Here is a 71,016-nt window from a genome sequence, read left to right as displayed (position 1 = left end):
ACAAAGGCTCACATCCCCGGGTCTGATCTGACGTGTTTTTTTCCTTTTTTGATAAGTACTGTTGATACTGGGCCATTTTCACCTTGCCGAATAGACCTTGTCAGCTCTGGCCCTCCCTTTTACTGGGACCCCACTCTTTCAATAATCCTCTGAAACCCCCACCCATGCATCTGATAAAGCGGGTCTTTGCCCACGAAAGCTTATGCTCCAAAATATCTGTTAGTCTATCAGGTGCCACAAGACTTCTTGTTCACAGAGTGACCTGCTTGCCATGAACTTGCCCAGTTTTTAGTGAAACACTGTTATAACTACGGCCTTCATTACATCCCTGGGCAAGAGGAAATACTTTCTTTTTTGAAAAAAATCTGCTGCCTACTCATTTAATTGGATGACCGTGATTCTTGCATTATGTGAAGGCGTAAATATCACATGCGGTATGAATAGAGACACCAATTACCTCATGCATTACAAGGATTGCTTCCCTTCCTTTGATGCTCGTAATTATCTCAGGCAGGACGCTTACCAACTCCCATCCCTCTGCCACCTGCTTCAGTCCTATGCACTTGATTTGTCAGTTTTAATTGCAATTTCTTTTGATCCTCTGTACTTATAAATGTCAGTTTGTAATGGAAATGAGATCTTTCTGATGAAGTGGGTCTGTCCCACGAAAGTTCATCACTGAATAAATCATTTTGTTGGTCTTCAAAGTGCTACATTTCTCCTGTTTTATTTTCTTTATTCAGTTTTTTTCTAAATCATTCACTATTTCTATTACATGATGACTCCTACTCTTTGTTTCCTGTCTTTTAACTGGAGTGTCTTAGTCATCTCTTTTCTAAGATGCAAAGTCTGTCTTTTTAATCTCATCTCCTGCAGAAGATATTCCATTTCTCTAATCATTTCTGTTGCCTTTCTCAGCACCTGTTCCAAATCCCATATATCTTTTCTGAGATGGGGGAATCACCTCTGCACACAGTATTCAAGATGCAGGCGTACCATGGATTTGTAAAGAGACAATATGATATTTTCTGTCTTATTATCTATCCCTTCCCCAATGATTTCCCGCACTCTGTTAGCATTTTTGATTGAGCAGATGTTTTCAGTGAACTATCCACAATGACTTCAAGATCTCTTTATGGACGGGTTCAACTAATTTTGAACCCATAATTTTGTATGCATAATTAGGATTATAATTATACATTGCATGTGCATTACTCTGCCTTTCTCAACATTGAATTTCATCTGGCATTATGTTTGGGTCGTCATCCAATTTTGTGAGATGACTTTGTAACTCTTTGCCATCTGCTTTGGACTTAACTACCTTGAGCAGTTGTGTATCATGTGGAGATTTTGCTGTATCTCTGTGGACCTCTTTTTCCAGATATGTTGAACAGTTCTCCTCCCATCACAGACCCTTGGGGGAATACTATTTACTTCATTCTCGCTGTTCAGTCCTACCCTTTGTTCATGTCTTTTAACTGGAGTGCCTGCCAATGTTTTCAGGATTCTCTAGTGGTCTTTAATGACTGGTCTTTCATTATCTTAATTACCCTGCCTCTGTTTTAACAGACTCCCTGCCCCAGAGTGGTGCTGCTGGTAGCTTCCTAACTCATCCTATGCTACATTCAAGCCATGTTGCGGTTAAAAGCCCTGTCTGAAGCTAGGGTGAGTAGACTTCAGTTATGAAACTGGGAGGTGGGGCGGGGCTACAGTCCCTCTCACCCCGCCTTCCCCAGAAAAGCAGTACCCAGGCTGGAAGGGAAAATAATTTTGTGGTGGGAGGTTCTGAGGCTCTGGCTTCAGTTTGTCTCCTTCTTGTAAACAGCCAGTGGGGACTCCCACGTTATGCCGTATCAGTAAAGTGTAAAATGGGGGTGATACGTCTGTAGCGTTTGGAATGATCGCAAAGGGAAACCAATTCCTGTTTGGGATCCTGTGATATTATAACGCTGGAAGCCTATGGCAGGAGTAAGACTTATGTCCTCAACTGTGTGGACCTTCTAAATTTCTTTGGGTCCACTGTAGCAACTGGAACATAAGCAGCTGTGTGCAGTCCAACAAAATGCATGCTTTGATGATGGAATTTCAAATGCAAGGGAGTAAAAGACAGGAAAGCATCAGGCCTCCAAACAATCATGTGAGAATAAGCCCCGAGGCATGGAGCCTGATTCACTGCTCTTGTTACTACAGTTTTGTGGTTGCTGCTGTTCGATATGAGGAGAGTTCCTGAGACAGAGAGCTTAAGAAAGGCCGTGCCAAAGGGCTAGAGATGCAGAGGAGAAGGCTCTGACAGCTACAATGGTGAGACTGAGTAAACAAATATTAAGGATCCTGTGTGGATCCTTTACAAAAGGGTCAGAGAGAAGGAAGGACCAGCCAGCAGAGGTGACTGGCAAGAAGAATTCCCAAGGGAGAGCTTCTGTGCAAGATCTCCCCTTGGGAATGGATTTTTCCTACAAATACCTCTTTTCACTGAGGTTTCATTGGGAGATGGCACCAAGCCCCGAAGTCCAGACAGTGAAGCAAGGTTCACAAACCATTATATCTGAAAAGTGCCCAGGTCCTTGCAAGGGGCGGCAGGCACCACTGAGCATCCAATCAGTGAGGCCTGAACCTCTCCCACTGGAGTCAGCTGCAAAGGTCCTATTGATTTCCGTGGGATGGCTGCTGAATGCAGGAGAGACTAAACCCTATGAAATGCGCAGCCTTGCAGTACAATCAGTTAATTGTTTTTGTGCCCTCTTACTTTACAGGCTGTTTGTTCTAATAATTCATTTATGTGTAATAGTAACATAAATTGATACCATGCTGATTTATTCATTTGAACATGTTTACTCGTTCAGGAGGGCTGATCATCATTGAGTTTCTTCTACAGCACCCCATGCATTTTATTTAGCCCTTAACTCGTTTATCAAATACATATAGAAGAGGGCTTCCCTGAAGTATAAATCCAGATGGTACAGTGAAGGTGTCCTTCTGACAGCTGTATTTTATTATTTTACTTTAAGTGAGATCTTTGTTTCATTTGCGTCTATTTGCCTTAATGTGAAATTGACACAAAATGTCAGCCTGCCCTCTCCCAGCCCCGCTGCACCTCATTCCTCCATGGTGGTGGAAAGCAGAACATGCTGGGACTGGAACACTTTACTTCCCACTGCTCCAGAGAAGTGAGGTGCAGCCAACTGAGAGGGTGGCCCAGGGCCCTGCAAAGCATGGGGCCTGGAATTCATTGACAGATATAATACCTTTAACCTTGGCCTGAGCAGAGATCTGAACTCACTTCTGCATTAAAACGGCAACTGCCCTACCTTTGATATTCACAGAAATGAGAAACATCCAGCTTAATTTGCTGCATTAACTGGGCCTACTAGTGACAGGTAAGTTCCTTCCCCTCTCACCCTTGCTCCCTGCTGTGTAAACCCACGATTCTGTATTTCCACTCCCAGAAATTCCATCTGGTGAAGTGGGTTTTACCCATGAAAGCCCACGACCTAATAAATGCATTAGTCTGCAAAGTGCCACAGGAATGGTTTGAGAGGGTAGGTCTACACAGCACAGTTAGTTTGAAAAATAGCCGTTATTTTGAAATAACTCTGCTAGCATCTACACACTGCAACCCCTATTTGAAATAAATTCAAAATAGCAGCCATCTTATTTCGAAATTAGTTGGCCTCGTTTCACAAGGAATAGCACCTATTTCATTAAGACGGAGAATAGAGCCTATTTCAAAATAAGCCAAAGTGCATCCAATGGCTTTATTTCACAATAGGCTCTATGTGTGTAGACTATGTATTGGAAATAGCTAAGTGCTATTTTGAAATGCAGTTTTGTGCATAGCAGCATTATTTGAAAATAAGCTATTCTTATTTTGGAATAAGGCCGCTGTGTAGACATACCCTTTGTGTTTGCTAACGGGCAGAGCACTGAGGCACAGCAGCTGGGTGTGCGGTTTGAACTGCCAGACACTCACGCTGTCAGAGGAGCCCATAGGGTGTCCATCAACATCAGAGAAGCTCTGAGGAACCACTTTGACAGTGAGAGGCACTGACGCTTTTCTGTTTTGAGGTTGCTTCCCTGCATCATCCCACTGGTCCCCCAGAACAAGGCTATCTCATTACACCCATGGATGTTTCAGGCTTCCTCTGGGGCCAGAGTGATTGGTATGGATGTATTAACACACAACACAGTCGCCTCTCCTTCATTCTTCGGTGCAAATTACGGTCACACAGCATCAAGGGAGGATGACTATTGGTAAGAGAACGTGAGGGTTTGGGTTAAAGCATCACAGTTGGGTCAATATCCATCTGTCAGAGGCACAGCTGTGTTGGGAAGTGAATTGTGCTCCTGAACAACCATTCCAGGACATTGAAAAGGATTAGGTGTGTGTACAGGGAGGATTGCTGGATACGGAGTTTTGAACGTGCGACCAGTGTGGGCTGTGAAAGGTTGTAGAGGGAGTGGTAATGGAGGAAGAGTTTTGATGAAGGTGTTGGCAGAGAAGCCTTTGGCAGTTCTGTTCCCTCTGCATTGTAATTAGCACAGCATCTCTGAGTGGTGTTCCATCAGCTTCAGCAACCATTCAGTGGTTTCCTCTTTGTCTTTCATCTCCTTGGCCTCCCTCTTTTCCGTTTGGAGAGATGAGTGTTCTAGCACTTACCTCAGTTGCTCCTCCCTCGTATGTTTCTTTTCTTTCTGGAGATTCCTCGGCTGGTCAGCAGTGGAGCTTGCTTTAGTGGTCAAGGTTGTACATGCCAAAAGTAATCATTTTCAATAGAGTGTTGAAGCCCTGGTAAAGGATTGAAACATTTCACTGAAATGAATTCCTCTGAACACAAGTTGCCATTTGGCCTGTATAGGCAGACACAGACCTCTGGAGGCGTTGTGATCATGGTGAACTGGAAATGGGGAGAGTGTTTGAAGCAATAGCCACCTCGGATTCCCTAAGAAGACACCATGAGAACACTCCACACAGAGGCAGCCTGCAGGAAATGGATTTTAAAAGTTCCCAGGCCTTGCAGGGGGCGGTGCCCATTCTGGTTACCTGGCTGCAGAGCAGAAGAGTTCAAAGCGCTGGCCAGATGGCTACCTGGGCGTGGTGGGAAAGCACCTGGAGTTCTCTAAAACAGACAAACAGCTTGTTCCGTAGACAGTTCATGACTGTCAACAATAAAGGGAGCAGTCCTGTAGCGCCTTAAAGACTAACGATTTATTTATTGAGTAATGAGCTTCTGCGGGTAAGACCCACTTCTTCGGATCCTGGAGAAGAAATGAGCAATCGGTGAAATATAAAGCAGGGAGTGGGGAAGAAGAAGGAGGAGCAGGAGAAGCATGGTCACAAAGTATGCCAACATTTGTATGACTGACTTAGAATGTTTCCTCTACTCCTATCCCCCGTCACCCCTCCTTTTCTTATGGTACGTCAATATCTTCATCATGTGGAGACATAGGCAGGAGACCCTTGAGGAATTCCCCACTAGCAGTCTCAGCCTTGACCGTTCCACATGAGAGATCCATTTCCTGGACACTACAGTACAAATCAGCCATGGCCAAATTAATACCACTCTATACGGGAAACCCACTGACCACTACTCTTACTTACATGCCCCCAGCTTCCATTTAGGACCCATCACACGATCCATTTTTTTACAGTCAAGCCCTAAGATACAACCGGGTCTGCTCCAGTCCCACTGACAAAGACAAAAAACTACACAACCTCTACCATGCATTCATTAAACTCAATTACCCCTTCCAGGAGAAATAAAGAAACAAATTGACAGGGCCAAATGAATACCTAGAAGCCAGCGACTTCGTGACAGGCCCAAGAAGATAAACGACAGAACATTACTAGTCATCATCTATAGGAGGGGTGACCAACCTGTGGCTCTTGAGTTGCATGCAGCTCCTTGCTTAAAGAAATGTGTCTCTTGCTAGTACGAGGGTGCCCACAGCCTGCCAGGGAGCTGCTGGACATGAATTAGAAGAGGAAATTTGTTAGGGGCCTGCGCGTGTGAGTGGACGCTGGTTGTGACATTGGAGAGATGACTGGACAGAGGGTGACACTAATGCAGGGCTGGGGGTAGGGATCAAACTTGCATTGTGGACAGCGCCTGTGGTAAGCTCCAGGTACAGCCCAGAGGGTCTCACATCTCTCCCTGACATCGATCCTTGCCACGGGAGGCAGGGGCTGCAGCAGCTGTGGGTTGCACTGCCACAGAGGGATGTGGCCCCAGGCCTGGATGTGGACTGGGATCCAGGTCCCAGCTTCTCCCTGGCCTCAGGGGCTGCGATGGTTTAGAGACTGTTATTGGAGGAGGACAGCCTCCCCTTCCCCTTAGCTATGGGGATGAGGTTGAAGGTGCGGAGTGGGAGGTTTTGATGTTCCCCAGTGTGCTCCAAGGCCACTAGCCCCAACCTGGCTCCCGCTTCCCAGGGATGATTGTGCTGGGCTCAGGACAGTCTGGGCTGGAGAGGGGCTGGGTGGGTCACCTGCCTGGGGCACAGCAGCTGCTGTCCCTCCCTTGCCCCTCACTTCCTACCCCGCTGGTGTGGAAGCCACAGGGTGGGGGCTGCAGGAGGGGGAGTGATGCTGCGTGGGGCCATGTGGTGGCTGGCAGGGCCCCTCTGGCAGGACTTGTGGACAGGAGGACCAACTGAGTCCTGGGGACAGGCTGGTGCAGGAGCTCCTCAGGCAGGGGGTCTGGAGGCAGGGGGCAATTCCAACTGGTGAGCAGGCTGAAGGATTCCTCTCCAGGTTTATGTCCTGTAATGTTATTTCTTATCACAATATTTTATGTGCTATATCTATCTATCGATCTATCTGACTAGATAGATAGATAGAAGTATATAACAGGTGGCTCTTTACACTTTATCCACAGTTAGTTTGGCTCCTACTCTCTACCTGGTTGGCCACCCCACACTATAGCATGGTATGAAAACAGAGAAAGCTACACTCTTTATTATAGTATGTTGGAGGTGAAATGAACGTTGGAGAGCGGAAGAAAAATTTAGGAGATTATGGGCAGATTGCAGGACTCTAACAACAGATTAGGGCCTTGAGTCTTCAAACATTTACACGTGAGTATTTTTACACATTCAAGTTATTTCCATGGAATTCAACAGGCTCAACTCGTGCACATTGATCAATACAACTTTATTTTAGGCATGTATTTCTCCAATTATGCCCCTTCCCAGCACTAGCTGCCCCTGTCCTCTCATAAATTAGAGCTATTACAAGGGCCTTTTCCTCCGTAGGTCCTTTCATCGGGAACATGTCTACTAGGTCCCTCGGCTATTATCAATTTGCCATCTCATCAGCGAAATAATTTGTTAGTGTTTCATTCTGTTAGTGTAGTATTTATTCTGTGCACTGGTTCGGAATTCAGTTTGTACGAAAAAGACGGTGACGAAAAAGATGAATAGTTAAGTTGGGGGCAGAGTGCAATAGATGTTTAGGTATTAAAGAGTGCAAAAGGCTTGTAACAATGCATTAACTCTGGGTGGATCTTTGTCTCCCTCTAATGGATGGATTAAATACAGAGATCTATGAATCCACTGTTGTCTCTGTTGCTAAAAAGTTGGCCCTTTCACTCTAGCAGTGGAGCCTTCCACTTTTAGATCCAGAAATCCTTGTATCACTACCCACAGACAACCTGCTGAGGGGCATAATGACAGGCTAAAAAAACCCTCTTTTTGTCTAGAGCGTGTTGAGAAAGGAAGAAACAGGAGATGGCATGGTATTAATGACAGAGGCATCATTGCAGAAAAAAATCTGTATCCCTGCTTGTCTCTCATCACTTGAGGGGAGGTGTTAGTGAGCAGATCCCACCCTGCAGCTGGAAAGAGATGGACTGTCCCATCCACAAAACGGGGGCTGGGGGTGACAGGCCAGTCCAGTCCTGGTCAGTGACAGCAGGAGCAGGGCCATGTGGGAGTGAGTGGCTCACCACTAGTGGGTCTGAAACAGGGACTGAGCTCTGGCTTGCCCCATGCTCTGCTCCAGCCCAACCCACTGTTGCTGGTTCCTATCTGGGCCGAGAGAGTAGAGAATGGCTTTTGTAATGGGATGCTAAACTATATTATGCTGTTCAGTCACTAAATGGCACCATGTGTGAAATGCCATATTTGAGCTAATCTCAGCCTTGCTTGGCAGAGCATAGAAGAATCTAATGATAAATATACCTGGTGTGTATAAGCAGGCTCTGTAGCCAGTCCATACTGTTATGGGAAAATGCCATGGTGTCAGGAGTAAATTCAGAACAGAAACAGAAGGAAAACAAGCTCCAAAGGTCACAGCATCTCATCTACGTGCTACTCTTCAGTGCCTCACACAACTTCAGCTTTGACATAATTTCAAAACGGACAGACCAGAAACAATATTTCACAAGATTTCAACCAACTCCGTGAAGCAGCTGGAAATATGTAGGTATTTAACTCATGCTGTGAAGAAGCATATAGATAGAGCATATCTTTAAATATTTTGGTTTTCCTGAGGACAATCACAAAAATAACTATAAAAGTGTTCCAGCTATATCGATGCATACTTTATACCCCAAAGATATGTGGTTTATGAACTAGCATTTTGTCATCAGAGGATTCCAGAACCAGGGAAATGTTGAATATTTTATAAAAGCTTGGCATACAGTAGTTAAAAACTTTGATTTGGGCATGCATAATGCGATACTATTGGAAACGGGCTGGTTATGGGGTTAAGAGATAAAAATCTTTCACAGCAGCTACATTTGAAAAGAGATTTAACCCTAACCACAGCTATTCAAACAGCAAAACAGTCTGAAATAGTGAGACAGCAAAACCTAGAGAAACTTGATCAACTCAGAAATACCTGAGAGATACTAAACAGATACTTAACTTCAGGAACTTCTACGTTACATTAAGTATGACCCAGGAACCTAAAAGACACTAAGCAACAACAGATAATTGTCCAGGCACCACAAAATAAAGGACTCATGATTAAAGGCAATTGCACTGCAATGCTCAACAAAATGAGAGAAGCAAAAATGTAGCACTTTAATGACTAACAAAACGGCCACCTCTCTGTTACTATTCAAAACGAGAGGAGAAATCCTAATCCTCATCCATGAAGGACTTCAGGGACTAAATAAATTCCACAAATGGACCAACCAATCAGGGTGGTGGCCAGGCCACAGCAAGGACATGAGGAATAAAATGATCTGCATGTGAACACTGCAGAAATAACAAACCAACACAACACAAAGAATCTTCAATAGAGATTAATTGCAGATTTATGCAAATGTAGAAGACACCATTACTTGGGGGCATATCTACACTGACAAATTTTATTGCCAAAAACATGCTTTTGGTGACAAAAAAACGTGAGTGTTCACACAGCAATGTGACAACAGTCACAAAAAAGCCTAGTTTTGGTGACAAAAAACACTCCGTTTATTAGTCTCAGAGGGATCGTTGTGTTAGATTGTAGCTTCACAAAAAAAAAGAAACAAAAACAAAATGAAACAAAACCAACCAACCAAGCAGTCCTGTAGCACCTTAAACACTAACAATTTATTTATTAGGTAATGACCTTTTGTGGGTAAGACCCACTTCATCAGAGTCTCGAGCAGAAATGAGCAATCGGAGTAATATAAAGCAGGGAGGGGGACTGAGTGGGAGGAAGAGGGAAAAAAACAAAAAAGAGAGAGAAAAGAAAAAGGGAGGGGGAGGAGAGAGGAGTCACCTATCATTAAGAGAACCTCTGGGAAAGTAAATTAAGGTCAGTGGGATGGCTGCTATTCCTGTGCATATCAAAGGTGGGAAATTGTCCTTGTAATGCGTAAGATAATTGAGATCCCAGTTGAGTCCAAGGTTAAATGTGTCAAACTTGCAAATGAATTCCAATTCAGATGCCTCCCTTTGTAGGCTGGTGTTTAAATCTCAGTGTAAGAATACTGCTACCCTAAGGTCCATTATTAGAGTGTGTCCTATGAGATTAAAGCATTCTCCTACAGGTTCATGTGTATTTCGATTCCTGATGTCTGCTTTCTGTCCATTCATCCTTTGAGATAGGCAGTGTCGAGTATGTCCAATTACATGGCAGAGGGGCATTGCTGGCACACAGTGGCATACATCACATGAGTGCATGGGTAGCCAACCAATGGTTCTGCAGCTGCACAAGGCTGTTTGCTTAAAGAAATGTGGCAGTTGCTAGTTTGGAGCCAGGTTCACATTTAAATTGTCCTGGAAATGCACCAAAGCCCCCTGCAGCAGCCATAGCAGTGCCAGATGTGAGTTGCTTTAGGACCTCAAAGAAACCCGCAGCATGCCAAGGAGCTGCTGGACATAACCATGTTCTTAGCAGAGTGGTACGCTCTGCCTTTCACCTTCACTTTTCCTTCCATCTCCACAGACAGTGCCTCTGCCTTGGCTGGGCTTTGCCACCCAGCTGCTGGGTGGGGCAAGAGCCACGTTTCTTTAAGCAAAGAGCTGCATGCAGCTCAAGAGCCATGGGTTGGCCTTCCCTGCTATAGTACAATGCATTTGCTTTATTTTCTGACTTGTCCTCTTTCTCTTCTTTTTTTTTTATTTCTTCTTCTGGTTTCCTCTTTTTTTTCTTTTGGTGCTTTGGTTTTATCTTTGATTTTTTTTTAATGGAACCTGGCTGTAAAATTCATTGTATATGTAGTACTCAGAGACAAGACACGAGAAATCATTCTTCCGCTCTACTCTGCGCTGGTTAGGCCTCAGCTGGAATATTGTGTCCAGTTCTGGGCACCCCAATTCAAGAAAGATGTGGAGAAATTAGAGAAGGTCCAGAGGAGAGCAACTAGTATGATAAAAGGTCTGGAGAACATGACTTATGAAGAAAGGCTGAAAGAATTGGGCTTGTTTAGCTTGGAAAAGAGAAGATTGAGGGGGGACATGATAGCAGTTTTCAGATATCTTAAAGGGTGTCATAAGGAGGAGGGAGAAAACTTGTTCTTCTTGGCCTCTGAGGAGAGAACAAGAGGCAATGGACTTAAGCTGCAGCAAGGGAAGTTTAGGTTGGACATTAGGAAAAAGTTCCTAACTGTCAGGGTGGTCAAGTACTGGAATAAGTTGCCAGGGGAGGTTGTGGAATCTCCCTCGCTGGAGATATTTAAGAACAGATTAGATAGATGTCTATCAGGGATGGTGTAGATAGTGGTCGGTCCTGCCGTTGGGGCAGGGGACTGGACTCGATGGCCTCTCGACGCCCCTTCCGGTCCTAGTGTTCTATGATTCTATGATACTCAGAGACACTGAGACCTCATACCGGAGTGAGTAAAGTCTCTACAGAGAGGGTTGCAAGCCAATTGGCCTTCAGCTTGTGCAATAGAGTATAGGACTTTAGACCATATCATCACAGGTTCAATCTCTGGTTCTGGTGACCCATATCTGTCAATGTTACATATAGATTATCCATTTCTCAAAAGAGAGCTTTTGACTTCATGTTGGGAGAGGTTTTAGAAAACGTATATATACCTTTAATCAAGCTAGCAGCAAAAAAGCTTCCTCCAGAAAGTTCCCTGCCATTCACCAAGAAAGAACAAAGCTGAATCACTAAATCCTGAACGTCCAGCTTAATTATAGATGCACATCAGCATGATATCATGGAGATGATGCTGCCATTGCGTGGATTCCATGTTGAGTTCGTCTGCTCATACAATAGGGTATGAGCTGAGGGAGAGAAGGTCTAAATAATTCTTCAGAAATAATCCATCATTACAAAAGAGGCAGCAGAAACTGGTTCACAAACGTGATGGCGCAAGGAACCCATCTTTTCATGCTGGGAAGAGAAGGTTGCAGGTAAGGAATAGGGAGTATTTTTGTTAGTTAGAAAAAAACTATGGCACTAAGAAAAGAAAAATTGCAGGTTGTTGTAGGAAAATGACAGCAAGGACAAAAGTATCAAGCTGAAACTTCCTTTCTACTGAGCTTGGGCAGATGATGGTTGACAACGATTTGATGCAAATTGTATGATCTGACTCATATTTAAGTGCAGATGTAGAATAATCAAGTGAGTTTCATGATCAGTGGAATAATTGAAAAGAAGGAAATGCTTTGAGCAGCCTTAATGGAGTATCATTTATCATTTGTGAAAATCCTGGATGCCTGCCTCCTTCCTTCCCTATTGCCACTCATGATTTCCACCCTAGAGGTACATCTGCACTAGAGAGTTTTTCCCTCTCTTGACAGGGTGTGAGTACTACAAAAGCTAAGTGTTTTGTTATTATAACAAGTAAAACGAAGCAGTTCCTGTAGAAGGGGGTTAGTGTCTCTTTTCCAGTTCTCCCTTTCACCTGGCACGCTTTTCACTTTCTCCATCATGTACCACAGGGGCAGCATGAGCCTCGACAGGAATGACCTAATGATCGTTCATTGATCCTTCTTGAGTACCTGGGGGGACTGGGAAACATTATTAATATTTGCAGTTGCTGGTTCAAACATCTTTAGTTGATTTTGGTGCCTTCAGAATGTCCCCATCTTTTTCCCAAGTTTAGCATAGGTTTCTGTGGTTAATAGGACCTGCAAGAGACCTTTCCACTGTGGTTTTATTCTTCGTCCATTTTACAGATGAGGAAACTGAACTATGTAAGTATCTGCTGATTTTGGCTACTTCCTTTGGTGGGTGGCATCACGTGGAGCTGGGCGTCCTCGGCACCATTTGAAATCATTTTGCCTCTGTCTGATGTTGGGTGCCCAGAAATAGAAGCACTCAAAATTAGTGTCCAGCTTTGAAAATTCTGGCCAGGGCTATCAATGAACTTGCTACGATTTGCAGACCAGGCATCTGGCACCTCTTCCTGTTCTCAGGCCTCTATGGAGACCATGCCTCTCTTCCTGAAAGGAGCAGTTTGGCTTGGAGAGTGACAAAGTAGATAAGGGCATGGGAAAGGCATGAAGAAGAAAAGTGAATGAAAGGAAATTTCATGAAATTCATACAGGATTTTGGGTTCTTGCTTATTCAAGCAAAACCTCTGACCCTCCCACTGCTAGTTTGTTAGTTGTATTAAATCTCTTTGAATTATTCACAGGTCATCAATTGCCTTGCCATGTATCAAGATTGCCTTCTTCCCCATATCTGCTCTTGCTCTTTCTTGTGGTCTTGGTCTTTTTTTCCAGGGCCTTGATACAAATAGTTTGTTTTAAATCCCAGACCTGTGGTCTCCTCCATTCCTTATCCCTTTGATCATTTTGCCTTCCCTGCCATTTCCTTTCCTGATAAACAATTTGCATGAGGCAGGGGAGGGTGAAAAGAGCTAATGGCAGGGTTTCTCTAGTCATCCTCTGAGCCATTAATCTTCATGCCTCCTCCCGCCATACATTACATTTGGATGCGTTATGTAAGAAGGTTATCTGTCAAAAACAGTATCTTGAGTTAGTGGTAAGCAAAATAAATATGTCAGAAACAATAGTTCCTGATGCGGGGAACAAATGTGCAGAAAATGCTCATTTTGGTGGAATTTGAAGCCTTTAAATCAGACCAGACTGGTATCTCTGTTTCCTACCATTTAGCCAGGTCTATTAGCTGCTCTTGATGGCTGCAGAACCCATAGCAGAAGCTGAGCGGATACCCTGTTTGGGTGTTAATAGAACAAAACCTACAAGACATCACTAGATTAAATGACTCAGCATTGCCAGTGGTGTGCTAAATCATGAAGGTTGTGTGTACCCTAGAGAGTTTTGTCAATAGAAGAGGCTCTCTGTCAACAGGAAGCAGCTACACACATAAAGCGTTCTGTCGACAGAGTCCCAAGAGAGCTCTGCATTTGCCTCGACAGTGTTATCCCTCAAAAATTTGAGGAATAACAGAAGCGCAGTATAGACACGTCTGTCGACAGAGAGTGCTTCCAGTTGCCGCACAGCTGTTTGCAGAGCCACCATTCCGCTTTCTGTACCACAGGGCAGTGCAGTCTGGTAGTTCTCTGTGGATGCCATCAGTACAGAGGTTCTGGCGAGATTGCTCTGTCGATAGTAACATCTGTCCACAGGGCTACATCTTCGCTAGCCCCTTCCTTTCCAAAGGGGCATGGTAATGAGCGATGTCGGAAGAGGCCCGACCTCACTCCTTACCATGCCCCTTTCGAAAAGAAGGGGCTAGTACCGACGTAGCCCAGATGTTTCTAGCGTAGACATAGACGAAGAGGGCGGATTTCGGACACAGAGTCCCCAGTTCAGTAAGTGGTGAAGTGGCAGCAGCAGTGCCTGTGTGTCCTGCTTGTGTGCCAGCAGGGAAGCTGCAGATCTAGTCAGCCTACACAAGTTCAGTCACCTAATTATCACCGCTATTACATCTCATAGGTCTTTTGGCTGCTCTCTGTTCCAATCATCCAGCTGTGTCATTAAAGACACATGGGGTGTGCAGGCCGCTCTTCCAAACCTTTAGCGAGCTAGGTACAATGCAACTAGCCCGGTTATGTTTATCTTCCAGTAGAAACTATTTTACTAGTTTTTAAAGTGCTACTTGACTGCTTTTTGTTTCGCCAGTTACTGTTGCTTTAAATCTGCCTCCTTCTTGTGAGTGGCTGGGAATGTAACCAATCAGCGAAAGACACATTCCAGCCGCAGCCCTGCCCCTCTCAGAGAGACCCATGTAAGCCGGAGGAGCGAACCACGCGCCCTCACTAGGGAGGGGGGATTCTCCGGGGTTGTCTCAGCGCTGCTCCCGCCCCTGTCAAGATCGTGTTGCTCTTGTTCCGGAAGGCTGTGATAGACTAATTCATCTGCAGCGTCCACTGCCGGTTGATTCCGCTCCTCGTCCTTTTCACGCTCCTCCCCCCCGCAGGAGTCGAGTGGTACGGTCCGGCTGCCTGAGCGGAAGCAGACACATTTCCGCTGTCGGCGGTGAGGCGGCGTGGGCGGAATGGCGGCTCCGGGTAAGGAGCAGTCTCCTCCTCCCTGCCCCGACACGCAGACGGGAAGTGGCGGCGGTGCACGGCCGCCCTCCCTTTGTACGGCGGGATGCTTGCGCCTCTCGCGAGTCCTCTCTTGGGGGCGGTGCGGGGAAGGGGCCATGGGGTCCCCGGCGTCCCGGCCCTAGGGGGGTGGGAGCCCCAGCCCTGGGGTCTGCCGCGGTATCGGTGGCTGTGGGGCATTGTTGTCTTCGGGGCCCAGCCAGATTCCCGGCCATGACAAATCCATCGCAGCCGGTGAAGTCGGGTGTTGAGTTGTCCGTTAGGCGGGACAGGCTCCGGCGGGGAGACCCGCCTTTGGCCGAGTGGGTGTCCTGGCCGGTGGGAATCGGGGGGGGGTGTAAGGTTATTGTGGGAGCGCTGCTATGGGGAAAGGCAGCTAAGCGCACCGTGTGTTTGATAGGGGTTTCGTTACCTCCCAGGTTGGAAGATTTTATGGTCTCTGTTGTCGGGGGTTGACCTAGACGCGGGGTTTCAGGGTACAGGTTGGGTCATTCTCGTGGCTGGAAGCGGAAGGTTTTGCAGCATTCCCTGCAAACGGTCAGACTCGGGACTTGCTGGTTCTGTGGCAGTTCATTCCATTGCCAGATCGCTTCCGTTCAGAGTGCGTTAATTCACACGCTTCCCTGGGGTTGTGTGATCCGCACTTTCCCCGGGGACTGGGGAGCACAGTAATCGCAGTGGTTCATAGATTGAAATTCAATCTTTAGTGCACCTGGGGTTTGATCGTTTAATTGTTTTTGAAAAGTAGATCCAAACCCATTAGCCTGCTCTCTCTCACTTTCATTCATGTCTCTATGCGTTCTTCCCACCCTTTGCCCGTCATTTTTCCTCGCCCAATGTTGCCAAAATTGGGCAATTATGTTAGAACTTTCAATTTCTAGTAGAGCTGCAATTTTCCTACCAGTAGTGGAAAATACAGGGTAGCAGAGCAGAACTGTGTAACCAGCGTGCAGTTCCACACTGAAATCTTTCCTGCATTTAGTTTGTCTAGCAGTCTCATGATACCAGCTTGCCTGATTGAGAGCCCTTTCATTTATGTATGAATCAAGTCAAGTCCTGAGTTCTGTAAACTGCTCACAAGGGACTTCTGGGCATTCTTGCACATAAATGCTATGTTTCACTTATCTATAATAATAAACAGTTTTATTGGTCGCTATTCAGAACTGTCAGAACTATTGAGAGGCTGCTATGGGTTGCCTCTTGGGATCTGAGAGTATCACCTTTGCAGTACTCTTAGCAAGTGTCATCCAGAAGAGTGGGAGATTAAAACTGGCCGTCAGACTAAGTCCTGCTTGGTTCTGTGGAGTTGATGGGCCCAGAATAGGTATTTCCATCTGAAGTGTTTTCAAGTCAGTGGATCACGGTAATGGCTAATCCAGCAGTGCCAACTGCTCACAAACATGCATTCCATTCATGAAACAAAATGTGCTGTGTGTTTCAGTATCATCTTTTTCTTTTCAGGTACACGCACCTTCTTCCTCTTGGCTTTAACATTTGTAGCCAGCATCCAATCCCTGACACCTACTCATTATCTCACCAAACGTGATGTGGAAAGACTGAAAGCGTCCTTGGAGCACCCATTCAAAGATCTAGAAACTGCTTTTTACTCCATTGTAGGGCTTAGCAAGCTGGGAATGCAAGTGTCTGATGAGCAGGTGAGCAGACACCGTAATAAATTGTCTAACTATCAAAAATTCACTTTTCTCCTTCTCACCCTTTTTTATCTTTGACCTTTTTCATGTGTTTCTAAATTCTAGGTTTTGAGACTGATTGGGAGTATTTCTGCCTACCGGTGACTTAGTTAGAATACTTCCTGTTGCATTAAGCATTTCTAAAATCAGTAATATTAAAATTGAGTCTGAAATAATGTACCCATATCAGTTGTCTTTTTATAGAGGCATAGGGTTGGAAGAGGCCTCAGTAGGTAATCGAATCTAACCCCCTGCTGCAAGCAGGACCAATCCCAACCAAATCATCCCAGCCAGGGCTTTGTCAATAAGGACTTAAAGACCCTGAGGGTAGGAGATCCTACCACTTCCTTAGGTAACCCCTTCCATAGCTTTACCATTCTCCTGGTAAATAGTTTTTCTTCATAGCCAGTGTAGACCTCCCCCAGCAAAACTTGAGACAATTGCTCCTTGTTCTGTCATCTGTCACCATGGAGAACAGCCTCTCTCTATCCTCTGCTATCAAATCCCCCCTCACTTGTTTGCTGTAAACTAAATAAAACCATATCCCTCAGCCTCTCCTCATAAGTCACGTTTGTCATTCTCTTTTGGACTCTCTCCTGTGTGTCCGCATTCGTTCTGCAATGAGGGGCCCAGAACTGGATGCAGTCCTACTAATGCCCCACAGTATACCCTTAATCTTCTTGGCTGTAAGGGCAGACTGTTGGCTCATATCCAGCTTTTCGTCCACTGTAATCCCCACGTCCTTTTCTGCAGGAAAGTTTAGCCAGTCTGTAGCCAACCTTGGGATTCCTCCATCCTGTGTGTTTTAATCTATAAAATTTCTGTTCATGTGCATTTGCTCTGTCCTTCACAAGGTGGGTCTACTAAATATATTTTAAATCCAATATGGTTAGTAAAATTGGGCACAGTTTTAATTCAGTATTTAGTTGCATTGCAGTCAGCATGAAAATTATGTGCTCGCTTTGCTTTCTAGAATGTTGTTCTATTTTAGGGATTTGGGCAATTTGGGAATGAAGCGAATTGCATGTAGTTTATCTTCTTTGCAGGACATATTTAAGGTTCTGTTTGTGTGTCACTGAACTCCATTTTTAGTGGCTACAGGTGTGACTCTAACCAAATTGACTTGTCTTTCTGCACAGGCCGCATGTAACTTCATCAAGTCTAACATGGATCCCAACAATGTTGATTCCCTTTTCTATGCTGCACAAGCCAGTCAGGCTCTGTCTGGATGTGAGGTGAGTTCAGGCCCCTAAATTACAGTCATTGCAAACATCACCTTTTCCTAGAATAGGGGTTGGCAATCTGTGGCTGTGGAGCCACATGTGGCTCTTTAAGGGGTCATTTGCTGCCGCCACTGACTCCTCTGCAGCTCTCTATGCACCCCCCCCGGCAAGACCTGACCACCGAACTACTTCAGGTGGTCTTCCTGCTCCGCTGGCAGATTGCCCACCTTGGGGAGAAAAGTCCAGGGGTACACGTGCCCAAGCCACACATGGCTCTTTGAGCAATAAAGTGCTTGGAGCTTCAGGAGCACTGTGCACAGCTTTGCGCACATGTCCCTCCCCAGCACTTCGAGAGAGAAGTGTGTGGCACTGGCAACTCCAGTGAATCACAGCATTGGATTACAGTGGGGGGCCTGGGAGCGCCTTTCTCTGGAACAGAGGAAGCGGGGACTGGGTTAAAGCGGGGTGGGGTGGGGGCTGGGGATACCTGGCTTTGGAGAAGGGGAGGGGGTTTGGGTTAAAGTGGGATGGGGGGCTGGAGGTACTTACCATTTTTTTTTTAAAGAAAAGGGGGTACTTTATTTAAAAGAAAAAAGTTGAGAAACACTGGTGTGGAGGGCTGATGCAAACATTGCTTGTTCCTGCTTAAGAGCCTATCCCCAGGTGCATTATCCTCATCCTCATCTGCTGTTTAACCCAGGGGTGAAAGTAACTTAAAATTTCTCACTGGTACAAATCATTGTGTGTGTGCTATTCTTAACATAGGGGTTACAAAAAGCACAGTATGATGTTATTTATTAAGGACCATCTCGTACTGACATGAAAAAAATAGTTGTTCTCGCTATTTTAGTGGCAGTCCCCTTTCCTTGAGGATCCCAGTGCATTTAATAAGCATATGTATGAAACACACTGAAAGCCACCTTGCAGCAGATGAGCAGTAGTGGGGGAGGTAGAAATGTGATGTTGATTCTGAATAATTTTGAACATTTGGACAAAGATTTACTTTCTTCACCTCATCTGGAGTTTTAATGAGGTAGAGAGCACTGTGGCTTCTTTTCTAATTTGGTACCTCAGCACTAACAGCATTTTCAGGCAGGGGCACCTCTCTGCAGGTCTTATAATTTGTACATGTAATAACTACATTAAAATAACATGCTTGATTTTGCAACTTAACGTCGAAAATGACAGATTTAGGCTTTTACATGCAGCCTTCATTCTGCTCCCTTATGTGTCCATCCTGTGTACTGAATGAAGCAGGGGGCCCTTTAGAAAGGTAGTATGTGATCGTACGATTAAGGTCTATATCACAGCGCACATGCTCACATAAGACCACTTGATGTCTAAATTGTGTGTCAGTACATTCAAAATTCACACCCAACCCAAACGTCCTCAGTATACAGCTACTCCCATTGTTGTCAGCCCTCCTTCACTATTCAGCTCCCTCTCTCCTTATGCTTTGTGTCAACAGTGGGTAAATCATCCTGCAGACATTCCTTCTGCCTCAGCACAGTTGCCACCTTCCTCAACACAAATTCCTCTCCACACCATTCCTGATGTCAGATGATCTCATGGCTGTTAACATTGTCACCTCATCCTCCACTCCAATGACTTGATCAAGCAATTGCATGCATGACCAGATAGCTGATCTGGTATCTGAGGCAGAGTCAGTCTCTTTTGGGGTAGAGGGTGGTCCTTACGTTGTTTGGGCTCCTCTTGATGCATTATTGTATGGCCAAAGGAGTCATGTGTCTTTTTTGATAAGACTCACTCAAACTGGTCAAATTATACTTAATAATTTCTTAGAGGTAAAGAGGATTTTTTTTCCATGTCCGTTTCGCCCTATAGCCTGGTCTGTGCCTGGGCTCCTTGGTGCCATTGTAATACAAGTAAGATGTCTATTATTTAACATAAAAGATGACAAATGTCAGAGGACTTTTTCCCACTACCAAAATCTGTCCTTTCTTAGGTCAGATGTTAGGTGCTCCTTTATTCTTGAGCACAGATTCATTTAAACATGGTCGTACATTTTCTGTGTGTCCTGTCTCAGGTTGCCATTTCAAATGAGACTGGAGAGCTGCTTCTTGCTGCTGTCAGCGAGGATTCCTCAGTCAACCAGATCTTCCATGCTGTTGGAGCCCTGAGTGGCTTTGGACTTCCTCTGGCATCCCAGGAAGCACTGAGTGCCCTCACTTCTCGTCTTAGCAAGGAAGAGAATGTCCTGGCGTGAGTTTTGCACTAAATAAAATAATTCACTCATCTGCATAGTGATCCTTTTTAAAGATGTTTTTTTTGATGTGAAGGGCATTTGCATAATGCCAGTTTAGTTAATTAGACCTTGCATTTCCAGTAGTGACTTCTATCCATTCCAGTGTCTTACTACCTGGGAGGATAAAATGCTTGTGAATAAGTAGATGAGAATACCCTCTCTTCCCCTTAATTTTCAATTTAGTTTAAGAACAGTGACCTCCAAAGAAACAAGGAAGCTTTTTTAAAAAAATAAAAATATTTTGATCTTTGTTTTTGTCTCTGTAGAATCTGGCTTGTGTTTTACCTCAGCCCACTATACACAGGTCAAGAGAGATCTAGTTTGTGGGGAAATCCGTTGCTTGGTGGCACAAGATTCTTGATATTTTGCATCAGAACAATTTGCTAACAATTTAATTCATATTGATGAGCTTGGAAAAAGAATGGATCTGTTCCTAAGAAGGTGGAGAAGAAGCAACAGAAGCTTTGAAATGCGCTAATACCATCAATTCCCAATGAAAAATAATGGCTGCCTACACTAGCCCCCGTCTTCAAAAAGGGCATGGTAATCAGCCTGAGCTGAGAATACTGATGGAGTGCTGCGATGAATATGCAACACCTCATTAGGCTAATTCTCCCCGCAGCAACTTTTTGGGAGTAAGAGCACTTCAGAGTTGCACAGGTACTTCGATGTGCCCACGGCTACACAGCATGCCCATGGCACTTGGAAGTTTGCAGCACCCAGCTACAGAACTTACAGGCTGCTGTAGTCAGCTCTGCCTGGAAAGGCTAAGCTACGATATTGACCAGCACTTAACCAAAAGGTAAACCCAGAGGCTAAACCCAGAATTGTGCGCGTGCGTACCCGCCCCGGTCCCCCAACACGGAGATGGATGTACACAGCTTCCTGCCCTAAGTTATGAATTCCCCACCCCTGGTTTTAGACGAAGCACGGTTATTAACTACAAAAGAGAGATTTCAAGTGATTGTATGGGATAGCAAACCAATCAAAGCAGATTACCCAACAAACACACAAATTTAGCTTAAGATACAAAAGAAACTGATCACAAGTAGCAAATGCTCGGCCTAAATGTTGTAGGCAGATTGTAGAGTTTTTTGCTGGCCAGCTGCACTTCAGAGATTCCATTCACAGTATAGATAATCTTCCAGCTTGGGCTCAATACTTGTATCCAGTCCTTTCTGTGTAATTTAGATGTTGACTGTAGTCATGTTGGATAGAGAGTTAGTGAAGGGCTAACCACTGATGTCACTCCCCTGTTTTAGACAGTCTGTCTCCCAGTGTGATTACTAACCCTGGTCAGTGGAAGAATAATAGTATTACAGCATCGAGTAACATGTGACTGTTCACATGACCCTGCAGCCACAATCAGAGGCTGCTTGCAGGTAGACTTCCAGGTGGGAGATTAGCATTTTCAAAGACTTGTGATTTTTCCCTAATGGTTCTTTGCAACCAGCCATCCAGACTGATTGCATTCTGTCTCGGGCCATGGTATCCAACAGCCAAACTGCTAGCCACATGTAGCCATTTGGCTTGAACAATAAATACATTTTTCAGAATAATGTGGCTAGTTCACTGCTGCTTCAGAACTGGTGGGATATTGCGAGTCTAGTGGACATTCCCTAGTTGTAAGCACATTTGGACTACTGTCTTTGCATTTTATTACTGGTAGTTCTGATACAAAAAAACTACAGGTCTACAAATCCCATAATCATATTCAATAAATTGTAACCTATTCAAAGATATCTCTCATGACCCATCTTGCACAAAATAAATCTTAGTTATGCAATAATCCTGTTACGACAATATTTCTGTGACGAATGTAGGGCATAGTATCACTGAAAGGCTTGACAAAGGGTGGGCAAATTCCAGCCCATGAGCTGGATCTGGTTCCCCAGGGTCAGGCCTTGGTGGGCCACTGCCCCCACTGTGTTTACCTGCATATCTGCAGGTACGGGTGTTTACAGCTCCCATTGGCTGCAGATTGCTGTTCCAAGCCAATAGGAGCTGCAGGAAGCAGTGTTCCAATTTGAGCTGCTTCCTGCAGTTCCCAGTGCCTGGGAATGGTGATCTGTGGCCAACAGGAGCTTCAGTTACAAACACTTGTGAACTGCTGTGCCCATCCCAGATCTTGACTTATCTTTGTATGCTTTGTTTGCAATCCTCTCCATTCCTTTTTTCACACCCTGCTCTAAGCAGTTTTCTTCTCATTTTGAAAAATATGTAACTTTGTGTAATACAGATAAGCAGTACAGGTTGAACCTCTCTGATCTGGTACCCTGGGGACCTGACTGGTGCTAGTTGAAAGTATTTGCTGGACCACGGGAGGTCAATATTGTCTAGCAGCATTACCAATACTTCCACTGCTGACTGGCTAAGTGAAGATGTTGGGGATAATTATAGTTAAATAGCAGCACAGAACACTGAGAGCCAGGTCTGGTGTCTATAAACAAACTGTACGGGACCTTAGGAAACTTGGTCACACCCATAAGAGGTCATCCAGCTAACTAAAGTCATACGAGATAGCAGATGTTGTAGGAGATTAGATTCAGATTAGATAGGTTCAACCTGTACCAAGAAACCAGATTACTCAACATACATATTTTATGAAGGGAAGCGAGGGTTGTGAAAAATGTTACACAGAAGTGTTGAGCAGCCAAAACTGCCATAAAAGTCAGTAGGACTTCTGGATTCTGACCATCTCAGGAAATAAAGCCACTGATTTAGAGACCTAACCTTAAGCCCTGAAAATGCAAACATTTGGCTTAAGGTTTTATCAGTAATGTAAATACAGTAATTTTTTTTAAAAGTACATTTCCTTAAACCCAGTGGTGTCCATTTACTTGACATCGCTGAAATTAACTACTCAGTTTCCCATTTCTTATTAAGGTTTCTGTTGCCCCCTGCAGGCCACCCTCCCCCCACCCCCATCAACTGACAGGCTGTACTAACTGCATTTGTTTTCCATTGTAATTCAGACTCTAATTATTTCGGTTTTAACAATGTTCAGCTTTTAAACTGGTAAAATCACACACTCCTTGCTCATCACCGCTTTGATTTTCATTGTTCCAGAACCATTCACGCTTTGCAGACAGCATCCTACTTATCTCAGCAGGCAGACCTGAGTGGCATTGTGGAGGAGATAGAGGTAGGAACTTGCTTTACTCTTAAATTGCAGAGGCAGTGTTTAGAAATACATAGCTAACTCTGTCCCTTCCCTACGGTCTTGGAGTTTGTTTGAAAACTCTTTTCATAGTAGAATTCTTCCCTGTGAATAAGGTTGAACAAGTAAATGGACTCCAGATCTAACACAAGTGGTCGTAAATTCACATTAAACCCAGAAAATGACTAAAAGCAGTGCAAGCCAATTAATATCTCTTTTTCTTCTTTGCTTTTTTCCAAAACAATAGCACAAGAGTATTTCAACAGGGTGATCATAATACAGGACTGGAAAGGATATTAAGACATCACCTAGTCCAGCTTTCTGTGCCAAGACAGTACCAAGTATATTCAAAACATGCCTGAGAGGTGTTTTTCTAACTTGTACTTAAAAATTCTTCAGTGGCAGCGATTCCCAGCCTGCCTTGGATTCCTATTTCTCTGCTTGCCTATTCCTATAGGAGGATACTCCTGAGGGAATTTCCCCCTTTCACCCAATTAAAAAAATTAAAATTCTGCAAAATTGTGCACGTTTTAGTTGTCAAAATACCACAATAATCACAAAAGTTTCAATTATTTTAGTAAATATTTCAAAATAGTTATCAGCAAGTATGTCTGTAACAATATAGACATACAATGTTTCTGCAAATATACCTCATATTGATATAACCCTTTTTTGCAATTGCATCACACTGATTCATAAGTGTGATCCATTATAACCCTCAGATTATTTTCAGCTGTACTATTGCCTGGCCCCTTATTCCCCATTCTGTATCTGTGCATTTGATTTTTCTTTCCTAAGCGTACTATTTTGCACTTGTCTTACTTCAGTTTCATATTGGGGATTTCAGACCAATTCTTCAGTTTGTCAGTTGGTTTTTAATTCTGGCCCTGTCCTCCAAGGAGTTTGCAGTTTCTTCCAGCTTGATGTCATCTACAGACTTTATAAGCTTGCCCTCCACACCACACCAACCTGCAAGTCAGTAGGGAAAATATTGGCTGAAACAGGACCCAGACCTGATCCAGGCAAAACACAGCTAGATACATCCCCATGACAGTAAATCGTGAATAACTCCTCTTTGACTGTGGTCTTTCAACCAATTGTGACTTACCATACAGCAATGTAATTTTGATGTTTCCCTAGTTTGCTTTTGAGAATGTCATGTAGAACTGTGTCAGAAGCCTTACTAAAATCAAGGATTGCCCTGTCTTCAGCTTCCCTCTCACCCGCATCCACCAGGCCAGTAACCCTGTCAGAGAAGGAAATTAGATTGTTCTGGCATGATTTGTTCTTGATAAATCCTTGTTGGCTATTACTTAGAACCCTATCATCCTCTAAGTCAAGGGTGAGCAAACTTTTCACATCGGGCTCTGCTCTTTGTCCTTGCAATTAGCAGGGCCCCCGAACCAGTTTATTGTAATCCAAAGTGATGGAAATTTCAGATATGCTCAAATGAAAAAAAATCTTTCAGCACTGTACTAGGTTGTGGGGGTTGTTGGCACAGCTGAGGGAACCAGTCATGGGGAAATTGCTTAAAACTGGGCCACTTACAGCCCAGGCTGTGATTTCCTTCTTATGAAGGCAAATCCAGCCAGCCACAGAATACCTCTGCCAGCCCCACTGGCCAACCAGAAGTCACACAAGCAAACCCACAGATTCTCCATCTGCTCCTGATGCCTGAACCAGCAACTCCCCTACTCAGGTGATAGGTTATTAAAACCTGTTGCACCAAATCCACACAGATTCCTCTGGGCCCCAAAGGGTCCAGCCACATTCCCAGGTTAGTATATACTTAGATTTTACCCAAAACAGCATGCTGTGCCAGTCCTCTAGAATCTAAAATCTAAAGGTTTATTAACAAAGGAAGAAAGAGTAGGGTGAGAGAGAAATTGTTGAAAGTGTTATTACATGCATCAATTAAAGCTACTGATGCAGGCCAGTGGTGTTATATGCTGATTTCTTGAAAGTCTCTGGAAACACACCCAATGAGGGATGGGAGCCTAGTTCACACAGGCTTAGTTCATGAAGTCTGGAGAAATATAGTCTCACTCCCAGGGCCATCGTGTAGTTTGCCACATGGAGGGAAAATTCCTTTCTTCTTCCATAGGCAACGGAGGGTCACCTGACCAGGTGGGCTGCTGTGGCACTCTGCCATTGGCTACATCACAGATGACAAGTACCACAATCCTGAGGTGTGTATTTGACATCTGAGTCTTTGTTGTTTAGTCCATCATCCTGGCTGGGGAGATGATCACACCTCCTATTGTGAATCTCAACACTAAAACATTTCTAGTTCAGATATAAAGCCAATAACTATAACTTTACATACAAACATGGCACACATATACAAGTAACATAAACAGTCTCAAGGCGTTACCAGTGTTCATTGGACACTTGACTTGGTCCATCTGGGACAAGATTTTTTGCCAACTTAATGCAATGGTCAGAGAAGTGGCTTTCATATTTAATTTAAAAACCCAATAATGCCACTATAAAACTATAAAAACTTTATTAATTGGTACATGTGTGAATACACATACATAAAACAGTATCATATTTCAATATTTGTAATGAGATGGATGAGCCTGAGACCCAGCAGGCAATTATGCTGAGTCCCCTCTAGGAAATTTCACACCCCACTGAGGAGGACCACCCTCCATTTTTCACACCTCTGTTCTGGGTGCTTACATACTGGTCACTTAATTTTATTACAGTATTTTTTCAGGTATCAATCTTTGGACCCTTTTTGTTCCCCCTTTTTAAGATAGGTACTATGTTTGTCTGCCTTCAGTTCCCTGAGACTTCACTACTTGACCACGAGTTCTTGGAGATCATTACAAACATTCCAAGATTGTCTCAGCTGCTTCCTTAAGTACACTGGGATTAATCAATTAGTGTCTGATAAATTAAATACATCCAATTTATCTAAATAGTCTTTAACCTGCCTTTGCTAGTTTGGCTTATGTTCCTTCCCCCATTTTAATAGTTATGTTGAGTATCTAGGCACAACTTACCTTTTTGTGAAAAGTGATGGAAAATAAGCATTAAATGACTATTTGATGTTCATTTTTAGTTCTCCTTCCTTGTTAATTAGAGGACCTACACTTTTCTTTGTCTGTCTTTTGTTCCAGAAGTATTTAAAAAACCTCTTCTTACCTCCTTTTATGTCCCTTGCTAGCTGTAACATGTTTTACCTTAGCCTAATATTGTCCCTACATACTTGTAATATTCATTTATGTATTCACCATTAGCAATTTGCCCATGTTTTCAATTTTGTAGGATTCCTTTTAATATTCACTATTTTAAAGAGTTTCTAATAGAGCTGTATTGACCTCTTACCATTCTTATCTTTCCTTCTCATTGGGGGAAGTTGCTTTTGTGTCTTTTAATTGTGTGTCTCTGAGAAACTATCGGCTCTCATATCCCTTAAATTTCTTCCCAGGGGACTTTGTCTATCAATTCTAAGTTTAAAGTCTTCTATTCGTAAGCCCATTGACCTTATTCTGCTGCTCTGACTCCTTCCTTTCCTTAGAATCTTTAAATTTAATTTCATGATGATTTTCACCCAAAATGCCTTCAGTCTTCAGATTTGCATCCGGTTTCTCCCTGTTTGTCAGAATCACGTCTAAAGCGACTGTCCCTCTGCTTTCTTCCACCTCCAGAAATGAAAAGTTGTCCTCAGTACATTCCAGTAACTTACTGGTCCGCTTTTATTTTATCACAGTAGTTTTCTGACAGATGTATGGGTAGTTACTAGTTCTTGTGTTTTAGATATTGTCATAGCTATAAAGGTTGTTCAGATTACAATAGAGAAAAATTGTCACAGTGATCTCCATACAAATACTCCCATGAATGTATGCCTAGTAGATGGAACTGGTCTCAATAATAGCTGTCTGTGGTACTTGTCTTTACCTTCCATGCAATTTTTCCCTCTTGTTGCTGTCAGGACCTTGTTGCCCGCTTGGATGACCTAGGTGGGATATATCTGCAGTTTGAAGAAGGACTTGAGACTACCGCATTATTTGTTGCTGCTACATACGCTCTGTCAGACCATGTGGGTACAGAGCCAGCGATGAAGGAGGTATGTACCAGATCCTTTGATCTAGAGGATGTAGTAGCTGTAAAAACCACTTAAGAACACTAATTATTGCATCTTCAGATGAACGTAAGGTGTCATTAGCATGAATGTCTAGAGCAGAATTTGACCCACAGCAAGCAGGTAATACAGAACTATGCAAAACCCATTATTTAACATCCAGTCAGAAAGAAAGCTGGACTTAAATACAGCAGATGTAAAGAAACATTATCAGATTTACCAAGGAAACATCAGCTGTGTCCTAGATGTTCTGTGCATATTGAGAGAATTTGTTGAAATGGGTTGGAAAAAGAACCCAGTGTTTTGCCTGCTGTTCTGATATTTCACATTTTATGTAGTACTTTATAGCTTGGAAATTATATATAAACATTAACCAAGATTCAGTGCAAACATCTTAGTTTGTGACTCCTTAAATATAGAGGTGTAATTAATTTCGACAGAAAAATATACCCTGGAAGAAAGTCGTTTTCCAAATATCATATTTTCAGGGTATGAATCCAAACGTGAAGAATGTGTTTCTCACGCACTATGAGCACCAGTAGGTAGAACAGAAATGTGGAGATAGCTAAATTAGACAGAAACCTTTATTGCAAGCCCTCTGCAGGATCATTTACTTACAATGTTTGAAGTGGAAAGTTCACTGAATGTCAGTGTACCTTTATGACTGTTTTATGTAAGGAAGTGGAGGGGAAAAAAGCTGTGTTGAGCCACTTAGTGCATCAGTCAGGTAAGATCAGCAGTGGGAGGGGGTCAAGAAGGAAGTCCGTGTGCAGAATCTGAGTTCATTGTTGGCTTTTTTTCATGCTGCTGCCAAGCAGACATGATGCTGGAGTAATTTGGATGTCGTTTTTGACACAGAGGTTCTTGGGAACACAGTCACACATTTTAGACTTGTCAGAATCCCAATGACAGGGAAAAAATAAATTGGTCCAATTAGAGAAAATTGTTTAGCGTAGATTCTAAATCATACTGTCAGGAGCTCTTTTGTTGGTTGACTTTTTAACTGATTGGAGAAAATATGTTGTTTTCAGAAATCTACTGGAGTTAAAGTTTATCAGGTTTATAATATTTAAACAACTTACCTGAGGGTTTTCATGGTGTTTAGCCAGGGTATCTTTTGCTAATTAAGGCCCCAGTCCTACAAGATGCTCTTTTCTGGTGACCAGCAGTTTCTGGGGTTGGCATGTAATACATCTGGGTTCCTGCAGTTGGGGTCATGTATCCATTGCCCATCAGCAGATGTGAAGGCAGTAAAATGAGGCAGGAGTAGATAAAACACAGTGGAAACTGAGTAGCTGAAGGCATATTTAAATGTGTTGGAGAAGACTAAATGGAGGCTGTTGAACAGGTGATTGTGGTGGGTGTGTTTGGTCTTGTAACAATAAATGAAATGTATTCCTTCCTTGTATAGTGGAGGGATGCCCTGGGAGCTAAAGTGTGTGCACAGGCTTCTGACTGACTGGCTTTGGGTACCATTCCATTTTCCTCTCAGAGGTCGTCCCTGATGCCCATGCTTATATCAAGGGGTAGTTTTCTATTTTGAAACAAATAGGCATGCTAAAGATTTTGTTTTAATAGGATTCCTGCTCTTGTGTCTCAAGCTTCCGACTTCATCTTCTTGCCTTGTGCTGTGAATTCTAGACTTGAGCAAGAGTCTTACGGTTCAACCTAGCCAACCTACAAGTAACTGTACCTTCTGTTGGTGCAGGGCTGACCTAACAGTAGTTTAAAGAAAATACATTTAAAACACCACAAACATAACACTTGTGGCTGTTGAATATTTGTATTTGAGTAAAACTGTTTTGCCAGTCGTGTCTGCAGAGAGATCCAAGTTGAAATCCCAGGAGTGTTAGGCATAGCTTCTGTTGCTGTACGAGGAGGTTTTTAGTACTTAGGCCCTTGTCTTTTGTTAGGGAAAGCTACTCTCCCCTCGCCTCCTCACCCCCATGTCTGGCTAAAATGTTCTGCTTTGTTTCAGGATCAGATAATCCAGCTGATGAATGCTATTTTTAGCAAGAAGAACTTTGAGACACTCTCTGAAGCTTTTAGCGTGGCTTGTGCTGCAGGTTCTTTATCCCAAAACCGCTACCACATACCCATCGTGGTCATCCCTGAAGGCCCTGCAGCTGTGTCTCATCATCAGCCCATACTCAGGGTGAGCTCCTAGACCTGCATCTGTCTATAGTCTTGTGTTAGGCTGCAGTGTTACAGGGACTGAATGGCTTAGTGCCTTTCATTTCTGGCATTGGTGCTCAAGTGTGTTCTTAATTCCTAAGTCCACATTCAGTGCCTATGTGAACAGTTTTATGTAGTCCTGAGTACTGGGGAGTAAGCAGAGGCAGTGCCACAAAAAGCACCACATAGTTTCAGCATAATTGCTTTTATTAGGAAAATAATGTTTCTGATCCTGGTCTGAAAGCATCATAAGTAACTAGGTAGACTGAGGATGCAGTGTTTGGCAGCCAAATCATGGGAAATGGTATTAGAAGGGAGGGGGTGCCTACAAGCATGCATCTCTGTCTTCCAAAAATTAGCTTCCCAGAAGTATGAATTTTACTCTTAGTAATCACTTAATCACTGTGATGCAGTGGGGCCAGAGAGTAGCAAGAAAGACGTCCGGGGAGGTATATAAGCCCTAGGATGGTCATGGTCTTATATCCTAGGTTACTAAAGGATAATTGGTGCACCTGGAGCTTATTCGGGCCCACCCAAGACCTAATTAACGCTCCCTCATTTCAGTCAGAGGGGAGGAAAGAAGGGCTGACTAGAATTTGAAGGAACATCACTGTGAGCCAGAGAACCAGAGTACTAGGGAAAGGGAAACCCTGTCCAAGCAGAGCGGAGGCACTCCCCGAAATGGAAGGCCAAGGGAAACCCTCCCCAAGCAACCTGCAGCACTGAAAGGACTGGTACCCAAAGTAGGTGCGTGGGCCTGGATATCTTCCCTGCTCTCCTTCCTTCCCACAGGAGCATGAGAAGAACCCATAATGCCCAAGAATAAGGACAAGACGTGGCTCCCTGACCCACAACACCAAGAAGTGTGAGACCCACCACAGTAGCAACTACTGTTTACAACACCATTTTTTCTCATTCTAGCTCCAAGTGACCAATGTCATGTCACAACCACTGACTCAAGCGGCTGTGAAGCTGAACCATGCGAAGTCAGCTTCTACCAAAGCCACTGTCCTTCACCAGATGCCATTTGCCCTTTCAGGGTAAGGAACAGACCTGTTTCTACTGCTTGATGTAAAGGAGCAACCTTTGTTGTGATAATAGTAGATATTTCTCCTCCTCCCACTGTCCTTTCATCAGAAAGAAGTACTTGTTGAATGACAATACTCAAGGCACCCGAGCATTTTATTGACAAGTATAGTGACTTTACGGCTGCGCTTTAGCAAGGATACTGAATCGTTGTCACGTGTTATTTCCCTATTGACGCAAATCTTTCCTTCCAACAATATGTCTGGCTTCTGAGAGGGTACACGTGGTGTTTTTCCTCTTTCCTAACTCTTTGGGGAGATGAAGAATGATTTTGACAGTGCTGGTCTGTATGCTTTGGTCTGCCTGACTTATTTTGGACTTATAATTGTTGTATCTGGTTATTGTAACTATGTTTGCTCTTTCTGACATCAGACTGGCACCTGAGATGCAGCCTTTATAAGATACATGTGGTGACCTAAATGACCACATGTTTGGTGTTACTGCCCTAATGGACCAGTTCAGGCTGATCCAGCAAGAGTTTGTGAGGGTGAGAGGAAGCTTCTCCACCTTTAAAAAAGGTGATTATTTCTGCCCCCGTTTTACTGGGTAAATCCACCCTGTTGTAAATCCACAGTTCCTCTGTTCATGACGGTTAACTATTGCAGTTTCTATAGACAGCACATCTCCTAAATCTTTGCCAACCAGAAACAATCCATGATAAAGTGACACTGTACTGTCCCCAGAAATTATCAGACATACAGCGCGAAGATATTTTTATTTTTGGAAGGGGTTAGAGTCTCTTTTAACCCAGTAATTCTAAATCCACTGTAATTTTTTCAGTCTTAATATGCCGCTTCTCTCAGATGCATATGTAATATTAAGGGGGTTCTGGGCATAGCTGAGAGAACCTACCCTGGTCAAATTGCTTAAAACCAAGATACTTACAGCCCAGACTGGGGTGTCCTTCTCAGTATGGCAAACCAAGCCAGCCACAGAAGTACCTCTCCTAGTCCCCAGACCCAGCCAGAATTTACAGTAGCAAATACTACAGGTTCTTCAGCTGTTGCAATGCACGGACTAGTACTCCTCCTACTTAGGTAAGTGGTTATGAAAACCTCTTTCATCAAGTCTACACAGACCCTTCCAGCCCCCAAAAGGACCAGCTACATTCCCAGGTCAATATTAGCTCTTACCCAAAACAGCATACTTTGCCGGTCCTCTAGAATCTAAACTCTAAAGATCTATTAAGTCAGTAAGGGAGCGGGGTGGGTCTGGGGGAGGGGAGGGAGAAAAATTGTTTAAGTGGTTTAATTACATACGCCAATCAAAGCTATTGATGCAGGCTGCAGCAGATGGTAAAACCTGCTATCTTGAAAGGCTCTAAAAATGCATCGTCTGAGGGGTGAATCCCCAGTCCAAACAGACTTAGTTCATAGCATAGATATTCTTGCAAACTGCTCCTGAGATGGAGGCTATGGGCAGTGGTCTGAGGACTGAAAAGACAAACCTGGCCACAGCCAGGGTCATCTTTATTGACTTGCCATGTGGGGGTGGGGGCAGAACTCTCTCTGGTCAGGTAGGCAATGGTGGACCACTTGGTCAGGGCACCTCTCCGTCCTTCGGTGGGGCATGCTGCCATTGTCAGGTTCATACATGATATTTCTCAGCCAAGTTCCTGAGATGTAGATTCAAGTGTGGGTTTGTGTTTAGCACATCTTCCTGGCTGGGAGGAGACCACGCCTTCCATTGTCACCCCTAGTCCTAAAACATTTCTAATATAGGTATAGGGCCAATATCTATAACTTCACATGAAAAAATGGCACAGATATACAAGTAGCATAAACAGATTCAGTGCTTCACCAGCTTTCATTAGACACCTCACTTGGCCGAAGATTTGGTGCAACTTAATACAGTGGTTATAGAAGTGGTTTCATATTTATTGTAAAAATCCAGTAATGTCACAACATGTAAGTTGTAATGCAGGAAAACCTAGCATACCTAGCTCTTGGAGTCCTTGACTTTTGTGTAGTTGGACACCAAGTTCACTGCTTGTTGTTTTCTTTTGTGGGTATTGTGGAGCCTGTGTTTTCTGTTCTTTAAATGTCTGATTGTGTTGTCACAGAGATATTTTTGAGCTGAATTTCATGCATGTCAAACCTGCCAGTGGATACTATGATTTCTCCATCAGCGTTGACGGTGACAGTCGATTAATTGCAAACAAAGTTGAGGTGAGTGTTTTGCGTTCTAATTGTGAAGTGTTTGCTCAGTGGAGCTACTTTAATTTCCACCATATGATGGTCTCACGTATTGGACTGAGTGGGCACCATCGCAGTCTTCGGTAGAGCCAAAGACTTGGATTTAGCCTACAGCGGGAGTTCTCAAACTGTGGATCAGAGTGGTCCTACTCCATTTTAATGGGGCCGCCAAGACTAGCTTAGACTTACAGGGGCCCCGGGCCAAAGCTGAAGCCTGTAGGGCTGAAGATACCAGCCTAAGTGGCAGGGCTCAGATTACACATCATCTGCCTTGGGCTGAAGTTCTTGGACTTTGGTTCCCCACCCATGGTGGAGTGGCTAGGGTGGGCTTAGGCTTCTGTTCCCCATGCCTGAAATTGTGTAGCAATTTTTGGTGTTATAAGGACTCATGGTACAGTGAAGTTTGAGAACCTTGGCTTGGGGATTTAGCATTGAGACTGGATTAGCCAATTACGAGCTCTGCCACTTGTCTGCTTGGTGACCTTGGGGGGAAGTTGCTTCACCCCTGTATTTCAGTGCCTTGAAGTCAGCTGATGGAAAAGAGTTAGATGTTATTGTTATGACATTAACTCAGGATCAGAAGCTGCATGTGGAGGGGGCAAGGAAAGGGTTCAGTTAGAGTTATTGTGCTGATTATTAATCACTTAGTAAATTATGTGTATATATTTAAAAATCAAATACAGAACCCAGATTAGTAACATTGGTAACGTAAAGCAAGTGTTTGCAGAGCATCGAGTAGTATGAAGTGATAGAAGAACTCATTAGTAATGTTGGTTTTCTGAGCTATTCGCAACTGCAGACAGTAAACTTAAGTGTGGTTGAAAAGCCCTGTTTTGCATTTCCTTATATAACGTGACAACTAATTGCTTACTTTTCTTTTTGTCTGTGTACATGCACTCTGTAATCAGACTTTGGTTCCTTCTATCTTGAAAATAGATAGACACTAAAATTTGGTTTGTCTCAGAGCAAGACTGACGGAGTCAAGTTGTAGGTGCAAATTAAAAAATACCTGTATAAACACCCCTCTGCTACCAGAAAGTCACCCACTGCCTGTTAGTACTTTCGAATAAATGTTTGGGATCCTATTCTGCCCTATTCCCAAGGTTTGCTTCAGAGAGTGTTTCTTTCACAAAGTCACTGCAGTGGTGAAAGTCGGGAATAGCTGTCACTCTTTTAAAGTGATGTGTACTCTGGAGGGTTAACTTTTTTGCCCTCAGTTGCTTCTAAAGAAAGAAATAGCATTTAAAATCTTACAGCGCAGTCAGCACAGAAAGTGGCGGGGCGGGGGAGGGAGGAGACAGTTATTTACAAGTGCTGACCTACGCCACACTTATCAAATTGGTGTTGTAATTGTAGTAATAATCACACTTAGTGTCAGGAAGGGATTGATGGTCTTGCTTAACCTCTCTGGAGGCATGCAGTGCTGAGGCAATGTATTAATGTCCATGGCTTTGTGTGATCATCTCCTAATAACAACACTCATTATTAGCAAGGAGGGCTGCCTGGGAGCCTTGTGTTCGGAGGCTGTCATTAGCATTAATTGTCCTTAATGCACACTAGTTTTTGACTGTAATGAGCTAAACTGCAGGGCTATTACTCCATGTGGAAAGACTGTATTTCCTGGCATTAAAATATTTGTGAGATGGGCCTGTGTGTAATAGTCAGTAAAGGGAGCTTCATCGACTAACACTTAGGTGCCCTCAGTTGCATTTAAAACTGGAATTGTGTGAGTCAGATTCTCCCTTCCTTTGTTCCTGTCATAGAGTCAAGATGAAGTTCTATTCTCTGGCTGACTGGGGCAGGATCTCCTACCAAGGAGAACATCTGTACTGAAGTCTCCAATTCTTAGTTGTAAAGGAACAGCATGTTAAGATTGGCAGAGGCAAAATATGACCCACCTCTTTATCTTTTTGCAAAAAAGTGAAGACCTTTAGATAACATCGGTATTGTGGGACAGGGTCTACCACTTATGAGCAATCCTACACTAGCAAACTGTAGTACGTGATGGGAAAACATCTTGGCAATGAACAGATTTCGACTCTAAGGAATGCTTTTATAAAATCATGTGAAGACCAAATCTACATGACAGAGCTGAAAAAGAGTTATATAAATTTTTGGAGCCAAGGTCCCTCCTGTTAGCTATCAGCCAACATAGGGATGCAAGTCTCTACGCTGTGTCCTTAAACTCTATCAGAAGCTGGGACTGCATGAGAAGGGATGAATCTTTCACTGATTTTTTGCTCTGTTCATGTCTGCTGAAGCACCTGGCATTGGCCACTGTCGGAAGACCGGATATTAGGCTCAATGGACCAGTGCTCTGATGTTAATATTCTTGTGTGAAGAGAACAAGTAGGCTAATTAAATGCTGTACTGAGCAGCAGCAGCTGCTTGTGATTGGGATGAAGATTGAAGTAAATCCCACTTAATTTGAATGTATTCTTGGATTGCTAACTCTTGGAGCAAGAGCTTTTGTTCTGTTCTGTTTGTACAGTGCCTAGCACAGTAAGGTGCTGGTCCATGCCATGAGACCGCTGCAACACAAATAGTAACTAGACTCTAAATTATAAAGGAGAATTTGCAAAATTGAAATAGAGGCCAATTGCATTTGTGAGTAATTTGGTTTTGCCTGGTGGTAAGAGATTGTGCAGAAAGACCCATTGCATGTTTAAGGCAAGAAACATGTAGCAGATAACTCTCAAACTTGTTAGCTAAGAACAGAACAGCAGCCATTCTGGGTCAGACCAAAGGTCTCTCTAGCCCAGTATCCTGTTTTCTGACAGTGGCCAATGCCAGGTGTCCTATAGGGAGTGAACTGAAAAGGTAACAATTTCTCTCCTGCCATCCATCTCCAGCTTTTGACAAACAGAGGCTAGGGACTCCATTCCACACCCATCCTGGCTAACAGCCATTAATGGACCTAACCTCCATGAATTTATCTTGCTCTTTTTTGAACCCTGTTACAATTCTAGCCTTCACAGCCTCCTCTAGCAAGGAGTGCAACATTTTGACTGTGTGCTGTGTGAAGAAGAATTTCCTTTTATTTGTTTTAAACCGGCTGCCCATTAATTTCATTTGGTGTCCTCTAGTTCTGATATTATGGGAACAAGTCAATAATTTTTCATTGTTCACTTTCTGCACACCTCTCATTATTTTATATACCTCTGTCATCTCTGCCTTAGTCTCGTCTTTTCTAAGATGAAAAGTCCAAGTCTCTTTAATCTTTCTTCATACGGGACTGTTCCAAACCCCCTAATCATTTTAGCTAGATAGCAGTAGGAACTGCAAAACTGCAAATAAAGTAACATACATTGTTTCCAGTAATTTAAAAAAACTTACAGCAGGATCTAGTTGCTTGAAGTATCTTTCGACACTGCTCTTTAGAGGAGGGCACCATAATCTTAAAATGGTCAGGTAGCCACCTGAGCATAATAGACAAGCTGCAGTTTACAGATCTCAGTGACAGGTCTGGATTGTGGATGTACAGGTGCTGGGATTGGTACATGAGCATATTCTTAATAAATGATCAGTGCTGGTCAATTTAGTTTCTGCCCTTCTTTCCTCTCCTCCATTCTCTCTCTCGCTCTCTCTCCCCTCCCCCACCCTCCCCCCAATTGTAGCAAAACCTGTTGTGGATTATCTTAGAAGTTTCTGGGGTAAGAGGAATTTCTAGGCATCTGAAGGAAAATATTTACATGAACTGTGTGTGTATATGCACTGTTAATTTCCCTGTTATGCTTGGCTGCAGTTGAAAGTGAAGGTCTCCACAGAAGTTGGCATTACAAATGTGGAGCTTTCTACTGTGGATAAGGATCAAAGCATTGCACCAAAAACCACAAGGTGAGGCAACTGTGTGAGATGCACTGGTAAATGACAGTATTGAACTGAGGCTGCTGTTCAGTATCTCCTGATCTGCTGCCATAGAAGCTCAAGTAGCCTTTTCTATTTAAAGCTCATCAGAAGTCTATCTGTGCCATCTCCTTGAGAGTTCATTAGGGAATATTGTTACTGTTTTTTTAACTGAAGAAAGTGCTGACCAAAGCTAGAGAAGCCCTGTAGCCCTCAGTTACTTCAGTGAAGCTACCGCATATGAGCAGTACTTAAGTCAGCAGATGCAAGTAGTTAAAATAATTGCTTATGTGCTCATGATATTGGCAGATTTCATCTAGAAGAGGGATCAGCAACCTTTCCAAGGCAGCTTGCCAAAATTTGACCTCTTGACTTCTGTGTACAGTCCAAGTGCCGGTGATACTTTTTAAAGTCACCAGCAGTCCTACCTTCAACAGCTTCATTAATAAATGAAGAAGCAGAGCTTTACCAGTTAGGTGGTGGTTGGTAGTATTAGCTGGTCTTTTGTTTGAGCAAGCCCCCCTATGCTAGGGGTTGCTAATGCCTGATCTAAAAGAACCTCTGAGATGAAAGAGTGGTGTGGAGTCATGCTGCTGCAAACAGAGTAGGGTGAAACTTCTCAGCTGAAACTTTAGTGAAAAATGCAGATTTGGTGACACTGATATGTTTCATGAATTTATCTGTTCTGTCAGATTATTTCAACCAAAAAATTCTGGAAATTAAATCATCTTTTGATATAAAAACCTTTGACTTGAGGGTGGTAAATTTTTCATTTTGAATTTTTCTTCAGTTTTATTTTATCCAGTTAGTTTCATTCAACCCAAACTTTTTTTTTTTTCACTTTTCCCTTTGCTGAAATGAAAATTTGGGGCAGTAAGAGAAGAGAGGATTTGAACTGCCAGCAAACTAAGAAATATATTTGCACAGCTCTAGCTGTAAGTCAGCTTTTGTGGAGTTTCTTTAAGTCTTGTATTTTCCCTTTAAAATATTCACCATGCAAATACCTTGCACAAATAACTCACACTAAAGAATTCCACTTAATTTTTTCCTCTCAGTTTTGTGGGAGGATGGTGTTGGAACAGAGGCATTTTAATTCTCTATACTGATGGTCTGTTCTATCGAGTAATCTACAATGAGTCTACTTACAAGTGAATCATGACACTGTTAGCCAGACTTAGACTTACCCTGTGTTGAAAAACCATCTCTAATAGTCTTTTTTTAATCCCCCCAACCACTTCCTCAGGGTAGCATATCCAACCAAAGCCAAAGGCTCATTCACAGCTGACAGCCATCAGAATTTTGCCTTATCTTTCCAGCTTGTGGACGTGAACAGTGGAGCTGAGCTCATCCCTCACCAGGTCAGGATGAATTTAATGTATTTAGCCTGTCATCTGGATGCTGCCGCCTGAGGCATCTTAGGCAGCAGTTGCTTTTTTGAAAAGCTTTCTTGGGCTTGGAAAGCCATCCTATTGTCTGTTTGAAATACATTGTGATGGGAAAATTTACATAAATACTCTGTACACTCAGAATGGAGGGAAAGAAGATTGGAGCTGAAGTGAGTGAATCAAATTCATTTACTTTTGGGGGGGTGGATTTTTAATAAGCTGTTGCTTATTTAAAGAAACAAATACAGAGTGGAGGAGGCTACATCCTATGCTGTAAAAGTGCATTTCTGTCTTGGATACAGAATGTTCCCTGAAACACTCACACCATTGTTGCATTTGATATAGCAGCCTCATGGTCCCTAGATCAGTCAGGTGATGATGATAAAATATCGCAAGTGGAGCCCAGGGAACCACCGCAGGAAATGCCAAGCACCTAAGTGGCTTTCTGGACTGCGATGGTTCCTGTACAGTAGACCCCCAACTTAGGCAGAGGTTGTGTTCTTGGCAACCCCACGTAAGTGGAATTTTCGCATAACTCAGGGAGGCAGGAAACTGACCAGCGCTGCCCATCTCCCTTGAGCAGCAGGGAATTGGGAACCAGGCTTCAGATCCCCACCGCTCACAGGAGGCAGTTTGCTGTGCCCTGTGAGCATGGGGAGCTGGAGCCTGGCTCGCAGGTCTCCTTTGCTCACAGGACACATTTTCCTGGAGCTGGTCAGTTTCCTGGCTCTTGCCTGCTGTGGGTAACTGGGAGCCAGGTTGCCACCTGGTTCCCAGGGACCAGGAAACCGCGCTTGTCAGGGGTGGCAGCCAAGAGTCAGGCTGCCGCCCCTGATAGGAGTGGTTTCCCCGCTGCTGTCAGGGGTAGCAGTCATATTAACCTGAGATACTGCCATCTCAAATGTGTGTATTTCAGAGTTTTGCTATATTACAATGTGGATACACTGAGAAGGATTGGGTTCAAATGAGAGTGCAGTAGTCAAGATTCCTGAATTCTGTTCGTAGTTCTACCACTGATTCACTCACCTTGGCAAATCACTTGCTGTCCTGTGCCTCTTTCTTTCTCCACCTGTAGAATATAAATACTTGCCTGCCTTCTTTGTGTCAAAAGCAAGATTTCTTCTTGTAATTATAATCTCTGCAAGTATAAAGCATTGTTTCTTTCCTTTTCAGACATTTGTGCGTCTTCACAATCAAAAGACTGGGCAAGAGGTGGTGTTTGTTGCAGAACCAGATGGCAAAAATGTGTATAAGTTTGAACTGGACACCTCTGAGAGAAAGACAGAGTTTGATTCTGCCTCTGGTACCTACACCCTTTACTTGATAATTGGAGACGCCACCCTGGAAAATCCAATCCTGTGGAACATGGTATGTTGTCATCTGTGCAATGACATGCTTGTGGGACCATGGCAGCTCTGTATGTCCAGGACAAGCAGCCATGAAACAGGGTCTCTGAGAGCAGCTCTATACCAACAATTTATAGGCTTAGAAGTAAGCTGACTCTGGAAGTAACTTGTGTGTACCAGCTGGCATTTGAGCATATCCAGTTGTATAGTGCTAAATGAACGGAAGGGAAATGTCAGTTTTAAAATGCAGTTCAGTAGGTCTATGACAGAGAGGTATAATAGCCTAGCCTTTGTAGGTCAGACACCTGAGTCACAGCTCTGTAATGTCCAATTCTGTTTCAGGTTGATGTTGTTATCAAATTCCCGGAGGAAGATGTTCCATCCACAGTCCAGTCAAAGAATCTTTTCGTTCCCAAGCCGGAAATCCAGGTACAGATGAAAAGATGGGAATTAGTTATATGGAGATGTACACATCTCAGAACTGAAAGGGACCTTGAGAGATCTTTGAGTCCAGTCCCCTGCACTCACAACAGGACGTGTGGCCACCCTGACACAAGCAACAAGAAGTCCTGTGGCACTTTGTGGACTAACGGATTTTTTGGAGCATAAGTTTTTGTGGGCAAAGACCCATCTTGTCAGATGCATATGACTAAGGCATCTGATACCTGTCACCCCAACAGTTTTTTGTAACCTAACCTGCCTCAAATTATTGGAAGGCCCCCTCAAGGATTGAACTCACAACCTTGGATTTACAAGGCTAAAGCTGTAACCGCTGAACTATCCCCTCCCCAATTCTGTTCTGTTTTTGATGCCCAGTATCATTTTTGCCTAGTCAGCGACAGTTAAGAAGCAGCCTTCCATACAAGAGCATCTTCACCATGTTATTGATGCCCATTAGAGAAGGAAAACAAAATCTCTTTTTAGAGAATAAGGTGTTTGTTGTTGCACCAAAGTATTGTGCCATCATCATGGAGATCCAGATTTAAGCAATGGGAACATACTTTGTGTCACTAGAGATCACACTTTCTGAAGAAGGCTTCCAGCTCCTAAAGATCTGTGTATCTCATGCTCTCCCATCAGGCCAACTCATGGAGTAGCTTTCATGAGGCATACCCAGGGATTCCCTGTGTGATAGGCTACAAGTGAAAATTTGACGCTGCAAGAAAGGGGGGGATTACATTTGGAAGGGGTGAGGTGCTTTCACAAGAAAGACATTGACTGTGCCTCAGATACTTACAGGGACTACCCCAATCAAAATTAGTGTCTGGGACCTGTGGTCAAGACTGAACGTGGTTACCTGTTGAGGTGACAGCTATTCTTGTGAAAAGAGCTTTTCATGGGATTTCTTTCTATAGCACCTGTTCAGGGAACCTGAGAAGAGGCCTTCTACAGTGGTGTCCAACACATTCACAGCCTTGATCCTCTCCCCACTGCTTTTGCTCTTCATTTTGGTAAGTCAAATGAATTTAAAATTTCTCCTCTTCCCCACAATCCAAAACTCACATTAATAGGTACAGGCACACCTCTTCCCTACACTCTCGGTAGGAGGAATTAAGCCAGTTTTTCCATCATGCAGAGAGAAGAGCAGGGTCTTCCTAGAGGTCCCTTCTGTCTAAGATAACTCGCTGGGTCTGTTTCATCCTTCAGTCATCTTAAGGCACCGAACATTTTAAAGAAAATATCGGAAAGCCCCTTGGCGTTCGTAGAAGAGCAGTTTTGATCTCTGGATATCAAGTGAGAGGCTATCATGTCACTGGAGGAATCCTTACATCAATTGGCTGCGTCACTTATTGGCTGATATATCTTCTCTCTAATCCTGAGGAAGAGCCTGTTGTTAACAAGGCAGGGCATTATGGAAATGGGATGTTACAAGCTAATTAGTGGAGCTACTTGGTGACCAATCTAGGTGCAATGGGCCAGACTAGTTTTAGTTCTAACTCCCTGTCCCTAAATGTTTTGTTGAATTTATGCTCCTGTTAGAAAACAAAAGCGCTGATTAGGATGAGGCCAGGCCTGCCGATGAGGGTGGGGGCAAAAGGGACAGTTACCCTGGGTCCCTCTGAAATGCAGTAGAGTGCTGCATGCTGCAGAGCATGCAGTGATGGGGGAGGGACAGGGCTGATTGCCCTGAGCCCCACCTCTTCTTCCCTTTTAGGGGCATGGAGCTGGGCTGCCTGCAGTGGCTCTTGGTGCTGCTGTATGAGGATGGGGCAGCATAAGATTCTCCCATGTGGTTCAACAGACATTTTCAGTTCTGACCTCAGCTGCCCATGTTGTTTCCAGCCCTAGATTCTTCCTGAAAAAGTCATCAGATGAGAGCTTTAATGTACAACATCAGCCAAGCAGTTGCATAGAGCTGTATCTTGTTACCTTCCGAATCCACAATGTCCTTGTTGATGACTGGCCTGGAAGTAATGGAAGGCTAGAAGATGGATAGGAGCATCAGTGAAGGCATGCCAGGTCAGTCATCAACAAGGACATTGTGGATGCGGAAGGTAACAAGATACAGCTCTATGCAGCCGCCCCCAAGCTTGTCTCACCCTGGGCTCAGTATGAGAGCATTGTGTTTACTGTGACCAGTTTTATTCATACGGCTTCAAGGCAAATCAGATTGCTCTGAGGGAATGGTGGGTTTGGAGGGTTTGTTTAGCAAAATACTTAAAGGAAATCCTGGAGCTTCTAAGGTAGCCGGTATCTAATCCTTCACGAAATACTGATGGACTGTCCGTTTTCCCGAAATTGGAAACAGATTCATTATTGCAACTAGGAGCAGTGTCTGGCAGAGAAGAGATGTGATCTTGTCTTGGCCACTTTCTGGGGGCTTGTCTGTCCAGGGAAGCTATTGTGAAATAAACATGGGTGTGAATTAATACTTAACCGCACAAAGACGCTGTCAGTGTATGTAAGAGTCTCTGTGTGAGGAGTGCTTGTGGAATAGCTGTTCTACAGTAGCCCTTCCACAGTAATGACTCCAGGCTATTTCCTTATGTAGAGAAGCAGCAACGGATTGATTTTGGCAGTCTTGGCCATCATTGTAATTGATGAGGAATTTGAAGCAGCTCCAGTGTGAAAGGCACATTGAAGAACTTTGTAGTTCACTGATGCCATTTTAAAATAAAAGCTAGTGCCTATTGAAGCCATTGTGATTGGGGTTTTATCTTTTCTTTCAGTGGATAAAAATTGGTGCCAATATCTCCAATTTCAGCTTTGCCCCCAGCACCATTATCTTTCATCTGGGACATGCTGGTAAGTGCTCTCTGATTTGACCTCCTTCCCATGTGGACTTTACAGATGACTACTCAGATTATAAATGGACTCACAACCTATTAACTGTAATGACTTAATAGCGTAACATTTCTCTTGTTTGCCTTTTGCCTCTCCAAATTGTTAGTATGGTGATAAACAAACCTGTTTTGTCCATCAGCTTATAACAGCTCTCATTATTCCAGATTCCTCTTGCACACCACTTACCTACACTTAATAGCACTCCTCATATCCAGGGGTCACTATTTTTATTGTGTATTCACCCTTTGGTACGCGAATTTTTTTGTGTGAGAGGAGTGGGGATGAAGGCCTGTTGGATCTCCTTGAGTCAGTGTGTACATGCATGCTCACTTCAGACCAACTTGTCCTGCTCAAACTTGGATGGGACAAGTTTTCTCTGACAGCCTGGACCTTTCATTGGCACTTTGGTTCCTCACAGAACCCTGGAAGAGCCTCTTCATCTAACATCCTCAGACTTGCATATTGCATCTGTCAGTCTTCATCTGAAGAGAATTGGCCATCAGTCACCAATGCCACTCTTTCATCAACCATAGTGGCACATGGCTCTTGTTCCCTTGGCACTTGTTACAATCATTCTGGTTCTTCTGGGCCAATGAGCTAGACTATGAACAGAATCCAAGGCTTGGAAATGGCAGCACAGTGTGTTGCATCTAAACCATCTGGTGCCGTGAACAATTTTAACTAGGGCCTCACTTTGAAATGAGATTTTCTGTCTTGTCTTCCTAGCCATGTTGGGGCTGATGTATGTCTATTGGACTCAGCTTAACATGTTCCAGACTCTGAAGTACCTGGCCATCTTGGGCAGTGTCACATTCCTGGCAGGCAACAGAATGCTGGCCCAGAAAGCAGTAAAGAGGTAAGAGGAAGGGAGGTGGCTGTAACTGCAGGGTCATGCTCCAGGAAGGAAAGGAAGGCAGACATGTTGACAGCATATGACATCAGCAACTGATCCAGTGCTGAGCATGAAGTTACTAGTGAGAGACGGGCAGCTTCACCATGTTCCACTGTCAGTTTTCAGCACAAACCCCTGCTGGAGTGCCAAATAGCAGGTAGTCTAGCTGCTTGCAGATGATAGCTGGGGAGTGGCTGATTGTTACTGAAGACTTTCCCACTGTGGTGTTTTATGAATGGATTATAAAGCAGTGTAATGAATTGATCAAATACGTAACATTGTGAGAAAGGAAGTGTCTGCTTTTCCTTGTGCATTGACAGAACATGGGTTTTCTAAAGTCATAGGCCAAGACTTTTAAACTTGAGCGTAAATTAAGATATGTAAATGAGTGTATTGTTTCTCAGAAGCACAGAACAACCAGCAGCAAGCGTGATGCATTAGCATTGTTGTAAAGAATCGCCAGCTTGGATTGTGAAGGACAAATGGTGCCAACCAACATAATACTTCTTTTTCCCCATTGGGTTACTATCCTGGTGGTTGGGGGGAGGGGCAGTAGATGCAAAGTATTTTGCAGGGTTGGTTTGTTTGTTTTTTAAAGTATTGCTTTTGGCACAGTTCCCCGATGACATTCTTGTACGCAAATAAGGGAAGTGTGGTGTAGGTGAAATGTAGGGTGGAGCAAAACTGATAGGCTACTCAGTCCTTGATCGATATTCTTTTAACTTCAAACTGGGAGGCTGTATCTACTGGAGCGCCCCGGAGTAATGAGAGAGGGTCTCTCCTAGGTCTGGTACAAAACAATATTTTCATTAAAGGCAAGTGCAGAATGCTTCATTTGGGAAAGAAAAGTCAAATGCACAACTACAAAATGAGGAATGACTGTCTAGGAAGTAGTACTGCTGAAGAGGATCCGGGGCTTACAGTGGATCACAAAATGAATATGAGCCAACAACGTGGTGCAGTTACAAGAATGACTAATATTCTGGGTTGTATTAATAGAAGTGTCATATGTCAGACGTGGGAGGTGTTTGTATTGCTCTGTTCAGCATTGGTGAAGCCTCAGCAGAACAGTGTGCATTGTCAAGCCCCAGGCTTCTATGAGTTTATGAGCTTTGCTGGAGCTGCTGGTGGTGCAGTACTTTTGAGGGCAAGCCCACCTAGATGCCTAAATGCAAACTAGGGAGCCTAAATTGAGGTACCCAAGTTTGAAAGTCTGGGCTGCAACCCTTCCCTTGGAAGAACTGTCATTACAGCAAAGCACACACTCTAAGGAGAGCATTTGCTGTGTGGGGTTCTAAATGTTACATCAGTGTATTTACAGTAACTTTCATGACAAGATTACTCTGCAGTTTCAACTTTTCACAGTTTCACTTACTGGGTTAAATGCTTTTGTGGTGAAGGGGATGTTGCTTTGACTTCCTGTAGTGGTACAGGGTTGATCCAATTTCCATGAAAGCCAGTGGACCAACTCCTTGGAATAGCCATTAAAAGGGATCAATCATGAGACTAAAGTGCTAATTTCCTGCACATGTGGAATTTCTCTCCCTTCCCCACTATTACATGGATAACGCTCTTCAAGCAGGTTGGGGATATGAGCGCGTAGCCAGCTACATGCCTAAACCTCCAAGCAAGTCCTTTCCTAGCTGGCGTTGCTGTCTGTATCCCCTTTGACTTACCTATCAGCACAAACCTTCCTATTGGAAGTAACCCTTTATAAGAACATAAATCTAAAACTTCTTTCCCCTCCTCCCTGCTCTAAAACTTAGTGTCCATACCCTGTGGATATATCACTGGCCCTTTAATAGTCATTGTCCATAGCTCCTTCTCATAGAGACACCACCACTGTAAAGTCATCTTGCAAGCACCGGTGTACTTTGGCTGCCTTTAGAGTGCTTCTCAATGGCCCCAGCATCACTACAGACGTAAGTCACAGCCATTTTCTTCCTCAGAGCCTCAGGTCCCTCAGTTGTCACAGTCAGTTGCTGTCACTTTAAACCTAATTTCAAGATTCAGGCTTTGATTCCTGTTTGCAAGTGCAATGCCTGGCTGCTGAGCTTACCCCGGACACATTTTTAGTCAAACCTGTTCTCTTCTTACCTTGCCCTTGTTGGTGCCCTGGAAGGAGTTTGCACGTGCACATTCACACATTTTTACGAAGCAATCAGAACCGAGAGAAGTGCAGCATTTTCAGTGGCTTTATACTGATTTATTGCCTTTAAATAAGCCGCATTCAGATGCTGCGGCTGGGTAAAAGTGATGAGCTAGCTCAACAGAGTTCAGTTCTTTCACACAGCATTTCCCAGCCATGCTGAGGATGTGCCGCATGGTATTTCTGCTTTCCTTTTTTGCCTAGAGCTCTGTATCAGGAGTTCTTTTCTGATGGAGCTGTGTTTTGTCATTCTTTCCTATGTTTCAATTATTGCCAGTGCAGTGAGTCTGAAGTTTGCTTTTTGATAAGACAGTACATAGAAATGGTAAAAGTAAAACCAGAAGTTGTTAGTGTCTGTATGATGAAATCTGAAGAATCAGAGAAAGAAGATTTCTTCTGTGACTGCTTCAGCTCTACCAGGGCTTCTGTTAGCAGATAAACGGGAAATGACTGGCTTCCTACCTCTGAGAACACCCTCTGCATGTTGAACCATACTGTTCCATTGGTTGTGATACCTATATGTTTTTACCAAAATGCCAACTTGAAAATAAAATTTCCACCAAACTGTAGAACTTCCACCAATCCTTCAGGGTCTCATGACGATAAAGGCATCGTTTGTTGGCTTACTGCCAGCCCAATGTAACCCTTGTTCCTAGCCCATGTCAGATACTGGGAACAATGGCTAACCTGACACAGACTTTGAGACAAAGCCACTCTCCTGGTGTGAACAGCACAGGAGAGGTAGCACCAGTAACACCTGGCAGACACTTACATCTACATTGAAAGTACTGGAAGCCCTGGTTTTGCTTTTTGCATTTTCTTTGATCTGCTCTCCTCCTCACTGTCCTCTGAATCTTTCCCTTTCTCCTTTTGGCAGGATTGCTGCAGAACAGAGCAGTAGGTTGGCAAAGTATAGAACGCTGCGGTAAAAGGGGGTTGCTCTCCCTAGAAGTAAGGGCTCTTTTGGAATTTGCCTTTCCCAGGCATTCTGGCTGCTTCATTTCATTCTCATCGCTCACTCCTTGGCCAAAAGAAATCTTATCTGAAGCCACTTTCCAACCTGGCATGTACGGCTTTGAATCTGGGATGGGGGCGTATGATTTGCAGTTAGATCTGTCTTAGATGTGGTTCTGTTCTCTGTGTGCAGTAAGGGAAGATGACTTGTGTGAAGCCTTCATTCACCCGAGTTTGTGACGCTTACATGCAGAAATACTTACCGCCTTTTTATTGTGGGCCAAAGGATTCTATATGACAGTGAAACAAAAGCTAAATTAAGCACACAAACCTTTAAATGAATGATGGATGTTGTGTAGAGCAGGGACGAGCAAACTTTTTTTTTAATGCTGATCCCTATTTTTCATCCCTGTTATTAGCAGACGTCCCCTCCCTTCCCCCACCCACACGCCACACACACTTGTTGAATATATTCCAAACTCAGGAAATTTTGCTTATGTTTATATTTAAAAAAAAAAACAACTCTTGGCACATGTAAGAAAATAAGTATGTAGAATGTTAAAAACGTGGTTTATAAATGTGAATACACATGCATAGAACAGTAACGTATTTCAGCATTTTTAATGAGATGAGCCTGAGAACCAGCAACCCCATTGTGCTGTGCTCCCCTTATGAAATTTCATGCCCACCAAAGGGGCCCACACCCTGCTCTAGATGCCAGTGTAGTGAAAGTGGTTGCTGCACAAGCTTCTCTCCCACAGCTTTCACTTCTCTCCTCCTGACTTGCAGTGTTTCTGCTGTTTCATTCCTGGGCATTGTTAGCAGAGTCTGCCAGTCGGGCTGCAGTGTGTATGGCTTTGTGGAGTGGGTAATCATATGCAGCAGAAGCAAAGCCAAGCCACCCACCTCTTTTGACTTGTGACCTAAGCCAGGATTTATCCACATATCAAATTAGACTTGACTTCATGGCTTGCACTGGCGTCATAGAAAGTCAGGCCAGAAGGGGACTGCTAGATCGTGTAGTGTGACTGCCTGTGTATCACAGGCAACCAACAGCACCCTCACACTAAACCCAACAACCCAAATTAGGTCAAAGGAATACAGCCCACAGGAGACTAGACTGTTATACTCCACAGACAGAGGCAAGACCAAGGTGCATTGATGGCAGGGACGTGATTAAATAAGACCTAGCCAAATAATCCTGCAAGTGACTTGCCCTCCATGCAACCGCGGAACATGGCGGGGAAAAAACCCAAATCCCTTCCCAGCCTCACAAATGGTGAGCAGTTAGACCACAGCCTGTGAGCCAGAACCAGGCAGGCAGGCAGCTGTGAGAAAAGACACCTCAGAGCCATGACTGCCATGTCCGATCTCCCCTCTTCAGCCATTGCCATCTTTGATGCTTCATTTTAAAAACTCTGAGAACACGGAGGGAAGAAAATCCCTTCCTGACTTCCTTCAGCAGCCAGTCCCTTCCACATATGAAATCATTTTGAGAGCTCTGCTGCATCCCTTTCCTGGCATAAAGCCCTTCATTTTTGCTGTTAATTTGGAGTGGAGAAGGTTCCCATTCACCATTGCCATGTTGGATTTACCTGGCAGTCATCCTGTGGAGTCAGACTGTCCAGCATGTTGCCTGTCTGTCTGCATGTCTGTTGTTTCTATGCATGCATGATAACCTCATTTCTCATACGCTGTGCATTTTTTCAGGGATGAGAGAGGAAAGAAAGAGAATCAGACTGTGATACAGTCATCTGATAGAGTTGAAACCCCTAGAGAATACAGATCTCTCCAGCCTATATATGTTTTGAAGTATATACTGTTATATGGACCCTGTGCTCTAGGCACACATAATGAGTTTGTTTAATTTCCACAGCACTGAAGATTTGGCCCCATGTCCCTTTCAAGACATCCCTGTCACTGCCTTTCCACTCTCTCCTAGGTGTTTTTGAACCTTTGCAAATACAAAAAATCTGACCTAACTGGAGCAGAAGTGGCTTGATAACTCCTCTGTGAGCTTAGCTTCATTTTGCTCTGGCTGATGAATACATTAAATCCTTGGTGCCGCAGTATTGAGGAATGCCACTGTGTGTCTTTCATGCACTTCCTTAGCTAGAGCTAAATGCTGTCAGCTGCAGGCACCTGTTTTTACCAGCCCCTCTAAACCAAGAATGCGTCAGTTTGCAATTTGTTATAACAGTGTTCAGTATATACACACTCTGAACTCTACCGCATCTCCGGGGCTGGCTCAAAAGCATGAGCACCCAGACCCTTGGCTCTTGTCCCTTCCAAGACCCAGACCCATTCATTCTAGTTGTATAAACGAACAGTTTCTTGGTAAACTTAATAAGTGGACTAAACCTGAACTGAGCTTTGCACTCAGCCACCAATTTTTAACTTAGTTTCTGTTTTGCAAGACTGGTCACTTCCACCATGTGCCAGAAATCCACCTTTGCGTGTCCTGGACATTTCACTGCTCTTTCTGTTTGCCTGCCCCCTTCTCCTCCCTGTTACATTGTGGTATGATTTATCGTATCTTTGCCATGTAAAAAAAAAAGTCTTCCCTCAAAAGAGCTTGGGATACTTAATGAGCAAGGAATTGTAACCTTGTACTGAAAATGTTAATGTGGTTTGAATTTCTTTCTTTTCAGGGCACATTAGTACCAGAAAAATGGAGGAAATGAGGGGAAAAAATCTCTACTGAAAAGTAGCCAAGAAACAAACAGTGCAAAGACCAGAAATTGGAAGGCAGGAAAGAATGTTTATAAAGTCAAGAGACTTGTGGTTACACTTTTTTATTTTTGTTTTCCTCACTTGTGATTAATGGCTGGCTGAGCACTTTTGTCATTAAGAACTGAGCCAGCAAAGGCCATGTATTCTCTTCCGCCCCCCGAGTGCTTGAATTCTGACTGGACAAATTTTTTAATTCTGACATCCTTCTCCCCTGCCGCCACTCCACGCCTCCTCCCCCACTCCTGCAGAATAAAAGGACGATGAGAGGAAAGAAGACTTCCGTGTTTATTCCCAGGTGTTGTGATGTAACATTGTGTTCTATGTGAGAATGAAATACACATTTCATTGGCTTTACTTACCCCATAATTTATTTCTTCTAAGCAATGCATACTGTTGTGTGAAGTTTCTCTTCTCATGATACTTCTCCTACAGTTTGACACTTGCTTGCAGATCCTTCCCTAGTCTGTTCCCATTCTATTTCAGGTAGGTAAGTTTGTGCAACAGGCCTTTCTGCTCTTGTGCTGTTATATGATAGCTGTAGAAGATACAGCTGTGAAACCCACATTTCTCCAGTAATTGCTGCTTTGTGCACTGAAAAGCTGTCTGTAAAATCTATTTGTAGGGATGTTAGACACCCTAATTCTAGAATCCAGACTCAAGACCAAATTCTGTGCCTAAAGTAGGGTAAGAAACTGTCCATGGTGCTGAAACACAAAAGGCATTTTATTGTACATTGTTAATTATTTTTTCCTGGGTCCCACACAGCATCACTGAAACTCTAATAAGGGGCATTCAGCCTGGGGCTCTGCCATCAGACAACTTTGTTTCCGATCCCGTACTGATCTCACCACTTCCAGAGTGATAGCTTTGTTTTGTGTCTTTTTGTAGTAGGTAACTTGCAGGTGGGAGAGAGATGTTCTGGTACACTCTGTGAATGTCACATTTGCAGTGGGCTTGCATTGTTAATGTGATGGATTTATTTTGAAGGTGAAAGGACTAGTTGGACACTAAGACATGCTAACTATACGTTCCTGGGCCATTGGAGCCCAGCCTGTGGGTATTGGAAGGTTAGAAGTGACTTAGAAGCCAAAGGCTAGAAATTTTTAAAAATCTGAGTAATGCCCTAGCAAGCCACATCCCAGTGGTGACTTGTCATTGTGACCTTTTAGCTCCACTATCTTAACCTCTTTCTGAGAAAACATGGAATTTAAAAATAGTTTTGGGTAGAGTTTGACCCCCATCCTTCTTCCTCAATCAATTCCAAGCACGCACACGCGCGCACGCACACACACACACCTCTCTCTCTCTCTCTCTCTTTCTTTCTGTGTTCTGAAAATGTTTAATGTTAGTCCTGTGCCTGGACTCTTCAATGTCCCTCCTTGCAGCTGTTGTCCATCACTACAGCTGTAGAGAACATAAGAATAGCCACATTGGGTCAAACCTAAGGTCCATCTTAGCCCAGCATCCTGTCTTCTGGCAGTAACCAATGTCAGGTGCTCCAGAGGGAGTGAACTGAACAGGTTATCACCAAGTGATCCATGCCCAGTTGCCCATTCCTAGCTTCTGACAAACCCAGGCTAGGAACACCATTCCTTCCCATCCTGGCCAATAGCTATTGGCGGACCTCCATGAATTTTAACCCTGTTACAGTCTTGGACTTCACAATATCCTCTGGAGAGGAGTTCCACAGATTGTGTGAAGTAATTTCCTTTTGTTTGTTTTAAACCTGCTACCTATTATTTTCATTTGGTGACCCCTAGTTCTTGTGTTATAGAAACAAGTAAATAACTTTCCCTTTACTTTCTCCATACCTGTCGTGATTTTGTAGAACTCCATCATGGCCCCCCCCTTTAGTCTTCTCTTTTCTAAAATGAAACATTCCAATTTTATTAATCTGTTTCCATCCCAATCTTATTAATCTCTCTTGTATGGCAGCTGTTTCATCCTTCAGTTATTTTTGTTGCCCTTTTCTGAATTTTTTTACAGTGCCAATATCTTTTTTTAAAGATGAGGTGACCACATCTGCACACCCTGTTCAGGAGGTGGGCATACCATGGAGTTACATAGAGACAAAAAGATATTCTCTGTCTTATTCTCTATCCCCTTTTAAATTTTTCCTAACGTTTACTTTTTTGACTACCGATGCACATTGAGTAGATGTGTTCAGAAAACTATTCACGGTGATTCCAAGATCTCTCGAGTCGCAACAGCTAATTTAGTCTCCATCATTTTATATGTATATTTGGGATAATGTTTTCAAATATGTATTGCTTTTCAATTATCAACAGTAAAATTCATCTGCTATTTTGTTGCCCAGTCACCTAGCTTTTTAAGAGCCTTTTGAAGCTGTTCAACACCTGCTTTGGACTTAACTACTGGGAGCAGTTTTTAGTATCTGCAAATGTTGCCACCTCACTGTTTATCCCTTTCTCCAGATCATTTATAAATACTTCGAATCAAATTGGTCACAGCATGTACCCCTGGGGGACAGCACTAGTCATCTCTGTCCATTCTAAAAACTGACCATGTTTTTCTACCCTATGTTTCCTGTCTTTTAACAGCAAGGACCCTCCCTCACATCCCATGACAGCTTACTTTACTTAAGAGTCTTTAGGGAAGGACATTGTCAAAGACTTTCTGGAAATCTAAGTACACTACATCCACTTGATCCCCCTTGTCCATATGCTTGTTGACCCCTGTTTCAAGAATTTTAGTAGATTAGTGAGGCATGATTTCCTTTCACAGAAACCATGTTCACTTCTTCCAATAAATTATGTTCATCTATGTGTCGTACAGTTCTGTTCTCTACTATAATTTCAACCAATTTATCCAGTAGTGAGGTTAGATTTACCAGCCTGTAATTGCCAGGATCACTTCTAGAGCCCTTTTTAAAAAATTCTCACTTTAGCTATCCTCCAGTTATGTGGTACTGAAGCTAATGTAAAGGATAGGTTACAACCCATAGTTAGTAGTTCTGCAATTATACATTAGAGTTCTTTGACAACTCTTTGGTGAAAGGCATCTGGTCCTGGGGGACTCATTACTGTTAAGTTTATCAATTTGTTCCAGAGCCTCCTCTGACATCTGTCTGGGACAGTTTCTCAGATTTGTTATCTAAAAAGAATGGTTCAGGTTTGGGAATCTTTCAGCCATGAAGACTGATGCAAAGAATTCATTTAGTTTCTCCACAATGCCTCTACCCTTGAATGCTCCTTTAGCAGCTCAGTCGTCTAGTGGCCTCACAAATTGTTTAGTATGCTTCTAACTTCTGGTAAAGTTAGGGTGCAGTGGAGTTAGGAGTAGAATTAATAATGTTCCACCATGAAAGTTAAAATATATCAACAACTATAATCTGAAATTCTCCTCTGGTGATTCACAGAAGTTTCATTTACATCAAACTAACTTCAGACTGGACATGCTTTGGAGTTCAACCCTGCTGCAAGAGTTCTGGACAGGACAAAACAGCCATGTGTGAGACCAGTCATGTTTCCAGTACATGATGTGTGTTTTCGAAAGAAAGAAATCTATACTGTGCAGTCAAGTGTCCGGATTTGCAGATGACACTAAGATGGGGGACAGGTAGATAAGTTGGAGAATAAGGATTGAGTCCCGAGTGACTTAAATGAACTGGAGGATTGGGCCAAAAGAAATCTGATGAGGTGCAACAAGGACAAGTGTAGAATCCTGCACTTGAGACGAAAGAATCCCAAGTTTTGTTACAGGCTGGGCAGCAAGTGTCTAAGTAGCAGTGCAGCAGAAAAGGACGTGGAAATTACAGTGGATGAGAGGCTGATATGAGTCAACAGTATGCCCTTGTAGCCAAGAAGGCTAATGGCATATTGGGGTGCATTAGGAGGAGCATTTCCAGCAGATTGAGAAGTTATTTGGCGCTGGTGAGGTCACATCTGGAGTATTGCATCCAGTTCTGGGCCCCCGAGTATAGAAGGGTCGTAGATGCATTGGAGTGGGTCCAGCAGAAGGCAACCAGAATGATAGGGGGCTGGAGCACATGACCTATGAGGAGAGGCTGAGGGATTTGGGCTTATTTAGTTTGCACAAGAGATGTATGAGGGGCAATTTGATAGCAGCCTTCAACTTCCTGAAGTGGGGCTCTAAAGAGGATGGACAGGGGCTGTTCTCAGTAGTGATGGAACAAGGAGCAATGGTCTCAAATTACAGAGTGGGGGTGCAGGCTGGATATTAGGAAAAACTATTTCACCAGGAGGGTGGTGAAGCACTGGAATGCGTTACCTAGAGAGGTGGTAGAATCTCCATCCCTAAAGATTTTTAAGTCCTGGATTGACACAGTCCTGGCTGGGATGACTTAGTTAGGGTTAGCCCTGCTTAGGGCAGGGGGCTGGACTCTATGACCTCCTGAGGTCCCTTCCAACCCTAAGATTCCCTGATTCTATGATCTCATCTCCATTGGACGTGTAGCCATAAGGGGTGTAAAGTCAAACTAATGTATAGACTAAATCTCCATGGATACCACAAGGTAGTTTTTTAGTAGTCTGCATGTTTATTGAGTAAACAACCTTCCACACAGTGCAGTAACTCATCAGATTTCTTGTGTAGCAAATGATTCAAAAATTACAAGTTGTGATTGTAGATAATCCAATCTTTCCCCTGGGCTATAAGTACGAGACTGAGTAGCCCTGTACAGACCAGTAGCAGATAAGCGAGAGACCTATCTGGTCAAAGACACCTGAAGGGGAGTAGGGAGGGAATTAATTTAAGGGCTGATTTGAATTAATCTGGGCATAGTAACTTTTAAAACAATCTGATTCCTTTCTGAAATGTCTCTAGATTCCAAGCAGGATATGCATGGATTACAGCTCTTCATGTCCATGATCTTGTCTTTGCTGCCGTGGGTTGTTTACAGCCAGGTCCATTTTCTCTGATTGACTCCTGTGCAGAAGGAACAAAAAGACTGTTTGTGAGTAAAGACACAACAGACGTGTGTTTTATCAACCACAGGCTCGCCATAGCTATTGTTTTTGGCTGCAAGCGTCAGGCAAAGTAAGTCAGGAGGAAGAGTTGAAGGGGAGTGGGTGAGCTAAGGAGGGTGCGTGAGTTCGATGGACCCCTCTGTTCATGGAAGCTTTTGGGTTTGAAACAGTTCCTTGAAACAGTACCAGGTTTTATAGCCGCCGCCTTCAAACTAAAGCTAAGCTCTAAAGCTGGGTTATAGAAGTGATCGGATTTTTTCAAAGGTGTGGCGAACTTACTGACTTCAGTGGGCACTGTCCATGCTGAGATGAACACTGGCTAATCACCCTCTGCCCAGTAATGTTTGTCTTGAGCCTTATCCTGCTACAGAGCATGGCAGAAACAGGCCTTTTGCTCCAAGACCAGCTATCAGGGATTGGTACTCACCAGAGCATGTTGGAGAGAAGGAGAGAGTTACAGTTTCATGAGCTTGGTGAGGGTGTTAGTGAAGTCCTCTACTTGATTACTGTTGACATCGTGAGTCCTGAATGAGAGGAGAGAACTGGGTAGGTTGCGACATGATTCCATGTAGAAAACAAATCACTATTGTCCTTGCTGTTAGAAAATAGCAGACTTGGAGGAAAAAGAAAAGGTACAGGACTATACTAGCCATGCTGTGAAGAGGAGGCACCATCCAAAGTTCTCCCAATGCACCTCTGCTTTGCTTATGTGGAAACCATCTTGTACAGAAGCCGTTTCACATCCCTTACTTCTGCATGCACACAAGAGCCTGTTCTTTCCTTGGCCTGTCTGGTAATGGCTGGGAGGATGATCTCTATGGAATGCGTTAAGGAACGGTTGGGAGTTGGGGAACCAGCTCCCTTGTGCCTGTTTTTCCTTGCTGATAACGGTTTCTCTTTGGAAAGTGATTTACGATTCTCTAACTAATTGCCTCTGACACTGGTCTTGTTTGTGTAAGAGTATAAAATACTAGAGTTAGCTGCATCAAGCAGCCTTCCGGCACCTGATTTTACCAGTGTCCAGTTTGGCTCATCTGTTGCCTTATTGAATTCAATAAAGCTGAATGTTAGCCGCCTAAACCCAGAGAAGTCTTGTGCTTCAACACTTACCATTGGAAAGAAAGATGCAAACTTTGCTGCACAGTAGAAGATTTATGCTGGCCAGGGAGAATATTACCTACTGCAATCTTTTCACCCCCATATGTCAGATAGGAATAAGGACCTATTCCCACTCCCATTAAAGTGAAAGACTGAAATGTGGTTAGGCTTATAGGTCCATAAATTCCAAGGGAGAGCTTTCTACCTACCTTTGATTCTGCAGTATGGCTCCCAAGAAATTCCTTAATATCATCTGCCGGTGGTAGAGGCTATCCATCAAGATGCTCTCAGACTGGCGTCTGGTCAAAAATTCATGCTCCCCTTCCACTGGACTGCGTTCACTGCTTTGGTTATGCAAAGAACAAGAATGGGTTGCTAGAATGGCGCTCTACAGAAAGGATCCTTACAAGCAGTTTCTCCATCGCTCGCTGGGAGGTTGGGAACCCTGCCCTGCTTTCAGGGTGACTTAGCTGTTGCCTGATGGCCAGTCCATGCTGGATTTTACTTTCTGATTTGCACACTGTTTTATCTGTCCATTGCTAAGATGAAATAACCAACCTTGGGCTCTTGAGCAGGAATGAGGTTTGTCAAGTGGGAGGCTGCACTTGACAAGTGTCTCCTTGTCTTGCTTAGCAGCAGTAGCGTATGTGGTCAAAGCTGAGGGAGCTTTAGGGCAGGGTGAAGCCAAGTCTATTTCTTTCAGGGAATGATAGCACATACTGCTTCCTGCAAATGCTCTAGCCAATTACTGAAGCAGTGGAGATTTGGGCTAATCAGCTGGTGAGGAATGAATTAAATACAGTGTCCCCAAAAGCTGTGATTGTGGGGATCATTGCGAATGTGGGCATGCAGGGTTCTCTAACACAAAGAGGAAGAGGCTTGTTCTTGTACTCCTGGTGAAACAGTGCAAAATGAACAAATGGATCCGTCAGACCGGATGGAATGTTCTCTGCTTCAGCTGTAAGACATGCAAAGTGTCCCAATCCAGTAATGAGAGAACAGGAAAGGATGTCTTACCCCAGCCGTTTGCCTATAATGGTTTGTAAGATCTTCCGGGCAGAGATCTGGCCCAAGACTTTCCGGTAATGGTCAGTGAATATGGCATCAGCGTGACGCTGCATCCTAAGGAGAAGACCGACACTGGCTGCATAAAACACTGTGGATAATACTCTTTTGGTAAGAGGTCAGCTTTTACAATGCCAAAACCATTCACATCTGGTAGTGCTGGGAGAGGAGCTGACTGGGGCAAGTACCCATCACAGAGTTGGTGCCTGGCTGCTTTTCTAGTGAAGAATAAAGAAGTCATGACATGGCGACAGCCAGGAAAAAAAAAACTGCTAATCAATCAGGAAGTGCTGGGGAAAAGTGGTGAAAAATTTTAAAACAAATGTTGTAAAGGGCCCAAAAGTGGGTGAGCGCAGGACAGGGGGAGGGCTGGTTGAACGTTCCAGTGTCCTGGCTAATCCCCAGCAGCACCAGGGGACCTGTAGGGGTGAATGCGGCTGGGACTTGACTTTCAGAGATGCTTGAGTGTTTACTGGGATCTGAATCCCAGAAGCCTCAAATGTGGAGGTGCAAGCCCTCAACTCAGTCCCTACATCCTGACTCTGCACCAGGGCAGGGATGGATCCACCAACCCATGGCTTTTCTCTGCCTCAGTGTCCCCACCTGCTTAAACAGCCCAACTTATCCTTCCCGACCTGCTGGGGGTGCCGTGAGGATGAATTCATGACTGCTTGTGAGGTGAATGGCTGCTGAGGTGATTCCCAAACATGCTTAGGGCACCAGCAGAATTGCTGCTTGCGTGGATAGGGCTGGGGTGGGGGCAGAGGTGCATTGAGCTGGTTCCTGTTCTTGTTATATGTCAATAACTCTCTTTGGAAAGGTTGGAAGAGCTCTCCCCAGGTGCCTGACATCGCGGTGTGGGGAGACAGCCTTATAACTGGAGAGAACACACAGCCCGCTGCCTACGCCTCTGGCTATGAGTGCAGACTTCCTCAGCTACGGCAGATTTTGTCTCGTCAGCCCCTGGCGGGGGAAACAGTGAAGCTATGGGCACTTGCAAGAATGTCGATGGCCTCGTGCCACTCCACCCCAGCATTTGTGCTGTCCCAGTGCAGCACGCTGCGAGGGGGATCTGGGCTGTCTGGACACGGGAACATGCTGCTGCCCACACCAGTCTGGTAATGATGCTGTAGGACATCTGGCAAGAGCTGGAAAGGTGATTGCAAGCCTCTTGATCGAATTCCAGTGTAATTACACACGTCCTACCTACCCTGCCTTCTAGGGCTTCAGTTGGACTTCAGTTCTTCTGTCCCTGACCTAAGTTGCCATTTGATTCCTGTTCATTAAGCCGAGAGAAGGCAGTGGCTGGAAAATGATTTTACTTTTTGGCAAAATATCAACACCCGAAAAACCTTGGCTGAAACCACCTCCCACCCCACTAAGAAAGTGATTGTTTCTATGGAAATGGTGCTGCAGTGCCACCTGGGAGTTGTCATTTAGAAGCATTACGCCGCCTTTATTTCCTCTGGTTGGGGCTTGCTGCCTGGGCTAAATCTCCCATGATGCCCCATGTTCTCCTTTCTTACTGAGCTACCGCAGTGCATCATGGGAGATGCATGTTGTCCAGGCGAGAGTGAGTCCAAGAGGCAGGCCTGCTCCCAGGAGGCACCTTAGCTGCATTGCCAAATTGACTGTTTTCTATTTCCACATGAAAGCTTTTCCATTTTCAAACGTTTGGGAGTTTAGTAACTTGTAGAGAGAGCTGAAAATTGTTGCAAAAAGAAACTTTGGTTAGAAACAAAAACAAAAAACATTTTCCATTGAAAAAAGTTGGGGCTGGTAAAACTTCAGCCAGCCCTAGCATAATTTAACCCTCATTTGTAGTTTCCGCAAAATACCCTCCAGTGCCCTCACATCCTCTTGCTGTTTCCCTCCTGGGCTTGCAGTGTAGAGAGAACTTAAGGGGGGCTGCCTTTGTGGGATGAGTTTCGAGAGGGAGGTGCCAACCTTTTTTCAGCAGCGTTGGTTAGAAAACCGTCCTCTTCCCCTGGCTGCTCCTCTACAGAGAGATTATTGTTCAGCACTGGACTGCCATCCTGGAGCTGAAAGTTTGCCACCTTGGTGGAGATGGATGGTGGATTGTACCTGTAAGGATCAGACGGTTACAGAACTGGAAAGGGCCTGGAGAGGTAATTGGGTCCAGGCCCCTGCCCTCATGGTAGGACCAACCACCATCTAGAAAGAGCCAACAGCACTGAGCCCAACCACGCTGTACTCCTCACCAAATCCCGCTCCATCACCATGGCCTTCTCTACTGGGCCAACTACAAGCAGGGGCACTTTGCTTTTGTCACCTCAGCATGGCTTGGCTTCTCTCGTTCCTTCCTTCCCTGGCTCATAGACACAGCACAGGTTGTCTTTGAATTGTTTCCCTCAAGTGTTGAAAACTGCCTAGATGCTGCTTAAACCTATATGGTAGGCACCTTTTCAGATTAGAAACACAGAAGTCCTCAGTACAAAACTGGTCCTTCTTAGAACTGCCAGCAGACTCCAGCAAAACATAACTGATTGGGTTTTCACTGTGGGTGCGTCTACACTTGCATTCCATTTTTGAAAGAGGTATGCAAATGAGGTGTAAATTTGCGTATTTGGCACCTCATTTGCATATTGTAACTTCAAAAGAGCTTCTTTCAAAAGAAGAAAGCCAGTGTAGACACTGCTCTTTCTAAAGTAAACCCATCTTCGAAAGAATCCTTCTTCCCTTTATTTAATGACAGTTCTTGAAATCAAAGACTAAAACATTTTCCAGGGTGGAAGAATGAATCCATTTGTGCTGGAGTGCAGTTGTGCTCAGTTTTGTAGATCTACTTACAAAAATAAGAAAACTTCAATAGATGGTAGAGATTGACTTAAAACTACAGGAAGGTTTAATACACAACCCTTCAATCTATATAATACCAAAGCTCCTACACCTCTCAATGCCAGTGGATAAAAATACAGAAGCAGTAAAGGAAGTTAAGCAGTACTTACAACTTTGTAATTAAAGGTAGCGCTGGCTGTACCATCTATACTATTACAGGTGCTCCTCATTTGCCATTATAAGACTGAGTTTTCAATTGTTTATAATTTTGCCAGATTTCAACCACTTAGGCTGAAATTTTCCATGCCAGGCTGATTTTTCTCCCAGAAATTTTTACCAAAATATGCAGCTATTTTCAAGAGTGAGACTAAGGCTAAATGTGCTGTCCCCATCTCCTGCCCCTCCCCTCCACCCTGGCTCCTCATTTAAAAAAAAAATGGGGAACCTTTTCTTTAAAATGCCCTCCCACCCTGTAATGTGGAGCAGGGACTTGACATTTGGCAAGGAGTTGGCCTTTGTGTCTGGGAAGCGTCTTTTGCGCTTGCCAGTTGAAACCATGCAAAGCTGGCCACGGTGGAAGCATTTGGAAAGCGGCGGTTTGTAAATTCTCAGAAACATCTTTGATTTGAGCCACTAAAATCTCCAAAGCTTCCATCCTACTAAGCGTGCCATCCCCACAGTGACACGGAGGACTGGTCTGCACCAGAAAATGATGCAGTTTAACTACCTCAGAGGTGTGAAAAATCCACACCCCCTGAGCAGTGAGGCTAACAGGCCCCAGAGCCAGGTCAGGGGGCTGGATCCATGCTCCCAGAAGGGGCAAGGCCTCAGGCAGAAAAAGGGGGATGCTCTGGTTGCAATTTAAAGGGCTCAGGACACCAGCTGCACTAGCAACTCCAGGCTCTTTTGAATCGCAAGGCCCTGAAGTAATAGCCCCCTGCACCTCCCCCTCCACTAGGAAGCGGGCCTACCCCTGCGTGGCACATTTAAGCCAAGCTGAGTCCCCAGCTTTGCAGTGCTAGGTGGCTGGAAGAATTCTTCCATCAGTCTAGCTGCCATTTCTCAGGGATTGCCTGTGCCACCAGGACGCTCCCTCTCGTCTGTGTGGGAAGTGTTTACACTGGAGCGCTGCTGCAGAGCAGCTGCAATGACACAGCTGGGCCCTGTAGCATTTTAAGAACAGTCAAGAAGCGCCGTGCCTGTTTCAGGCCAGGGCTATGGAGGCTCAGAAGGTCTTTCCCTGGAACGGCTGCTCCCAGGTGTTCCAGGCTGGGGTGAGGCCAGGCTTTGGAACAGAAAGTAGGGAGTCCACCTCTTGTGTGCTTTGGGGGATCCCCCTGCCCGAAGGTATCCATCCACCACTTGAGGTCTCGTACTGTGGCAGTGAAGGAGCAAGTCTGTTGTGCTGTCATTCATGCCCCTGTTCTGTGTAGAGGACTTAGGCCCCAGGGCAGCTTCCCCAGGGGAAGGAGCTGCCCAATTCAGATGCTGAAAGAACTGAACCCAGACTTGGGGGCGGGGGGGTAGCAATAAACTGGGTCTGGGAGAAAAATGAACAAGCTAGACAAGGAGACTGAGAACCAGTGAATGGGGGGCAGGGGCTGACAGGGGAAGATTGAGACTGGTTTAGGGCTGGGACTAGGAACCAGTGTGGGGGCACGACAGGGGTAGGAGAGATGGCCCTGATAAGGAGTTTGGTGTGGGACAGAACTGGGACTGGCTGGGCAAAAGAAGCGAGTGGCCGAAGTGGAAGAGGCTGCTCATTGTGGGGAAGGGGAACAGGAATCAAAACTTGGACACAAGCCCACGAGAGGAAGTTAATGTACGTGAGCACGTAGCAAATATGCACCATGGGGCCAAGGCAAAGCAACACAGGCAATCTGAACTCTGGCGCGGCCTCGCTTTGGAGTGTCTGACTCCGCAGCCGTCATGTTGGGACTGAGCGAGAGATGTAGCCTGAAAACGTGGAGGATTAGCAATGACCTATCGTGACAGTCCGGTTCAGGCCACCCGTTTAAATGCAGCATGACTTAGTAGCAACAAAAAACCATTACTCTCTGGTGGCAGAATGGCTTGTGCCAGAGATTGTGGTTCTAGGCATTTTCCACAGGAACGATCTGGCCTTTTTTCTCGCACCCAGTCCTATGGTGCCCACGCACTGTCCAAGTGTCCATTGCTACCATTAGTTCTCCAGCTGGCCATCTCAGTGGAGACTGAACTCTGCCGTTGCCAGTGGAGGAGGTGTCTAGAAGGCGACTTGAAGTCTCGTACTGTGGCAGTGAAGGAGCGAGCCTGCTGTGCTGTCATTCGTGCCCCTGTTCTGTGTAGGGACAGAGGACTTAGGCCCCAGGGCAGCTGCTGTGGCTGCTCTTACCAGCCCTGAACTTTATATTTGGTTTTAGAGTTCATTTGAGCCTGGCTGTCCCTTGTTTCGAGTGCATCCGGTTTTTTTTTCCTCAGGAGCCTTATATTTACACCTCCCAGTGTGTCAGGTACAATGTATGTTAACAAGGCCAGCAGGGAACACGTTTTACCAGACACGTCAGGGACCACTGTGATCCATTATACCACCTCCTGACTGCACACCCATCAGCAAAGGACAGGCAGGGTGTGGTTACTGGACTCCGTATTGTGCCCTGTGTCTTCCACATGCCAAGGACCCTGACAAAGGAGAGAGCTGTGAGTCCTGTGACAGCAATGCAAACAGCTGCTCCCGGAGACGTTGCAGGCTCTGCTTTCTCACCCCAGCCAGAGGAATGAGGAGGTGGGGAAATCTGTTCTCTCTGAAGTGTAATGTTTAAACAAGACAACGTGACACAACCTGCAGGGGTCTGTGCAGACTTCCAACCCTGGCGCAGCAGCAGGAGCTGCAGGTCACGACAGAAGTGAATGGCCAGAGCCATGTGTGGGAGGTGTTCCAGGAGCAGGTGTGGTTCAGGACTGACAAAGCTGGAGGCCAGGGGAAGAGATCAGAACAGAAATAGCATGGGGGTGCTGCAGGTGAGGAGTGAGAGGAACTGACAGAGTTTGCATGGGAGCCCTGGAGCCCTGGACTGAAATAGCAGAGGATGTTGCTAGTCGAGGCCAAGGACTGCCCCAGCTGTGGGCAGTTGGAGACTGAAAAAGCAGAGGGCTTTTCTCATCAGCACGGCAGCCATGCGGGGAAGCTTTCAAACTGCTGTCTGCAGTTTCATGAGCCTTGTATGAAAATCCACCAACTGCCCAGGCCAGAAAATAGAAGTCAAGACAGAGAGCTGCGGGGAAATCTTGAGGACAGGCAGGAAGTTCAGGAGATTGGTGCTTACCTGAGAGCTGGATAGAGAGGAGAAGCGAGGGAGCACACGAGTAAATGGAGGAACAGTAGGAAGATGGCCCTGTGCAGCATCCTTCACCCGTCTGGAGTGGCCTGAAATTAAGAGAAATCCAAGTCAGGGATTGTAACAGACACCTGGGCTCTCGCACAGCCTTTGGGAGCACTGAGCGTACCACCGCCAGCAAGCGGCCTCTTGAACATGGATCGGAACTCTGCTATAGCTTCATTTTTCACACGCAAGTTGCTGCATCCCTGTCCTCAGCCTCAATGGGACAGAAATCGCCCTGTGCAGCCTGTATATATGAAACGCACCATGTCCTTGCAAGGCAGCGGCCCCAGCGTATCGCTGTCTTAGCATGGCATGGAATTCATCATCTCACTGTGTGATTAACAGCCACCATTTCAGCAAAGAGCCCCATTCCCATGCCTGCCTCTGCTTCTCTCGGCAAGTTGTCCCCCCCTTCGTTTGGTGACTGACATCTAGCCTCTAGAGCACATTTCTGGAGAATGCTGATGGTGAGCCATTACCCCCTGCCTATGAGGTAGGAGAATATACCCTCCTCTCACCATGCCGTTCTGGTCTCGCAGGACTCTGTGGGAGCATGTTTCACACGAGAAGTCAGAGACCAGAAGCAGGATGTTTGGGACTGTCCAACTAGAGCTGCTTGAATTACTTTGCTAGGAGCTGAGCTCTTTTTTTGGGCTAGAGAACCCAATCTAGATTTTTCTTGGAATGGATTTGCTTTTTGTAAATAGTTGGCACAAAAAACTTTCCCCATCTGAGGAGCTCTTCGCAGCATCTGGAGCCCCAGCTGAGAATGGGGCCCCTTTACATCAAGCATGGTACAAACCCACAGTGAGAGAGGGCCCCTGCCCTGAAGAGCTTACAGGCTCAATAGACAAAACAGACAAAGTGTGGGAGGGGGTAAAGGAAGCCTGAGACCTAGAGTGATTTGCCCTTTGGAAGGTGTCTAGGGTGCTACCCCATTAGCCTAGCTTCTGCGGATACATTACTTGTGCTTTGCTGCTTGTCATCACATAGTATGTGGTTCCTCTCTCTGAATGGATGGTTGCAACACCTGATGGGAAAACATGCAACAACATGTTTCTGAAGGGATAGCCTTCCATGAACAATCCAGGATAGCTGAACATTTTCATAGCTGTTCAGCAGCTGTCTGGATCCTTGGGAACAGGACTATTTCAAGTCCATGGTCCAAAGAACCAAGCACTGTGCTTTTAGTTGTGGAAATTGGAGCCGGTAAGAAAATTTTTCCTCAAACCTTTTTTTCCAGTGGCAAGTACCTTTGTGATCAAAACAAAAATGCTTCCAAAATGTCATTTGGATGGAAATTTGTCAACAAGAATATTCCAAAATGGAAAATGCTGAATGTTTCGCTAAAAAATTTATTAGCGCTCAGTCAGGGGTTTCAATGCTGAGGAATCGGGTACAACTGGTTGTGCCATTGGTGGGACTCGTGGGATTCTTAGGAGAAGCTGATTATTTTATTCACAGGCTATGTCTAGACTGCAGGCTGCTTTCGGATGAAGCCTCTCCTGAAGATATCTTCAGAAAAGCCTTCTTCTGAAAGAGTGTCCACTCTCAAAAGCACCCTGAAAAAACCACCTGCTTTTTCGAAACAGAGCATCCAAACAGACTGGATGCTGTCTTGCATAACAGGTCACCCAGAACCACTTCAGCCAAGGCTTTAGGTCACCAGTTGCTTTCGAGTGCTGTTACCAGAGCCTTGCAGAGACACAGGATGCCCCCGGACAGACATTTCTCTGGTCCTGCTGTGTTTGCCTACCTCTTTGAGGGACAGCAAAGCTCTCGCAGTGCCTGCTGTGGTTGCCCTGCTTTTTTGGATGCCACAGCTTTCCTCCTGGTGCCGTGGGGCTGGAGCTCCCCCGGGCATGCGATGTCCCCACACAGCCATGCTGCTGTTTTTGCAGCACTTTGTGCCAGCTGCTTTTCTGGTCCTGACCGAGCTTGACGCTGAGCTCATTCTTGAGAACTCTGTCTGGATGTGGGAGGTACACTCTGGTAACTGCACCCCACAGTGGAGAGGCATTTCTGGAGGCTCTGGTTGGTCATGGAGCAGTGGGACAATCAGCAGTTGCTCCAAAGCTTCCGCTTGTGGAAGGAAACCTTTTTGGAGCTATGTGCCTGGCTTGCCTCTGCCCTCCAGAGATGTGACATCCACCTGCGACCCGCCACCGCCCAGGAGAAGCAGGTCACAATCTCCATACAAAAGCTGGCCACCCCCGACAGCTGCCAGTTTGATGGGCAACCAGTTTGGCATGGGGAAGTCCACCATCTGGGCCTTCCTCATGGAGGTAAGGAACATGTGCTTCTCCCCTTCCCTGACCTCAGAATAAAGACACCTGTTTGGTTTCCAACAAAATGACCTTAACAACAGCTGGGCTGGAGGACAGGGGCTCATAAACAGGAGGAGGAGGGAGGCTTGGAGTGGTGTTGGGTCCAGCTAGGAGTGCCACCTCAGGTGTGGGGACCTCGTTGGGGTTGTGTGGGTCTGGGGACCATACGGGAGTGAGCAGGAGGGGGCTGGAGCAGGGTTAGGGATGGTAGGAGGGGCAGGGGCAGGCGGAGGGGGAATGAGCATAGTGGAGGGGCGGGAGGGTGGTCTGTAGGAGGAGCGACAGTAGGCAGGTGTCATGTCACACATGATGACACACGTGCTATCGCACGGCTGCTCCATGTGCTGTTCCACCACGCTGAGCCCTCGTGGACCTTCTCCACCGGGGTCTGCTGCAAGCTGTGCAGGAAGCTGACACGCTGGTGCATGAGGTCTTCCTGGACCCTGGCGCATGCAGGTCCCCCGGGCTCTGGAGGAGTGACTCGCCCTTCGGTCCGCCGCGCAAAGCACAAGGAGGGAGAGATGATCAGTCATCCGTGCAGATGCCATCCCTGAGGCCGCGCCTCCCTCTGTGAGCAGCGACCGATGCTCCCCGGGGCAGAGGAAGAGGATGTCCATATGTGGCTTGCACAGCAGGCCCTGCTGCACTGGGGCCCCAGAGTGCCTACGGGACTGTGCTGCCGCTTCCGATTCCTCCCCCACCACCACCCCAGACAATGGACGAGCAAGTCAGGGAAGTGTCCAGCCACCGTGGGGTCTCCTCATGGGCAGCAGAGGAGCTGGGCTCAGCCTGGCCCTTCCTGGGGCCTGTCACGCACCTGCGGCTCACAGCGCTGCCCGCAGGAGCAGGTGCTGCCGCACATGGGCAGGCACGCCCAGGTGCTGTGCGTGGCACTCTTCGGTGTCTGGGGTGATGCCTGTGCCCTTGTGGCTAACCTGCTCCCAGCCATGCCAGGTGCTAGGAGGGCTCCCCGGCCCCTGGGCCAGACGTGTGTGACCTCCCATGAGCTTGGTAGCAGGATGCCACCGATGCTCAGATTCCACATGCATGGACAGCAGCACGATGCCCAGGCCAAGCACCGCTTGCACCTGGGCCCTTCTGCACCTGCCTCCTCTGCCCTGTGTGTGTGACAAACCAAGAGCACTCACCTGAAGGTCCCTCCCCAGTGTCGGACAATGCTTGGGACATGTCCCAGCTGACAGGAACCTGCTCCAAGGACAGGGTGACGGTGCCTGTGTCCTCGGCTGCTGCCTCCTCTTCCTCCTGCTACTCCTGGTGGTCATCCTCCTCCAGCGTGGCCTCTGGCCAGGTGATGACGAAGGTATCGAGCCCAGAGTCCACCCTGACGGGTGGGGAAGACATTTCCGCGCTCCCCAGGAGTTGGTACTGCTGCTGTTAGTAGGGGCAGCTGTGCAGTCCAGCCCCTGAGCGCAAGCTGCACTCTCTAGCCCGGGCATATCCCTAGCGGAGCTCTTTTACCTCACTCTGGACTTGTTCCAAGGTCTGGGGTGGGGGTCTGTGCTCCACCAGGGACTCGGCTATGGGGCCATCGATCTCAGCATTGTGGTGCTTGGAGCAGAGTTCTGTAATGTCTCCTCCGCATCTCACAGCTCAAAGAGGGACAGGATCTCCGCTCTGCACCAGGAGGGTGCATGCCTTGCTGCTCCCTGCGAGGGCCCAGGGGATCTCAGGGCTAGTGGCTCTGCTATGGGTGAGCAGGCCTGTGTCAGGGAGCACTGCACAGCCAGGTGCTGGTCCGAGGCCAGCTTCCTGCCACAAGGCTTGTCCAGGGTGCCTGCAGCTTTAAGAGGTGCCAGGAGATGGGAACTATAGAACTGTGATTAGTTTGGACAAGGTGTTTACCAGGGCTCCTGCGTTATTTCCTGGAGGCCTCCTCCACATGCACCTTTTTTTGAAAGAGTTCTTCCTCATAGCTAGTGGAGTAACACTGTTGGAAAAACCCTGCCGTTCTTTCAATTGACTTCCAAAAAAACGTGCTTGCACAGTGGATGTCACTCAAGTTTTGTCAGAAAAACAGCCGTTTTTCCGACAAAACTCTGTAATGTAGACGCTCCCTGTTATTGGATTGTTTGATCTGATCTGGGGTTAACTGGGCATTTGACAATATAGATCAGAAAATGATTTGAGCAGTGTTGAAGTCGTATGGAGCAGATAGCAGACTGTTACGGTTGTTGAAGGCTATCGGTGACACCACAGAGGCAGTGGTGAGAATGTGCGGGGAGTTGGGAAATCAGTTTAGAATGAATAGAGGTATGAGACAAAGAGAGCCTGTATCACCAAGTATCTTCATCACACATCTAGAGAGAGTGAGGGACAAGATCAAGGAAGAAGTAGAAGGGATATCTGTGCATGGGAAAAGAATTAACAACTTGAGGTTTGTGGATGATATCGTTATCGCTGAGGAAGATGAGGAGAAGCTAGCAAAAACGGTGCAGGTGCTAAACAAGGAAGGGAAGCGGGACGGACTGATTACGAATATGGATAAAACAAAAACAATGGTATTTGGAAATAGGAAGGAAGATGAGTGTAAATTGGACTGAACTGGAGAATGTAGAGAAGTTCACATATCTGGGGAGTAACATAACGGATAATCTAGACTGTCTTCCTCATAGCTAGTGGAGTAACGCTGTCGGAAAAACCCTGCCGTTCTTTCAATTGACTCCCAAAAAAAGAGCTTGCAGAATGAATGTCACTCAAGTTTTGTCAGAAAAACAGCCGTTTTTCCGACAAAACTCTGTAGTGTCAACACGCCCTGTTATTGGCTTGTTTGATCTGATCTGGGGTTAACTGGGCATTTGACAATATAGATCAGAAAATGATTCGAGCGGTGTTGAAGTCGTATGGAGCGGATAGCAGACTGTTACAAAGTGTCAATAGGAAATAGCAACTAGAAGAGCAAAAGCAAGAGCGAGTTTGAAGGCGATGGATAAGATCTGGAAATGCAAAACGATTAGCTTAGGAACGAAGCTGAGCATCTTGAAAACTTGTGTATTCAGCAGCATGTTGTACAGATGTGAGACATGGGTGATAACAAAAGATTCAAAGAGAAAGATATTGGTGTTTGAAAGGAGTTGTTATAGAAAGATCCTGAGAATGGGATGGATGCAGCAGGTCACTAACGAGAAATTCTATAGGAAGGTATAGCCAAAAGAGAAACTACTGCAAAAGGTTGTACAATGGAGGTTACAGCTATTTGGGAATATTTGCAGAATGAAGGATGAATGAAAAAAATCAAAACCCTGGCATTCGGCATAATGGACGGTTCGAATAGGACAGGCAGACCCCACCGAGATTGGTGTGGAGCTAGTCTACAGAAACTAAGCCACTCTGCACTGGATAGGGAAAGATGGAAAGAAATAGTGAGAGAAGCATCAGACACCAGCGGGCGCTGAGCCCACGGTTATTGGTGATGATGATGGGGTTAATTGACAAGCTGTTTTATTCGCTTGTGTGTTTTTCATCTATTGCCCAGGGCTCTGGAGTACCTGGTGGTTGCTATTTGATTCTAGTTTAGTAAAAATCCAGGTAGTAGTTTCTAGAGCCATGAACACAGAGAACAGCCAGGTAAGTGAATAAGAATCCACTGTCCTGACCCCGAGGGCTTTCAGGCTCACCAGGATAGATCTCAGATGAAAAATGTTAGTCCTAGACATGGGAGAGTCTGTAGTCAGCTAGAAATTACAGGTTGTCAGTGAAGAGGGAGCTGAAGGAAGTTGGGTAGGGGGCAGTTGTTCCAGGCAGAGGAGTGAAAGAAAGTGCAGAGCTGCATGTAGAAAGCAAGCCAGAGAGGAGAAGGGTGATGGGAGAAATGGGGCTGTTCCCTTCTCCGCATTGGCATCTGCAGAAGCAGAGTATGCCCTGCTCTTTCCAAGGGTGGGGCAGCAGCAGAGTTCTTCCTGCCCTCTTGGACACGTTGTGCTAGCTTAGGAACAACTCCCTGCAGAGCTACTCCTCTGCACTGCCCCAGAACAGGTTGTAGCACCTATCTGACCCTGTTGAACTCTACATGCTACAGACTTGCAGGCTAGACCACAGATCACCTGGCCCTGGGCCATAGGCACAAAGGCACCCTTCCTCTCTTCCAATGCATGCAAAGATCCACGAGCAGGAGGCTGACTGTACATGCAAAGCACATGGAAACGTTCAGGGATGGGAGATGAAATGGGTAAGGCAGAGAGAACCTCAGAGCTTGTGAATACAATTCATGTCTGCACTACTGGGCTGCACAGGTGGGTTTGCCCAGCCCCAAGGAGAAGGTGTGGCTGCTCCTGCTCCTTACTGACAGAGTGCTGTCAGCGCACGTGGCATGCACAGATCCCGGCCCTGGGCCAAGGTGCCCCACACTGAAGCTGGACACATGGGGAGACGTTGGAACATTGGGTGGGTTTGTGCTTCTGACAGGCACAAAGGACTCTAGTGTTTGGTGCGTTATCATTGATAAGTTGTGTTGTAAGGAGCTATTTCAATGAGGGGAGGACAGTTGTTTGGGGCAAAATGAGTGGGAAGAAGTTCCAGGCAGACAATCTGATGTTGCTGCAGTTGGTGTTATTTATTCATCGTTCCTATTATTGTAGTGTTGGGGATCCCCAGTTAGGAACCCGGCGCAGCTGCGGCACACGCTGTATAAACAGACAACAAAGATGGTCCTTACCCCAAAGTTAAGCCCCCGCTGACTTCAGTGAGTGCAGAATCAAACCCCCAAAGGAGCAAGGGGGCACTATTAATTCCTATCAACAGTTCCTCAGCCTGCTCTCTGGCTTCCCAGTTTACGCTTCTTACGCTTCAAAGCTGCAGGCTGGGCCAGCCTTCAGCTGCGTTTCCATCTGTTCTTCTCTGGGAAGTGAAGCAGCTTGATCTGACATTAAGAAGAGAGTTGACTGCTGGCAAAAGAGGGGGCTGAATCCACCATCCTGAAGCCTCTTAGAAACCATCACATCAGCCCCAGGAAGACCTTCTGAAAGCCAGACACCTAAACCCATGACTCAGGCCTGTGGGACAGAATTAGACTTCTGGTTTTAGGTTTACACTGCTGTTTCTTGGAAGCACACTACCCTCCCTGATAGCCCATGCATTCCACATCATAACCATCAACTTCTGGGACAGAAAATGAGGGTGACCTATACACTCCCAAAGGGGTGTTGGCACCAAACAATATTCCTTATATTATGAACAGCCGAAGCACCACATGAGCACAACAGCGGGGTTGTACAGTTGCAGAAGAGATCCTTTTCTTTTCCCTTCCCTCCCATTTGAATTCCCCATCTCACACTCTTATCCCCACTTTCAGTCTATCCGGGTTCCTCTTTTTTCACTCCCACCACATATTGTTTTCTTCTCTTTTGAAAAGTTTCTTCTGCCCCTCTCCAGCCCCATTAGTTTCTTAAAGAAGCTTTTCCGCTTTTTTCCCTATTCTCGCCTAATCTGTTTGTACCTACCTTATCTTCTCTCTTCCTTCTCCATTCCTTCATTTCTGGCCCTGTGGTCCTCCCCTTTCGGTCTTTCTCCCACTCAATAGAGAGGGGACATTGAACCCAGAGTCCTGTTCACCATCACAAAGGTGGCCAGTATTTTAGAGGCATGTTTGAATTTCACTTTCCGAGCATGGCCAAGTTGACAGCCCTGAAAAATCTTGTCCCTATTTTAATTATGACAGGGTTAATTTCACTTCCCTGCTTTCCATTCTAGCGGGGTGAGAGGAGTAGTATGTTCCTTTTAAGATGAATAACATTTAATATGATTGTAAAAGATAAACCACAACAGCTTCCCAAGATCATTCAATTTTAATGTTATGGTGTTTGTGAAAATAATGATCACGCCTGTTCCGTACTGTGCCTGGAATATGTATCTAATCAGTCCTGAAAATATTGCTGCGAAGATTAAGTGAAACTTAAATTACACCTGCAGTCTGGTAAGGTTGTTTTTTTATACTGTATAATATTGCATTTAAAAATACAAAGCTATTTCCAATTGCTTCCTCTGCTATCCTGTGTTTGGATTTGCATTGCCC

The 71,016-nt window shown here is 45.0% G+C and overlaps 2 protein-coding genes across 3 annotated transcripts; one reads left to right on the top strand and one right to left on the bottom strand.

Annotated features, from left to right (window-relative positions):
• The first annotated feature begins 14,794 nt into the window (after positions 1–14,794).
• On the top strand, positions 14,795–52,168 carry RPN2 (ribophorin II). 2 transcript variants are annotated; one of them, XM_075011760.1, is made up of 18 exons: positions 14,795–14,870; positions 16,371–16,564; positions 17,740–17,835; positions 19,871–20,046; positions 23,159–23,234; positions 27,193–27,327; positions 29,321–29,497; positions 30,439–30,557; positions 32,666–32,771; positions 36,544–36,635; positions 37,888–38,002; positions 39,203–39,397; positions 39,718–39,804; positions 40,731–40,826; positions 42,546–42,621; positions 43,387–43,516; positions 46,579–46,652; positions 49,307–52,168. In XM_075011760.1, exons 1-17 carry the CDS (start codon positions 14,858–14,860, stop codon positions 46,628–46,630), a joined length of 1,935 nt encoding a protein of 644 aa, XP_074867861.1. In that variant the 5' UTR covers positions 14,795–14,857; the 3' UTR covers positions 46,631–46,652; positions 49,307–52,168. The 2 variants fall into 2 exon arrangements, with proteins under 2 accessions (XP_074867861.1, XP_074867862.1); XM_075011761.1 differs by lacking the exon at positions 46,579–46,652 and having other exon boundaries at positions 49,307–52,166.
• Positions 52,169–52,339: 171 nt separating this feature from the next.
• Positions 52,340–62,684, bottom strand: GHRH (growth hormone releasing hormone). The gene is made up of 5 exons (XM_075011763.1): positions 62,605–62,684; positions 58,448–58,585; positions 56,453–56,557; positions 55,645–55,779; positions 52,340–54,861 (listed from the first exon to the last, which is right to left on the bottom strand). The coding sequence occupies exons 1-5, from the start codon at positions 62,682–62,684 to the stop codon at positions 54,792–54,794; spliced, it is 528 nt and encodes a 175-aa protein (XP_074867864.1). The 3' UTR covers positions 52,340–54,791.
• Between the last annotated feature and the right edge of the window lie 8,332 nt (positions 62,685–71,016).

Source organism: Carettochelys insculpta, chromosome 17 (assembly GCF_033958435.1).
Source record: "Carettochelys insculpta isolate YL-2023 chromosome 17, ASM3395843v1, whole genome shotgun sequence".
NCBI lineage: Eukaryota > Metazoa > Chordata > Testudines > Carettochelyidae > Carettochelys > Carettochelys insculpta.
The sequence above is the reverse complement of the archived record's forward strand: the minus strand, read 5'-3'. Positions and strand labels throughout refer to the sequence as shown.

Coding starts and splice junctions, on each gene's coding strand:
- RPN2 (XM_075011760.1), top strand. Junction 32,772..36,543: donor TAATTGCAAACAAAGTTGAG/GTGAGTGTTTTG, acceptor GCTTGGCTGCAG/TTGAAAGTGAAGGTCTCCAC. Junction 38,003..39,202: donor CTGAGCTCATCCCTCACCAG/GTCAGGATGAAT, acceptor TTTCCTTTTCAG/ACATTTGTGCGTCTTCACAA.
- GHRH (XM_075011763.1), bottom strand. CDS start 62,684: ATGCTGCACAGGGCCATCTTCCTACTGTTCCTCCATTTACTCGTGTGC. Junction 56,558..58,447: donor ACCAACGCTGCTGAAAAAAG/GTTGGCACCTCC, acceptor TCTTCTCCTTAG/GATGCAGCGTCACGCTGATG. Junction 54,862..55,644: donor GCCATACTGCAGAATCAAAG/GTAGGTAGAAAG, acceptor CCTCTCATTCAG/GACTCACGATGTCAACAGTA.